Source organism: Phascolarctos cinereus, unplaced genomic scaffold (assembly GCF_003287225.1).
Source record: "Phascolarctos cinereus isolate Bilbo 61053 unplaced genomic scaffold, phaCin_HiC Scaffold_4;HRSCAF=312, whole genome shotgun sequence".
Lineage (NCBI taxonomy): Eukaryota > Metazoa > Chordata > Mammalia > Diprotodontia > Phascolarctidae > Phascolarctos > Phascolarctos cinereus.
Genome location: NW_027555847.1, coordinates 211,490,350 through 211,551,033, shown reverse-complemented (window position 1 = coordinate 211,551,033; position 60,684 = coordinate 211,490,350). Strand labels below are relative to the sequence as shown.

The window sequence follows — 60,684 nt, the reverse complement described above, 5'->3', positions numbered from 1 at the left end:
ACCACAAATGTGTACAGTTCTATGAGTACTTGGTCACAATCACTCTCTTCAGTTGCCTTGCTTAGCCATTTTGGGAAAGTATAGTTGTAGGAGTGGAATGTATGTTTGTATGTCTTGGCAAAACAAAATTTGTCAATAAAATATGATTAAATTTATTATTTTTTAAATGGAAGAAAAAGAAAATCTAGATTAAGTTAATTACTACAGATTCTAACTTTCTAAGGCCAGGAGGCTCCATAGAAGAGAAAAGAAAGGATGATAAATCAAAATTTCTATCACTTTGATTACAAAATAATACGACAGAATAAATACTTTGCCATCATCTGGAATTTTCTGTGTAGTGAGCAGTCACATTAGTAAAATGAAAACTGTGGTTAGAAAAACCCTGTAATCTGTAATTTGACAAAAAATCTATTGCAAATGATACAGTACAAGAAACTAATTTGGTTCCGTCTTGCTCCAGAGCTAGAACAAATAAATGGAAGAGGCTGAATTTTACTCAGTACAAAGGAGAACTTTCTAATAATTAGAGCTATCCAACAATGGAATGTGCTGCCTCATGAAGGAGTGAGATTCTTACTGCTGCAAGCATTCAAATAGAGGCTGAAGGAATACCTCTCAAGAATGTTATATATGGGGGCAGCTAGGTGGCACAGTGGATAGAGCACCGGCCCTGAAGTCAGGAGGACCTGAGTTCAAATCTGGCCTCAGACACATAATGCTTACTAGCTGTGTGACCCTGGGCAAGTCACCTAACCCCAACTGCCTAGCTAAAAAAAGGAAAGAAAAGAAAAGAAAAGAAAAGAAAAGAAAAGAAAAGAAAAGAAAAGAAAAGAAAAAAGAATGTTATATATGAGACACAGGAGAGTAAATGAACTAGATAACTAAGGTCTCTCCTCAAGTCTAAGATCCTAGGAACTTTTCAAGTTACCAAAGAGGATTAATGACAATTATCAAATACAGCTCCATTCTACATATCTTTGGTGGAAAGTGGACTTAATTTCCTAGTTATGTTTAATTTAAGCCAATATTAAAATTGGAATCATTGATTTTAGAGATTTGAGATAAATGATCTAGTCTGACCCCTTTCACCTTGCAGATAAGAAAATTATAGCCCAGAAAGTGCCACTGACATACCCAGATCATACAGCAAGTGAGTACGCAGAGCTGACACTAGAATCCAAGCCTTTTGTCTCAAGACCAAAGATGTTTCCACTGTAGCAATCAGACAGCATTTCAGTGTGTACAAACTAAACACTGGGTGAGGCAAGCTCAGAAACTGGCTGGGAAACAAATCCAATTTTTGCTTTTACATCTGCTGTGGATAACCACAAATTGGATAAGAGTTGATTGTATTTCACATAACCCCAGGACAGACTTGGTGACATTATTTCTAAGAAGAAATAAGTCTTAATGGAACAAGACTGCTAGGTCTTCCTATAGCATAATCTTTAATAAGAAGTAGAGAGAAAAAATGAATTTTTAATGAGCAAAATAAAAATTAGTGGATCTAGTATAATTTTTATATTACACAGTCAATAACTTACCATACTCCTGAAGAGCTATTGTTTTTCAAGATGAGCAAATGCTCTACAAAACAATTAAGATCAAATTTAGCAAAACTAGAAAGCTCATGTGTATACTCTTAAGGTCATAAATGTTAACTTGATTGTATCACTCTTCTTCGCTTAGTTTTATCTCCCTCCTCTGCTGCTTGTGAAACAGAAATGCAGCTACGTTTCAGACCAAGTTGAACAAGATTTAATTTGATCTTCAGACATCAAGAAGGATGTTAAAAACAAAACTTTTGTCTTTGCAAAAAGACCAAGGCAGCAAAATTCAAGATTAAAAAGCAAAATTTCAGAGTTGTTTGGAGGTTTTGTTTTTGTTTTTAAAAATTTGTAATATTTCTTTACAAAAAAAAAAACCATCCCAAGAAACAAAGTTGCAATCTGGATGTGATTAGACAAAACCAGGAAGAAGATAAAATAACAGAAGGAAGTGGCTTTTGATATAAGAATTTTCTACTCTATACAAGGGATCGGGCACTTAAAAAAAAAAAGGTGTGGGCAAGTTGCCATACTTTAAAAAAAAACCACACACAATAACTGGTTAAAATTTTAAAATGCCTAACGGGGGAAAAAGGGTTGGGATTTTAAAATTTCCTGTTTTGAAAATGTTTTATTTTCCTTTTTTCAATTTGTTAACATGAAAGCTTATTAGGCTTTCTATAACTTTATTACCCATTTGCTGAACAAGTTGCAAAGGTGTGAATTCTCCCATTGGAATTTCTGGATCAGCTTCAGCTTTCAGCAACAAATAACAAATATCCAGACGTCCTAAATAAAGAAAAAGATGGCAAAAAATATTCTAGATAGACTCACATTTCATTTGCATGGGCATAAAAACGTCTATAATCAAATACCATATTTTAAGTTAGCGAAAGACATGGACAAACCAATGGAAGGACCTCATTAATGTGATCACAGACTCTGAAGTATCTTAGAAGATAATTTTCCTTAAGTTTTAGGTTTTGCCTGTGTTTTGAAAGAGTTAAGAATTTGCATGTTGTCATATACCACAAGTAAAACACTTTTGGTTTTGGTAGCTTGCTTATTTTATAGCAAACATGTTATGGTAAAGAGAGACAGTATAAGCTAAAATATATTAAGTCAATTTTAAGCCCTGATATGTTTCCAAATATTTATTTTATAAAATTTGCAACTAAATTACTTTTACTTATTACCTCCAGGATCGAATATAAAATCTTATTTGGCTTTTAAGTCTCTTTACAACTTGGCCTCTTTCTACCTTTCCAACCTTCTTCCACTTTACTCTCCTCAAAGTTCTCTACAATCCAGTGACATCTGGTCTCCTGGGTGTTCCTTGCACATAGCACTCCATCTCCAAGCTCTGTGTAGTGCTCTCCCTCCTCAACTTGGTCACTCCTGACCTCCTTCAAGTCCCAGCTACAATCCCACCTTCTGCAAAAGCCTTTACTGATCGCCCTAAAGCTGGTGCCTTCCCTCTGAGGGAGCTTACAATTCACTCTATCTATCTATGGTTTCTATGTACAAAAATAGTTGTTCAATAGTTGATTGCAAATCATCTCCTCCAATAGAATGTGAGGCTCCTCGAGGGCAGGGGCTGTTTCTGCATTTCTTTGTATCCCCATCTTAGTACTGCGGGGCTTGGCTTAATTAAGTGGTTAATAAATATGTATTGTTGTTGTTCTAACTTAATGAAATCCTATTTCAATACTGGTTCCCAAAAACTAAAGGGCCTAAATGGGAATAAAATACTATTTTATAGGCCCTAAGTTATCTTATAATAATCACTCTAATGTTGGCATACTGTTTCCATAAGTAAATGATTTATTCTCTAATCGTAAGTAAATCTTTTTATTTCACTTAATTTATAGTTAAGCATCAAATTCTTGAAGAAATCGCTGAACACTATCTGACCTACAGTATCTCATATCAATGAACTGATATTCATTTTGTCTCCAACAATCAGAAAGATCAAAAGACTTAAGTTTTAGGATAGTATTTTTTCCAAAGCAATAATGTCAAAAATACAACTGTCTATGACAAGTCTCTAAACTAGATGAGAGTAGAATAAATAAAATGTGAACAGCTTTACCATAAACGATAGCAAGATGTAAAGCTGTTGCTCCATTACACTGGTGATTGGGGGCATTGACATCAATTTCAGCAAAACGCAAAAGAAGAGACATGATATCTGCCTTTCTGGTGTTGACTGCAGCATGAAGTGGAGTATTTCCATTTTCTGCTGCTTGGTTTACATTGGGAATAGGAGGCTCCTAGAAGAGAAATTGAGGGGAAATTATAGGCTGTGAAGAAATGACAAAAAAATTTTTTAAAGGACATTGGTCATTTTTTTCACAGCGAAAGTATGAGTATAGTTGTGTCTTGCTTTCTGATTAAGCAATAAGATATTTCAAGACAACAAATATTCGATATTTATGGAAATAATATGTCAATGTGAGGCAATATTATAGAGTGGATAAGAGTACTAGATTTGTAGTCAGTGGACCTGGGTTCAGATTCCGACTCTTACTTATGACCTGTGTAATCTTGGGCAAATTATTTATCCTCCCTGAGCCTCTGTTCCTCATCTAAACACATCTACAATTTGAGTTGGACTGGATGGCCACCAAGGTTGCTTCTGGCTCTAGATGTATCATCTAAGACAGGGGTGGGGAACCTGCAGCCTTGAGGCCACCTGTGGCACTCTAGGTCCTCAAGCATCGCAGGCTGGCTGCACTGATCTAAGATCTTATCTCTCTTTTTGCAACTCCTTTCCACAGAGGCAGATCACAACCCACTGGTAGTCAGAGGAAATTGCCTGAGGTTCAGGTTGACTGAAGTTAAGTGAGGTGCCATCGTCAGACACCTAGTGTTGTGACTCCAGCAGGATTTGAAACCAGGTCTTCTGTAAAAGTAGGACATCACTCAAAGGACTCAACAACAGCTTCCTTAAAAGTATAGCACTCAAACCACTATGCCTGCAGTTTCTCACTAAATAGTAACTGGTAACAATAACAACAACAGCTGGTGTTTATATGGCACCTTTAAGGTTGACAGAGTGCTTTACATCCATTATCTCATTTGTTTCTCAAAGCTTATCCCAAGAGGCAAGTGCAACAAGAATTATTAGTCTCATTTAATAGAGAAAACAGGCTTAGAATAGTCGTGACCTGCCCCAGGCCATGGACCAAATTAATGTTAAAGGTGGTATTTAAACAAAGGTCCTACCTTGCTGCCATTTTAGTATATTTTCCTATTTAAAATACAATGAAAATTGTCATAATTGTTCATCAAAATTGTATGTTGCCATTAAAATCTCTTGTGGATTATTAGTAAAGTAATTGCCTCACTCACTATCAGAAGTTTAAATTATTATCTTCATTTTCTACTTAAGATAATTTTATGATCTTAATTAACTACTTTAAACATCTCTCTCAACTGACCATGTTCAAAAAGTACTCCAGAATCTTTGGTTGATTATATATGATGGATAAAAATATCATATTTCGGTTGTTCTCATCTACAACATTAAGGTCAATCTGGTGGCTTTTTATTAGATAATGTAAGACATCGACGTATCCCAACTGAATGCATTGAAAAGCTCTAAAAAAAAGACAACAGTGTAATCATTTTAAATGAACAAATACAGACAACTGGATACTTAGGCAAGAAGGTACTACAGTAAAAGAACAAAAATAACCACAGCCTAGCATTCTAAAATATCATTAAAAGTACCAAATGAATCACTAAAATGTGGGAAAAAGTAGAAATATGAAAACCCTAGGCCTGGGATTTTTGTGGAAAACTATATAAGCTATATAATTCAGTTTCAGTTATCTTTTACATACTAAAACTTTCTAGTATATAGAAGATTAGTATTCTCTAGTAAGATAGACACAACAATCATAGAATAAAATTTTCCCTTTTCTGGACTAGATTTATGATCTAGTGTTTAAAATAGACTTATGTTCAACATGTCATTGTGATGAACTATATGAAAAATTATTTAAGGGAAAATAATTTAGGGATAAAGACTATTTAGATTATTGTACATAACCCATTTTATTTTTAATGTTGAAGAGGTGGGAGGTGAGGAATTTGGTTTGAGGTATGCTATGATCTCAATCCTTCCTCCATTAAAATTGAGTTCTATCTTAGAATATTCATGTTCTACACCCCCAAAAGAGCGGCATAAAATAAGACAAAATAAGCAACAAAATAAGAAAGACTCCATATTAATATTAAAATATTAAAACAGCATTTTTTTTGTGGTAGCAAAGACCTAGAAACAAAGTAGATGCCTGTCAATTGAGGAATAGCTAAACAAACTGTGGTATGCAGATGTAATCTAATACAGTTCTCTCTTCCACATCTCAACGTTCCCCATCTTGGTTTTGATGCATTGTGAGACAACATACAAAATTAAATGTGAATTTTTGGGGAGTTTTGCAGAAGCCACAGATGACATGTGAAGGCCAGCAGGCAACACAGAACCTATGACCAAATATTCAACACAAATTTTATGATAAGGTACTGTAAACACCCCAAAAAAGAAAAAGAAAAATTCAGACTTCTCTGGTATTAAAAGAAGGCCAAAAGATTTTACTTGGATTTTCCAGATCGGGGCGGGGGAGGAGGAAGAAATCTGCACCTTTAAACTTCCACGATGTGGAAGGGATAACTATTATTGTGCCATAAAAAACAATGAGCATGATGAATACAGAAGCATATAAAGTCTTACATGAACTAATGCAAAGTGAAGTAAGTAGATGCAGAAAAACAATAAATACCATGACTACAGCAATGTAAATTAAAAGAACCACACAAAAAAATCAAAATTGAATGTTGCAAAATTATAAAGAGTAAGCTTGATCCTCAAAGAAGAAAGAGTTGACACCACCACCTCCTCCTTTGTAGAAGACAAGGTTCACAGGTATATAGTACTGCATACAAAGTTGGATTTTTTTTCTCTTTGTTGATTCATTTCATTGCTTTTTTTTTCTCTTTTAAAAATTCTTTGTTATAAGGGATCTCTCTGGAAAGGGGAGGGGCAAGAATACAGGGGAAATTGTGAGTGATGTAAAAATAAAAGATCAATTTCCCTCAAAAAAAAAAAAGAGGGAACATTCATGCCTTCAGTCCCAAATTAATCTAAAAGAAAACAAAGCTCCAAAGTCCTCCTTTACCTTTTCTTCCTCCTCAATCCTTAACTCTATGACAGCCCCACCATTTATCTTCTCAGCTTCTACTTAACTACTAAAGAGAGGAATCAGTACTGTACAATCTTGCCATTGTGCCTACTACCCTTGTCGTTTGTTTTTGAAGAGGACTAATGACATCACTCTCTTCCAGAGTTATCGAAGTCTAGTGGCAAGACGACTGGTGATGGCCAGGAGGCAGTGGATGTCTGGTGTCCACAATGTCTGACCAAGCTCTGAGTGCTCTCCACAGTGCCTGCTTCGGCTGCCTTCATGGCAATCGGAACAAATTGTTATTCTGGGAAGTCTTCACATGGTTGGGGTAGAATTCCCCCTACTCACCACCAGGTTTGAGGACTGTTGTTTACCCTCAACCTGGTTTAGCCCATTTGCCAAGACAGTTTTACTGGGGCGTGGCTGCTGCACATGCTACAGCTTCTTGGAGCCACAGGGTGAGAGTTGAGTGACAAGTGGACACCAAAGGTGGATGAGCAGCACTAAAAAGGGCTCAGGAAGCCCTCATATCAGAGGTGCTAGTCTGAAGTGGATAGAGTGTAAGGCTTGAAATCAGGAGGTCTCATCTTCCTGAGTTCAAATCTGGCCTCAGACACTTACTAGTTGTGTGACCCTGGGCAAGTCACTTAAACCAGTTTGCCCCAGTTCCTCAGCTATAAGATGAGCCAGACAAGGAAACGGCAGACTACTCCAGTATCTTTGCCAAGAAAACCCCAAATGGGGTCATAAAGAGTTGGATACAACTGAGAGGACTGAACAGCTCTATTATCTAAGGAAGAGGCAAGCCCTCTTCCTGGTCTAATTTTTTTTTTTACCTTTGATAGCATTCTCTATTGTCTATTCCCAGAACTCATAAGCTTCCATTTTTCCCATCTTCAATCTCTCCCTAGCTCTTGGCTCCTCCATCTTTCCACTTATAAAGATGCTCAAGTCTCCTCCATGTTTAAGGGGAAAAAACCCAAAACACCAAATCATTCCCTTGATATTATCAACCTCTCAAACTTTCATATTCTCTCCTCCCTTTTACTACCAAATTCCCAGAAAGAGTTGTCTATACTCACCACCCATTCATTTCTCAAGCCCTTCACAATCTGGCTTTTGACCCCACAACTTTACTGGAACTGCTCTCTCCAAGTTTACCAAAGACTTAACTACTAATTTTTCTTTTTTAGTCTTCATTCTCCTCAACCTCTTTGCAAATTCTGACACTGACTACTATACCTTTCTCCTGGATACCCTCCTAGGTTTCCTTGAGTCTGCTCTCTCATTTTCATCTTATCGGTGACCATTTCTTCTTAAATCACTTTTGCTGGATTATCATCCAATTTTTTACCCTCTTCTCCTTTCCCAGTCTGGGTGTCCCTTGAGGCTCTATCCTAGAAGACTTATTTTGTCTTCCTTGGTAATCTCATCAGCTTCTCTACATTCACTTATCATCTTTGTTGATTCCCAAATCCATCATGTTACCAGCATTTTCTCCAAAACTACTCTTATTTATTGCCAGTTGCCTATTATTATACCTCTGCCTTGATGTTCTGTCAGCATTTCAAAGTTAACATTTCCAAAAATGAAAATAATCTTTCCCTCTACCCCAAACTTTCTTATTTCTATTGAGGTAGTATTACCATCTTCTCATTCAGCCTGGATTCTTGATTCCCTATTCAATCAGTTGCCAAGTCCTGTTGATTCAATCTCCATAACAACTGTTGCATCCTTTCTCCTTCTCTTTATTCTCCACATGACCACTGCTCTAGTTCATACCCTTATTGCCCCTCATCTGAACTGCCATAATATTGTCCTCAGAGGTCCCTGCTTCCAGTCTTTGCCCCTCCAACATAACCTCTCTATAAAGCCGCCAAAATAACATACTGAGTGCGGGCCTGCTTGGCCATGTCACTCTTCTGTTTAAAAACCTTCAGTGGTCTCACGGTCTCTAGAATGACACCTACCTCAGCTTGACATTTAAGGCCCTCCACAATCTGGTTGTAGCCTATTTCACAATACATCCCTTCAAATACTAGTACAAACTGTATTAGCAAGGCTCAGAACTCAACATTTTTCACTCCCTGTGTGTATACATTCATACAAGATATTCCTGAGGCCGAGAAGATATTCCCTCCTCAATCCTACCTCTTAAATCCTTAGCTTCCTTCAAGGCTCAGTTTGGGTAGATACTTCCTTTATGAATCCTTTCCTGGATGCCCCTAGTTGTTAGTATTCCCTCCCTCCCTCCTCAATTTAACTGTGCACATACTGCTATTCTCATGGTAAAATGTAAATTACATGAGTGCACTAGACTTAGGTCTTCCCCAAATCTCACTGTGACACCTACTACGTAATGCTGGCAAGTCACTGAACTGGATTGTTTCCTCCTCTGTAAAGTGAAGAGATGGAGCATAGGGCCTCTAAGGTGCCTTCCAGCTCCAAATCTATGGTTCCATGGCAGGGATTACATAAGTGTTTTGCACTGTATCCCTAATGACTAACAGAATGCCTTGCACATAAGAAGTACTTCAATATTTGTTAATTTTAAATTTTATTTACATGCTATGGTGATTTCCTAATACAAAGTCAAAACATAATTGGTGACGAGTTGATTTAAGCCAACAATTTAAAGTCCCAAATATTTGGCTCTGGCCTACATTTCCAGAATACTTCAGGGGGCGGAGCCAAGATGGCAGAGTGAAAGCAGTGACTTGCTTGAGCTCTCCCCCAAACCCTTCAAATACCAGTAAAAAAAAAAAAGCTCTAAACAGAGTGCTTCATATTACTTTCTTCACAAACTCTGTATTTAAATAAAACTGACCTACTTGCTGTTCCCCAAACTCAGCATTTCATCTTTCCCCTCCAAACCTGGGTAGAAGCTGTCTCTCATGTCTGGTTTTTAGTGTGTTAAGCTTCTTTTAAGGTTTAGCTCAGGTACCATCATCTCCCACAAGAAGCCTTTCCTGATCTCCCTAATAACTATCAGTGTTTTTTCTCTTCTCAAATTATCTTATTTTTAACCTATTGGTTCATAAGTTGCATGCACCAGTATAAACTCCTTGAGAACAGGGCCTTTTTCGTTTTGCCTTTGTCTTGCGTATATTAGGGACTTAATATAGCTTTATTAAATTTAATTATACTGAAAACCAGGTTTCTACTTGATAAGACAACTTATATCAAGAAGAAATCAAAATGAAAAAAATCACAAATATCTATATATCACTTTTTCAAAGGTCACATTAATTTTTAGGGCTTACAAGTATTAAAGCAAGTATTTCTACGAACTAATCAGGATTTTTAAAAAATTCATATCAAAGATCTTCATCACCACAAATAGATCACCATGTTTCTGTCCACTTATAAATGGTATGACTAAAATCTGAACTAAGCCTAACATTTGAGTTTAGCTAGAGGTCACCACCACCAGGATTAGCCAATGGTCACTACCACCCAGGTGCGTTTACCAAAAAAAAGTTCTAATTCAGGAAATAAGCATTTCTACGAACTTATATTTATGATAGGGGAAAACTGACGGGACAGAAGCTAAATGAAAGGATAAATGTTTGCCCAAATAACAAATAAAACTTTTTGAAACATAAATTTTGCTCAACTGAGACAGTTTCATGTGCTTTTTTAATTGTGATATTGTCAATGAGCCAAGGTCAGTTACTTAACCACTTGCCTTTTAGTAAACAGTTATTCTCATTCCATTAATGGAACAGTATATTTTAAAGCGTTTTTTTCTTATCTTTTTGCTCTCTTGCTTTTAGAAACATAGCTGCTTTTTTTCCCCCCTCACAAATAACCTACTCAATTTGTAACGTTTTGGTTTCCCATTGAGTTTGTCAAATTGAAATTAAAAATTAAAAATTGGTCAAATATAAATAAAAACTTAAAATAATTTATCCTTAGCTAGCTGCTTCTTCTGGACTACACAATAATGCCGGCAACATGTCAGCCTTAGAAGTGACAGTCTGATTGATAATTTCACAACAGAATGCCAACAGTTTAAATGAAATATGATTTGAAAAATTTGTTAATTGAATTTATCTCCAGACACTAAATCTTGGTAAAGTACAATTTAAAAGCCCAAGGACATAAATACTTTGTGGACTTAACAAGTTCAAATTCTTTTTCAGGGATTTTTCAAGTCCTTTTACTACTTCTACTATTTTTCATTCTCTACAAAGTTTTTCTATCCAGCAACTATTTGATATCCAATTTAGCAGTAAAGTGCTATTTGATGTCAAACCAAATTGAAATCTCTAATTTAGCATTTAAAATCACTAAGCTCTAATTTAGCTTTTAATGGCAGGCATACAGAAAAGCAAAAAAAAAGTCTTTAAACTAATTTCATGTTTTTGGTAATTTTTCTCTCTAAAATAGATTATGCTACATCTGGGCTCAGGGAAGACTACAACAGGAGATATGGCATGAAGACAAGGAAAGAAATTATCCCCTTCGGTTTAAGTATCTCAGATATTTGAGTGCTCACTATGTACGAGGCCCTGCTTCAGGAATAAAGAGAAACATAACCAAGATGCTACCTTCAGGAGCTTCTTTTCCAGTTGGAGATAAGACAGGCATATGAGAAGACAAAATAAAAAGTATCAGGTAGTAATCAATGCAAATAACTGGTAAGGAGAGACAGCAAGGGCCATCAAAGTTCAAAGTCCAAATCATTTCCAGCAGGCCTGGTGAGATTCATGGAGAATGGGACATGGTCTAGGTAAGATTTGGATAGATGGGGAGAAGAGTAGGAAGAAGCATTTCAAACCTATGAAGTACTTTTATTGAAAATATTATTTTGCAATCTATTATTGCAAATATACAGGGTATCCCTGTATCTTACACTATTTAAGCATAAAACTACACTAAGACTTTTGGGATACTCTACACTTCAAGGCTCATTTTAAGTTTCTCCTTTCTATTGTGAATTGTGATTTCCTACCACAGTAGCAACTGTGTTTACTGCACATATAATAGCACTCTGTTATACAGTCTACCTCGCACTGCTTTCCAATATATTCAAATATCTAAGTATTGTCTCTCCAACTAAATTACAGGGACAGGAACTACTATATCATTTTTTGCATGCTTAACACAAAATATCTTAGGGCCTAACAAGGTTGAATTGAATGTGATATTAATACTAAGTATAGCTGCATATTCTTTGACAAAGTGAAAGTTAGGCACATACTTCAAAGAGAACAAAGGAAGAAGGATCTATATCTACAAAAATATTTATAGCAGAACTTTTTGTTATAGCAAAGAACTGGAAAATAAGGGAGTACCAGTCAACCGAAGAATAGCTGAACAAATTATTGCGTATGAATGTAATAGAATACAATCTATTGCACCATAAGAAATGATGAAAGAGAGAGTTCCAGAGAAAACTGTGAAGACTCGTATGAAATGATGAAGAGTGAAATAAGAATTATTTCTATATAGCTAATTTATCTAATGTAGTTGGAGATATAATAGACACATGAGAAGAATTTATACAATGATTACTACATTGTAATGGAAAACAACTGTAAAAGGTTTAGTAACTGACCAACACAATGACCAGCCATGATTCCAGAAGAGTGATGAGGGTGGTACGTGGATTTGTTTTGTTTGACTACACTCATTTTTCACAAGGGAAAGCAGGAAGCTTGTGATAGTGATGTCCCTCCCCCCCAAAAAAAACAGTGTCAATGAAAAAAACTTTATATGCAAAAAAGGGAACAGAAGGAAGTTCAAAGAAACACAAACAAGTAGGACAGCTTTGGAACTAATGAATTTATTATATGTTTTTAAAAAACTAAGAAGTATATAATAAACATTCACAGTTTCATCTACAATCATCTTTTTCTGCCCTTATTTGTATATGGAAATGCTCATGTTTGTCAATGTCGGTCAAGTTCATAAAAACAAAAAAAAGGAACAATTTTGAAAAAAAATTTGAAAATTGGATGGTATTCTAAAATTGTGTACCATAACAGTAAACTTAAAAATCCCATAACTTTCAAACTCATATTCCATCTCTAAGTCATTCTAAAGTTTTAAGAAAATGTAATAAAACAGTCTCAAGTTTCTGAGAATGCATATTCTCTGAACTAACTCCTGAGGATTTCAGACTTGGTTGAGAAACACTGACATCTGCTTATTGGTGCAAGTTGTATGAATTTGTTGGTAAAGTATAAATACCAAATCCTAATTTTGTGAGAAGGAATTTCACTAAGATAAAGAAGAAAAGGGGAAAGCAAATCACAGGACAAAAACTCATGACATCCACAAGAACGCTTTAGGAGGACATATGCACTGAAGTTAAACTTTAAAATAGTAGGAAATTTCTGATACTTTAATCATCCACAGAACTTCCTGATCTTGCAAGCTTCTCTGCATTGTAGGGTACATGATATTCTTATGACTCATCCTAGATGTGATTAACTGCCATGTTCTGATACACGGATGTGTCATCATTCACCCTAATACTCAACTTCATACTTGAATATTTATTTTCTTTAAAAGACTAAAGAGAAATTGATAGCCTTTGAAATGTAAAATAACTGCTCATTTAAGAAAACAAAAATGAGGAGTGGGTTAATATAAAATAAGATTTCAGAATATTAAAAGATTTGTAAAATTAATTTTGAAGAGAAAGGGAAATGAAATAAGTACAATAAGTCCAGGAAGCTCTTCATGTTAGTGATAGGAATTCGTTGATTAAAAGAATACTGTGAAATGAACTTCCAGGAAAAGTATGAAAAAGAGACAAAAACATAAACTTTATATAAAGCAAATATTAAAAAATTTAAAACATTAAAAAGTAAAACATGCAAAAGTCATGTACATAGGGAATTATTTTCTGTTTTAAAAAGAATAGTAGAGAAGGCATATGGAATAGTAGAAAGAGAGCTGGCCTCAGGATCCAAGAAGACCTGGAACCTCGGATACACATTGTCTATGCGACCTCGGGCAAATCACTTAACCTCTATGGCGTCCCAGAAAATGCTCAGACTTAGTAGGTGTTGATCTGCATTGAAAAGGGGATTCTCCTCATGGGGAGTTCCCTATGCCAATGAAATCACAGTTTTGGTAAAAAAAAAAAAGAGAGAAAGAGAATGAAAGCTTTGTTTCACAATGGGAAGTAAAATGTAAAAGAAAAGGCCAGGGAATTTTATATAAAGAAAAGCTCAATTTTAGGTTATATACTCCAAACTACTAATTTTCTGGAAAAAAAAATTCTCACATGTCTTTTTAGCACAGCTATGTTTTCACAATTTGCAAATCACAAACCCTATTCAAACTAAATATACCTAAAAATCCTATCCTCAGATAAGAGGAAAAAAAAGAAAAGAAAAAAGCTCTGAAAACTGCTGAAAAGACAAGGCTTTCAGGTCAAGGGAGATTCGAGTCAAGCATAAAGTAGAAGTGATGATTTTCATTCAGCATTCAAGGAAAGACAATTTCCTTATTTATACTTACTGTTCCTCACCCAGGAAAGAAATATTTTGACTTATCTACCAAGGGAGAAATCTAGCAAAAGAAAGAAACTTGCTAAAAAAAAAAATTACAGTCCACATTGCTCAATTGAGTTTTCCTTTTTAAAAAAAGGACAAATTTTGTTTTTCTTTTTTAAAGAGTAGTAGACGAAAAAGAAAAAAAAGAGCAGTAAATGTACATTATGCACTACACACTTTTAAAAGAATTTTAAGATCTCATCTCCATTACTTTGAAGTGAGAAATGTTTGTAAAAAGAACCTCTTAATGTAACTGAGAAAAAAATATTTTAAAGATTTATACCTAAAGGTTTACTTTTTCTTTGTAGGTCAAACAATTATAGGAAGAACTTTCAAAATAAGATATATTTGTAGATTAAGAAGATCTTCAGTCAACCATGCTTTGTTTAATCAAATGATGAATGAGTCTCATCCCAATTTCCACAGTAGCAGAGAATGAAAATTAGAGGAAGAAACTAGTTGATTCAACATGAATTGTTTTTAAGTTCTAAGCAGTACTCATAAGTTACTAAGAAGTGAATCAATTTCAATCTAAATACTTTATTTTCCAAATTTACAACACTGTAAAAATTCTAAAACTATTTAAAAACAAAAAGCCATGAAGAACCATAATGTGTAGAAGATGATAAACAATAAAAATCTTAACAAAACAATATTTAAATAAAGCCACATTTCAATCATTGTACCACTCAAAAGATAAGGATTTTGTAAAAGTTATATAGCACATATTGTGAGCCAACTTACCCTTCCTGTGTTTCCAAGAAGTCCTCATAAAAGGACATAGGTCTAATGGGGAAAAAAAGGATTCCTAGAAATCCAGTGAACAATGAAGGAATTAGTGTGGGATAGCACCATTTTTGGTAGGGAAAAGATGTGTGTAGAAAAACCATTTTAAAGAGGCAAACCAACTATATACATATATATATATATATATATATATATATATTATATATATATATATATATATATATATTATATATATATATATATATACACACACACATATATGTATATGTACATATACATATATATGAGTAAGAGCGAAAAAAACTTTAAAAAATACATTTCAGAAAATATCTATATACTAATGCATTTACATTTACATTTAAATTGTTTTATATTTTAATGATTCTCCATACAAAAAACATACATAACATTTTTCCAACACACTTTATTTTTCCTTTTTAGAAAACACCTCAACAGAACTATCCACTGGTTTTGATTTAACAGTTACAATGTTACTGTCCTATTGTAAGGTTTTATACATTACACTCAACAAAGTAACAATCCATATAAAGTAAATGAAGAGTTTTTGTGGTGGTTGTGAATTTGGATCTAAGAATATCAGAAAAAAACAAGGCCATCACTTAGGCAGATAATCTGAAAACTGAATGCCTGGCTCCCTCTTGTGGCACAGGTGAGCATTATCATAAGTCCTTTACAGCATTCAGTATTGTGAAATGCATTATTACAAAAAAGACTACTTTACATATGAACAATACATTTTAAAGTTACTACAGAAATAAACGGACATTTCATTAAAAATGTGTTAGATAACAAACTGCTAAAAATCTCTATAAAGTTGTAAACATCTTTTTGTGTAGACAAAAAACAACCTTAATTCAATGTGGCTGCTTATGAGTGCTCTAAATGAACACATAAAGTCTATACAAGTTCACCAACTATGGCTTGTTCCAGTTGTTTGAGCTAAATAACCAACTTGAATTTGGTGGGAGTAATAACAAAAAAAACACTTCAGAATTTACATTGGTTAACAACTAATGATAAAACTTCATATTCTGATGTGATTAAATATAATATAAGTTTGGCTTTGACCTAACAGAGATAGTTACCTAAAACAAATGGCATGGGAAGAAAATCAGATTATATGCCTAATAAACCCCTCTTTCCCCACATCACTAGAAAAAACAACAAAAAAAACCTTGACATTAAGCAAGAATATTTAACAAAAGAAATCTCATTTTCATGCTAAAAGCTGTATTAAAAAGATATAAAAACATGAAAAAGCCAAGGATGTTTCCTCTTTTACCAACGAAGAAAAGGTCTACTTTAGAAGGTTTTTTAAAATACGCATTCCTCATAAATTTGATGGAGAGTCCTTCCATATGAAGGATATTCACCCAGTACTACACTAGGCATTCTGATCCCTATGCTTTCCTCTCCCTTGACTCCTAAAGGACTCACACATCAAAAAGAATAGAATTCGTATTATCTTCACTTGACCAAGGTCATAGGTGACAGAAAAAACTGCTTTTTCAGTCAACCCATGAAAAATAAAACTGAGCTCTACCCTTTCTGAGACAATTTATTTTTTAAAAAAAGGTTTGGTACAATACCTATGACTTGAAGCAAACTGTGACAAAATGAGCTCTGTGCCTGATGGAGATTATCCTTCCAGAATTCTTTGAGCCGTAAAATGAGATTGAACCTTTTCTGATTAAAAAAAAAATTCTTCACTATAATGATACTGGAAAAAAGAGTGGATTTCAAAAAACTTCCAAGCGTGGTTGCAACACTGTACACTGAAAAAGCATCAGATTCTAAAGTATTCAGTCACTAGACCATAATTTTGGAAAAGTGGCAAAAAAAATATAAAGAGAGATTCCATTATAAGCTCTGTTGCTAGTCTAGACCCCAGAAAGACAACAGTTTAATTAACACACTTCTAAACGAATTCCATAAAAGTTGAACATATTTCATTCCAGCTGTAACTTCTGCTGCCTTTTTTAATTTTTACATAAATAATGATCTGAAACCAGTGGATATGTGATAGGTACTTATCAGTCACTCAGAATACAAAATTTACTCTCTCTCTATATATATATATCCTTTTGTTGAACCATCCCCAGAAGATGACTGACACTTTTTAGTTCTTAATATTTGCCAAAGTTAGCAAAAGCAAGCATTCTGAAGGACAACTAAAAGTGTAGCAAATGTTAAGTACTATGGTCTAGTAGGAACAAATTCTCTGAAGGTTTTACAATGAATAAAACTGTCAAAGTAACCTGAGATTTTAAATGAAATAAGGAAGACACTATAAAATTCCAGTAAGATCCTGAAAACACATGGGTATTGTATAATTATATTTTTAAATTTATTTTTAAAAGGAACAGTGCATCATTTTTGTAAACTCCCACACGATAAAGGGCATACTCTTAAAAGTCAGAACAAGGACAGTTTTCTTACCTTTCTTTAAACAGTTCACTTTTTTGTTTTCTAGTAGCAGAAACAGAGCTCTTGTTAGGTAATCCAGGAGGAAGCTGGCTACTGACCACTGCCTTATAAAACTAAATTTCAAAAAGCATTAAACAGTTAACCAGAGTGTTTTACTTTGTTAATACTGTAATGATCTACAGCTGCTCTAGAAAAATATCCCTAAGTTATTAGGCAACCAAACAATTTAAAAATAAAATTTACCATATATTCTATACAGAAGTACAGTCAATCTGAAAAAGCTATAAAACTATCTTGTGCTTGTGCTCTATCTAGTAGAAGAAATTCCAATGATCAGGAATTTTTCAGTCTTAGTAGGTAATGAATGTACTGTCAATAATTCCCATGTCTGACTTTTATCAAAGTTATAAAGTTCCATACCAACTAATTCAAATATTTTTGTTTAAAAAGTACCCTCCCCAAATATAACAAGCCTCAGAGCCAGTAAAGGTATATACCTGCATTTTTAAAATCATCTCATAAAAATTTATGAAAGCTTATTCCATTGAGATTATTTTCCCAAGCATTTTTCCTTGGGAGCCATGACCACTGAAAATAACTTTTTTTCCAGTGAAATTACAGTAGTGCAAACATACTGTTCTTAATGAATAGGATATGTAGGATAAAGTGCAATGTAAGTAAACATATATTTTAACCTAATTAGACTTTCTTAGTCCTTGATAAACATGAAATGTTGAAAAGAAACAAAAGAAAAGAACATTCCACTAGGAGTAGTTAACTCTTTAAACTTTAAATAAGCTTCAGAATTCAGGAACACTTTGAATTCTCTGTCACTGCCAAACTGGGGAGTGGGGGATGCTTAGGCACTACAGCTTCTATTCTGAGTCCCTCACAGTTCTACAAACTACAGACTACAGAATTACTGCTATTTCAGACCATAAGTCCAGGCACTTTTCCACAAAGGCCTTTATTTTCTTCTGCTCAAGAGGTCAGAAAAAGAGAAGATTTTTTTGTTTGTTTGGGGGTTTTTTTTTGGTTTGTAAATCTGAAGAAATGTACCGAGAAAATTCTAGAGAATATTTCACATTATGCATGTGAAAATATTATACTGTAAAAGTCCTTTCTGAATTTAGAGTGGTAAGAAATTTGGGTTAAAGCCTAAAACATATTTTGCTTCCCTATTTACAAACTAAGCAGATATAAAAGCAATAATGACCTAATTTTTAAAAGTTAACACTTTCTCAATTGCCTTTTATTGTGTACAGGTTTGTAACTTACGAATTATCCCCCCAATCATCTGCTTTGATGTGACAGAAAAGTGATTATGATTTCCAAACATAAATTTAAAAAACCCTAATAAGAATCTTATTTTTATATATTGTTTTAATTTAAGAATTGCTATTTAATCTTCAAAAAGTCTCCATTGAGACAACCAGTAAAGTCACTGTTAAAATGCATGAATTTTAACTACAATTCCTCCAAAAGTAGTTTCTTTTAACATCTATACTGTCAAAACTATAAAATTTGATGAGGGTCTTATATAAATTAAAAATGGAGGCAATTTGGCTATGAGAATCTCACCTTAGGACTTCTGCATTTACAGCCTCAAAATCAAATGTTCATACCAAATAACTTTACTTTGAAAAAATAAAGAGGAGTCATATAATTTCACAGACATCACCTGTACCTTTATGGACTGTCAGTCTTTGGTTTGGGAACCAACTTCTTTCCCAAACTGCCTTTGTTGGTATTTGAATGTAGTATGACTATGACTACAGCAGAATTGTCCTCAGTGCTACCAGATATAGGATTTAATACAGAAGTTTTCACATAATACAATAACCTGTTGACAGGGATGGGCATGGACCTAGTAACCCAGTATATTATCAAAAGAAAAATTAGCAGCTAATGCAATAAAAAGTGAAGATGACTTTTTTTGCCCTCCCCCATTACGAACTTTTATTTAAAAGGACATACTTTATTCTTACACAGCCACAAGTCAAATTTCATTTCAGCATTTAATGCTACCTAGGAAATTCTACTGCTTTTTGGCAAATGAGATTAATACATTTCTACAATTTACAAGGCCAATAAAATGTTTAAGAACAGGCATGGAAAGCTATGAACCAAAAGAGGAAAGATTAGAAGGAAAAAAATTAGAAGGAAATGAAAGAAGGGTTTGGCAAAAAAAAAAATTCCCATTTTAAACCATACCAGACTACTATGTTTTCCCTTATTTCACAATATATCAATATCACAATATATCAATATATCACTGGATAGAGTCTCACTGACTTTCACTTAATTGCTGAGGCAAGCCTGTTAACTAAAAAAGACCTTCTGAAAATTTAAATTTTTCCATGCAGAACACATTTCAATCCCAGAAAACTGGACCCTTTATAACAGAAATACTTGATAGACCAACCTATGGCTGAGCTATTACCACTCAAACCCACTTTCAAGTTAGCTTTCCAATTAACATAAGGTTTGTGAGGATCAGAGAAGTGACCATTCTAACAAGAAATCCAATGCTGCAATTTTTATCTTAGGGCCTCCATTTAAATTTTTAAGTTGGTTAGGAAACAGATTTAGAGTAGTGAGAAAGGAAATCAAATTTTACTGCAGGTTAAAACATTTCTACAAAATAAAAAAAGCAACTTAATGTTAACCCCGCAGAGCTAGTAATAGATGAGTTTAATTTTACATGGGTCACAAGCAAAAAGATGCTGAAAGTTGAATTTTGACAGTAGCCCTTTAAAATGAAAATTGAAGAGTACCTTATATCCAATAGTTCTAGTGAGAAATCAATGCTGACAAAAACGTTAATATTCTAAAAGGCTTACCCAACTCTGAATGCATCATTAGCACAATTTTAAATACTTCCAAAAAAAGTTTCCTAATATAAAAATGATTCCTTGTTTTAACAACCAGTTTCAAGAAAACAATTCCAGTTCTACTTCTGTTAAATTTGCCTAATTACACAAACCTAAGCAGAAACTTAATAACTGTGCTGACTGCATCTAAATTCAATTAGAAACATTCATTTTAAAGAACAGATTTTATATTAATCTCACGACTGTTTCTTATTGTTTTGTTTTTACCTTAACTACTGCATGCCACAGGCTTGCTAATGCAAATGCTCGTAGAGCTAGCAACCACAGTGCTATCTGAAGATTGTTTGTTGTACATTTTAAACTTGAAAGCATTTTCTTATATTCTATTGTTTGCTCCGAAGACATGAGGTTTAGATAGTCAAGGAAAACATATTTTGTTTCATCATTCAGAAGCACTTCAGGGTATTCACACAGTGTTGCAGAAAGGACGGCGTGCAGGTGAGAGAGTTGTAACTCAGTGCCTAGTTCCTCAAAAAACGCACTTTGTAGTTCATCCTCAAAGAGCCCCATTTCTAACTGCAGCAAGTTTACTTTTTGTTTGTATGATAGTTCTGACAGCCAGAAATTTGCAAACCGTACAAAATTATCCCCTATGTGACACCACTCTCTGAGGTCATTAATAGAACAGATAGCTCTTTCCAGCCAGTCACTGACTACTGCTTCATTAATACCACAGAAAATCTTAGCAAAATGTTCTTTGACAGGAAAAACCACATTAACTGACTCTTTCTGAGCAGCTGCTTTAGTTGAATTTCTTCTTGTTGATTTTCTCAAATAAGGAGGCATTTTGTTACCAATGTGTGGCAACAGATCAGCCCTACTCAAATAATTCTTCATCTCAGAAGAGAACAGCTCCTTATGTAAACTTCTGTTGAAATCAGCTCTGGGTTTATTTGACCAGGAACATGTGTCTGATAGGTAAGGGATCTCCTTCTGCTGTCTTTCATTAACTTTACAAAATAGTTTGTTGGAATCAATGTCTTCTTCCCCTTTCATGTTAATGAGGCAACTGCCCAGAGTAGTTCTTCTGTCTCTCATAAGCTTCCATCTTATGAAGCAGTAAACCCAGAAATAGTACTTTGTTACAGTTAGTCGAATATATTCAGTGGATCTCAATATGTACCTGAAAAAAAATTATCAAATTAGTATCTCTTTTGAATTATAATCTTAAAATACTGAAAATAAAAACTAGAACAGTTTTTAAATCTTGCTACTTAGGAATCAATATATTCTTTAAGAAATGTGAAAGATACTAATGGGTGACTCCTATACATGAAAAGCACAATAGTGGTCTAAATTCAAGTAAAAACCTATCCTAAACAGATAAAAAGATATAGATTTCATAATCTTTTTTTCCTTTTTTTTTGGGTTAGGCAATGGGGTTAAGTGACTTGCCCAGGGTCACACAGCTAGAAAGTGTTACGTGTCTGAGGCCGCATTTGAACTCAGGTCCTCCTGACTCCAGGGCCGGTGCTCTATCCACTGCGCCACCCAGCTGCCCCATAGATTTCATAATCTTAAAACGCATTGTTATTTTTAAAAATTAATTATTTAGATCTTAAAAGCTTTCAAATACTCAAGCTAAATACTGACTAAAGTCAGAAAGTCAGCATTAGCAAAGTAATTATTCTGAGTATCTTTTACTACCATGTCTGTAGGAAATTAACTAAAAAGGAAGGCTTTGGAACAAGTCTTTCAAATGAATCTTTGAAATATGTTTTCATGAAGGCTCTGGATAAGTTTTACTAAATATCTTTGTATTAACTTACATAGTACATGATATCATTCATAGCTTATGTATAAGCTGCCAAGGAAGTGCTTCTTTTAGGGAAAGGAGAGAGAGAAAAGGTATCAGCCCTTCTGAATATCAGAACCTGGAGGAACAAATTAAACCTGAAAATTAAGTTTGACAGGAGAAGGCAGTAAAATGTTTCTTAAAAAGCCTCCAGATTTTCCTTGCTATCTGTTTGTAGGTACAGTTGCAATAGAACATCCACTTTTCTATTTGAATCTAAGGATTCTGATGCATGAGGTCACCTAGGAACTTCGTGGAGACAAAAGTTGATTAGCCCACACAATATGAAAATTAAGTTAGTTCCTCATTGCCTTGGAATTCTGCTGTAAAGAAAAAGTCAGTATGCCACTGAATAACTGCGTGTTTCTAAAAGCCTGACTACCAATAACTTTAAATTTGCTCCCAATCATAACACCTGTTTTCTGTAGCGACAGCTACTGAAATAACTAGTCATACATTTAATACAAATGAGAGCAAGGAAATATACTTGAATTGCCACTTAACATCACTCAGTATCTTCTGTAAAAAGTAAGCAGATATTAGATAAAACAGCATTTTTTACAGTCAGAAATCACAGAATTTCAGAGCTGGAAGCAATTTCAGTAGCGATCTGAATCCAGCCCATACCCTATAAATCCTCTTCACATCATCCTTGATTAATGATCATCCAGCCTTTGCTTGAAGCATTATCCGACAAAGCAGCCTATTCCACTTTTGGAAAGATTTAACTGGAAGGAAGTTTCCTTCTATCAGGGCAGCCAGGTGACTCAGTAGATAGAGTGCCAGGCTTGGAGTGGGGAAGACTCATCTTCCTTGAGTTCAAATCTGGCCTCAGACACTTAGTAGCTGTATGATACAAATCACTTAATCCTATCTACCTCAGTTTTCTCATCTGTAAAATTAAGTGAAGAAGAAATTGGCAAACCACTCCAATATGTTTGCCAAGAAAATCCCAAACTGGGGTCACGAAGAATGAGACATGACTGAAAACAACTGAACAACAACAAATTCTTTATATCAAATCTCTGAAAATTGCAACCACTTCTCCACGTTCTGATCCCTGAGGCTAAGTAGAATAAATTTAAACATTTTTCCTGCTGACAGTCAATACCATACAGTTATCATCCACCACCACCCAGCAACCCTATTTAGTCTTCTGTTCTTTAGGCTCAACATACTCCTCTCTTTCAAATGAAATCGCATGGAACTCAAGGTCTTTTACCATCCTGATTGCCCTCTTCTGGACATTCTCCAGCTTATTAATGTTTTTAAAATGAGGTGCCCAAAACTAAACATCATCCTCAAAGATATGGTGGGACCATGGCAGAGTAGCCACTGGAAATTCTTAAAATCATGAAGGGCTAAATGAATTATTCAGTACTGAAGTTTTGCTAATTTTAAACAAATAACACAATACAATAAATTACTAATGTTAAAATTCATGAATAGCATATTATTTTTATAACATTTAGGGGGTCCAGATCTATGATTTCATTCATTTAAGGAAATCCCCATGAGGAAACTCCTATCACCAACAAAGAGAGATCAACAGCTCCTCTGTAACTGGAGAGCTACCTTATATCTCTTCAGCATTACAGAGCCAGTATGTATCAGAAGAAGGGCTTCTTTATTATGTTACAATAAATAATAAATTATTAATAACAATGGCAGCTCAAGTTTAAAAAGCATTTTAAGATTTACAAACCTCTTTCCTCATAGTAATGCTCTGATGGAAGGTTATGTCATTCCCATTTTAAAGATAAGAAAATTAGAACTGAGGGCAATTAAGTACCCAGAGTCATAATGCTAATAAATATCCAAGCTGGATTCTCAGGCCAGAGTATTTGACTCTAAATCCAGAGTGTTTTCCCAAAATGTTCTACTACTTTTCAATTCCACTCACAAAGAAATGAGTAAACCTGTTTCTCTACAATCCCTTCAAAACTGTTTCACTATTTCAAATTATTTTAATCAATTTGTAGGATGCAAGGTTAATTTGATTTGCACCTCTGATTATTTTTATTTGATTATTAATAAGGTTGAGCATTTTTAAAGTGATTAACCATGTGTATTTCACCTTTTGTAAACCGTGTATTCATACTCCTTGATTATTTTATCCACTAGGAACTCTAAGGTATCTTTTAAATTTTTAACAGTTCTTTATGTATATTTACTACCACGTTCTTCCTCTGTCAAATACATCATCAATTTATTTTTATTTTGGTTTATGTTGTTATGCAAATTTTTTTCATTTTAATGTAATCAAGCACATCTATTTTTCCCCTGATAATTTCTTCTCTTCATTTAAAAGAAAAATTATTCTCCCTTCTGTAACTAATATAAACACATTATTCCAATTTCTTCCATATTTTAAAGTTAATTTTTATTTTTAAGATTATCATCTAACAGGAATACTACAAACTGTAGCATGAAGTATGAGTGTCAGTCTAAATCCATTCCCTGACACTAACCAGTTTTTTCCAAGTAATGTGTTAGAAAGAAAACTTATAGAAAATAACAAATGGGGATAAGAGATGCTAATTTTTGTGTGTATCTTTTTTTCTGCCAGATAGTTCTAATTATGTTTCACTGATCTACTTCTCTAATTTTTCCCAGCACCAGAGGGCTTTGATAATAACTTCCTTCTTGGTTCTTAGGTCAAAAAACAGTGCAAAACAGATCTAGTAGAACAGAATAAAAACTATCAGACATGCAACCAAATAATATAAAAGTATATTTTGACTCTTCTCCCCATTTTTATTTTCTGTAGATTTTAAAAAACACATGAATTTGGAAAAAAAATTTTAAATACATGTACTTTGTAAGTGATACGTCAAGAAAAGGATTTATACTTATTATATTTCATCCTTAACACTGGGTATCCTTAACTCGAAGAAATAATAAAATTCATATGGAATGTCAAAAAGGTCAAAAATCTCAAGGTAAATAATGAAAAAAGAAAAGTAGCAAAACTGTAGCACATCAAAATTATTTGCAACAATTTTTAAACATTAAAGCTGATCAATGTGTTCCACAGGGCAGGTGAGACCCAGAAGCAATTAAAGATAGTAGCCTAACATTCTATAAAACCCAAAGACAACAACTGTTGGGGTAAAGACTCCATATTCAACATATTCACTTGGGAAAAGTAGAAAGCAGTTTGGCAAAAAAAGTTTTAAACCAACATCTCACACCACATGCCATAATAAATTCTAAACTGATACACGACTTAATTATAAGAGGTCACATTAAAAAAAATCAAATAGAAGGTATCTTGTGCAACTACGATAGGAAAATTTTTAACTGCAGAAGGGATAGAGGTTATCAAAGAAGACAAAATGGCTAGTTTTGATTATTAAAATTGAAAACCTTCTGCATAAACAAAAGCAATGCTGCTAGAATCAGAAGAGTGGCAGTTAATAGAGTGGGAACTTACAATTATCTCTGTAAACGGTCTAGAATCTAAGATATGTGTGTGTATCTATATATACATATATGATACAAATACGTAAAAAACAAGGACGGGCAGCTTTGTGGCGCAGGGGATAGAGCACCAGCCCTGGATTCAGGAGGACCTGAGTTCAAATCCAGCTTCAGACACATAATGCTTACTAGCTGTGTGACCCTGGGCAAGTCACTTAACTCCCACTGACAAAATAAAAAAATAAAAATAAACAAAAACAAGGGCCATTCTCCAATAGATAAATCATCAAAGAATATGAAGTTTTCAAAAGAGGAAATGCAAGCTATCTACAACAGTATGAAAGACTACTCCAAGTTACTAAAGAGAGAAACAACAAGTTAAAACCACTCTGAGGTTTCATTTCACAACCATCAGATTGGCAAAGATAAGAAAGGATAAAAATAGCATATACTGGGGAAGCTGTGTGAAGATAGGTAGGCTAATGTATTATTGTGGACCTATGAATTGGTTCAACAGTTCTGAAAAACAATTTGGAATTATATTAAAAAAAAATTAAGCTGTACATTCCCTTTAATTCAGGGATATTACTATCAGGCACATGCAACAAGGAAGTCAAACATGGAACAAAAGGCCCCATTTAATACAAAAGTATTGGTAGCTATATTTTTCACAGTAGCAAAGAAACAGGAGTGCATCCCCATCAATCCTGGAATTTTATTGTGCTGTAAGAAATGACATACGAAGAATTCAAAGAAGACCTGTATGAACTGAAGCAGAGTGAAATGAGCAGGCCCAGGAGAACAATTTACATAATAACCACAACAACGTGAAGGAAATCAATAATGAAAGAATGAATCAGTGCACTGACAATTACGGCTTCAGAGGATTTGGTGGTGAAGCACTATGAACACAATGAGGCTAATGCTTTCAGACTTGGCCCACGTGTTGACTTGTTTTTCTCGACTGTGCTTATTTGTTAAAAGGGAAGGAGTCACTGGAAAGCGACAGTGACACATTAAAAAAGCAAAAACAACCCAAAAAATCTTAAAGGGAGAAAAAAGATAAAATTAAGTACAGTTTTATTTTTATGATGTTTTCTTGATCTTTATGACTAATAAAAGAATGTCTATAATTTTATGAGTTAATCTGATATCCTAGAAACTTGCTGAATTTATTTACTGTCTCAAATATTTGGTTGAGGCAACTGAATTTCCTAAATAAGCTATCATGTAATAAAAAAATAGCATGCTGACCTCTTCATTTCCAATGATACCCTTCTAATGTTTTTTCCTTCTTTTACTGAAATTGCTAGCATTTCCAATACCATGTAAAATAGAAGTGGTGAAAATCAGCACTGTATTTGTACCTATTTCTTATGGGACTGCTTCAAATTGTTTTCCATTGCATACTATGTCGGCTCAGCTTAAAGTAGATAGTTTTATTATGTTAAGGAAAATACTTCTATTCTATTCTCTTTAGTGGTTCATGCTAAATCTCCTAAAGATTCTTTAACTTAAGATCCCTTAACATACTTATTCATAAACTCATATATGTGCTCAAGTCCATTTACTTAGAAGATAGTTTAATAAACTACAGAGTTAGGTCATTTTCTAAAAATACTTTTGCAGATCATCATAAAAATATAACTGGCTCTAAGGCTACAACTATTCTTGTCAACCCTTCTCTGGTTTAAGTGCTATAGATTCCTTTTTCGTTAACTATAAACAACTTTCAGATATTTCCCAAATACTTAATATTAAATGTTTACAAAATTTTTACCCATTCTTACTCATACAGGTGTTCCCTAATTTATAAACAGCCTCGAAATTCCTGTATCCCTGCTCTTCTCTTCACCACTACTTACAGAGCCCCTGTTACAGCTACTATGGGACCCAATGCAGTGGGGAACAGAGAATGGGGAAAGAAAGCTGAGAAGTTGTGGATCCCAAAGGGGAAATGTAGAACATGGGAGAATCTGATCCCAAGGACATGCTTCCAGGCAATAATGGCCTGTTTATCTAGTAGTGCCTTGCCTAAAATCATCTGAAATTCTATGAAATCCTAATATTTAAGAAATCTGCGTTAATGAGAATCTTCTGTAAATAAACAAATATTTAAGATGGTTTAAGACTGGACTATTAATCACATATACTGACAACTCAATCATATCAGCTTTCCTATTGAAATATGGGGCAGTGAGAAGGTAGGATGTCTGATCGAAGGGGTAAAAGATATGTACTCAGACCACTAAGCATTTTGACAGTCTTAAAGCTAGCCTTCCTGTGTTTCAAGGCTAGAGGGAATTAGTGTACTGGATGAAATGGTGGAAAGGTCCAAAAAGATTGAGAGGGCACCAAAAACCCAACTTTGTCTCTTAAAATTCTGCAAGAGAGTACCCTTATGCCCAGAAAAAGGAAAGGAAAGCTAACTATACTTTATCCTAGGGTTCTTATTTCATGACCCTAGGTCCTAAAACTGAGGTTAACATTGAGGTAGGTATATAATGAATCAAAGAGGTTTTTGTAACCAATCTAGAAAATATAACCACCATTTACTGCATACTTCAGCAGAAAATGCATTCTGATTTAAAAAAAGAAAACAACTCACAAACTTTCAAAAAGAGATCCATTTCTAAATTAGACTAGAAATCTAATACCAAAAGTAAATTGGTCTGGCATTTTGAACCCACCCATACTCTGCTGGAGGGGAAAGGAGTAAGAGTTCCATCTAAACACCATCCCAAATAATGTCTAGAAAAACATCAACAGAAAAAGATGTGTCAGATATGAATTTGTTCACAAAATTGCAGAACAACAAAATGAAGTACTTTTAAGCTCAAGAGTGTTAAGTTCATTATGAAAAAAAATCACCCTTCACATGTAGGAAGCATCAGTGCACAGTTTTGATCCAGAGAAGAGACATTCTAAAGACAAAGAACTCTGAACAACTTAAGAACCGATAAACACAATGACCAACCACGATTCCAGAAGATCAATGCTTCCAGAAGAAGCATGACACCTACCCTCCTGACAAAGATATGATAGTTTTGCAGTACAAAATGAGACATATTTTTTAAGATATAGCCAAAGCCAGAATTTGTTTTGTATATTTTCAATAGGGATTTGTTTCAAGTGTTCCTCCCAAAATGGGAAGAATGGGTAGGAGAAAAAAAAATTTTATCAGTTGAAAAAAATAAAATAAAACATTTTTAAAAAATTTCAGTTTCAGAACAAAAGGTCCAGAATATCAAAGGAACTAATGAAAGGAAATGCAGGGGAAGGTGGCCTAGCAATTCCAGATCTTAAATTGTATTATAAAGCAGCAATCATCAAAACTCCTTCGTACTAGCTAAGAAATAAGTTGGTGGATCAGTGGAACAGGTTAAACATGCAAGACACAGTAATCAATGACTACAGCAATTTATTATCTGATAAACTCAAAGACCTCAGCTTCTGGGACAAGAACCCACTCTTTGAAAAAAACTGCTGGGAATCATCGAAACAGCTTGGTACTGGCTAAGAAATAGGGAGGTGGATCAGTGGAATAGGTTAAATATGCAAGACACAGTAGTCAATGACTATAGTAATCTATTATTTGATTATCCCAGCTTCTAGGATAAGAACCCACTCTTTGAAAAAAACTGCTGGGAAAACTGGAAAAGAGTATGGCAGAAACTAGGCATAGACCCAAATCTCACACCATATACCAAAATAAAGTCAAAATGGGTTCAGGACTTAGATATAAAGGCTGATACCATAAGTAAACTGGGAGAACAAGGAACAGTTTACCTATCAGATCTATGGAGAACAGAAGAATTCATGACCAAACAGGAGATAGAGAACATTATGAAAAGCAAAATGGATAATTTTGATTACATTAAATTGAAAAGTTTTTGCACAAACAAAGCCAATGCAACTCTAAGATTAAAAGGAAGATAGAAAATTGGGAAAGAATTTTTACAACCAGTCTCTCTGATAAAGGCCTCATTTCTAAAATACATAGAGAATTAAGACAAATTTATAAGAACACAAGCCATTCCCCAACTGATAAATGGTCAAAGGATATGAACAGACAGTTCTCAGATGAAGAAATTAAAGTCATCTATAGTCATATGAAAAAATGCTCTAAATCATTACTGATTAGAGAAATGCAAATCAAAACAACTCTGAGGTACCACATCACACCTATCAGATTGGCCAACATGACAAAACAGGAAAATGATAAAGGTTGGACAAGATGTGGGAAAATTGGAACACTAATGCGTTGTTGGTGGAGTTGTGAAATGATCCAACCATTTTGGAGAACAATTTGGAACTTATGCTCAAAGGTCTACAAAAATGTGCATACCCTTTGACCCAGCAATAGCACTTCTAGGGCTATATCCCAAAGAGATCATACAAATGGGGAAAAGGACCCACATGTACAAAAATATTCACAGCAGCTCTTTTTGTGGTGGCAAAGAATTGGAAATTGAGAAGGATGCCCATCAATTTGGGAATGGTTGAGCAAGTTGTGGCATATGAATGTAATGGAATACTATTGTGCTATAAGAAATGACGAACAAGCTGACTTCAGAAAAACCTGGAAAGACTTGTATGGTCTGATGCTGAGTGAAGTGAGCAGAACCAAGAGAACATTGCACACAATAACAGCCATGTTGTGCGATGACTAATATTGATAAACTTAACCCTTCTCAGCAATACAAGGATCTAAGACATCTCTAGAGGCCTTGTGATGGAAAATGCTATCCACGTCCAAAGAAAGAACTATGGAAGTTAAATCGCTATAATTTTTTTTTCTCTTCTGTTGAGTTTTGTTTCATCTTTCTGATGGTTCCTCCTATTGGTTTTAATTTTTACTTATGACTTCACTAACGTGAAAATATGTTTAATAGGAATGTAAATGTATAGCCTATATGAGATTGTGCGCCGTCTTGGGGAGAGTGGTGGGGAGGAAGGGGGAGAAAAATTTTAAACCTCAAAAGTATATGGAAGTGATTGTTGATAAATCAAAATAAATTAATAAAATTAAAACAAAGAAAAAAATTATCTTCAGTTTCCCTATCACCTCCTTAGTAAGTTACTTTACCTGACACAAGTGATATAACCTAAATCGGGCCTTGTTGTGGTTCAGTCATGTCTGACTCTTTTGTGACCCCATTTGGAGTTTTCCTAGCAAAGATACTAGAGAGGTTTGCCATTTCCTTTTCCAGCTCATTTGACAGATGAGGAAACTGAGGCAAACAGGGTGAAGTGACTTGTCCAGGGTCACACAGCTATTAAGTGTCTGAGGCTGGATTTGAATTCAGGAAGATGAGTCTTCCTAACCTGAGGTCAGCCATTCTATCCACTGTGCCACCTAGTTCCTCAACTCTGGCCTTGCCTACCATTAAACAACTACATACACACTATATTCCACAGCCAACCTGGACAACACTCTCCCAAACTCACACATTTTCACACTTCAATGCTTTTACTAAGATTATCTTCTATGCCTGGAATGCAAAGAAAGGTAAGGACAGAAGATGTATCATACTCCTCCTCATACTTTAAGGCCCAACCCAAAAACCACCTCCTCCAGGAAACCTTTCCTAATTCTCCTCTTCAGCCACTGAACTCAACTTGGTAAAAACCTCCCTCAGACCGCATGTAGCATTTCATTTCTCTAAACCACTTAGGTAATATTGTACTTATCTCTATGGATATCTTATCTCTCTACTAAATTATAACCTCCTAAAGACTAAGACCATGACTTCTCAACTTTGTATCTCCCCAGTATCTAGGACTATGCCCTGGTGCCTAATAAAGATCTGTTGGTTGTCCCCCCACAAACATGCTTAGTGTCCCTGTTAGAGCCAGATGACATAGCTGGATGGAAAATTTCATATCAATTGTCCAATTCTTCTTATGTTCTGCTTCTAACACCTTACTTTCATTAAGTCATTCAGACAATCAATAAGCATTTATTAAGTGCCTACTATATAGCAGTCACTATGCTAAACACTAGGCTGCAAAAGACATTTTCTGCTCTCAAAGAGCTCACAGTCCAAGAGAGGAGACAACTATGTATGTACGAGATATATACTGGATAAATTAGAGATATTCCACAAAAGGAAAGCACTGATATAAAAGAGGATTGGGAAAGGCTCCTTGTAGAAGGTAGGATTTTAATTTGGAATTGAAAGCAGCCAGGGAAGCCAGGAAGTGGCGACAAAGAAGGAAAGAATTCTAGGAATGGTCAACAGCCACTGAAAATGCCTGGAGTCAGGAGATGGAGAGCCTTGTTTGAGGCCCAGGAGAATTGGAGGTCTGATGGCAGGATCTTCTAAGAGCTAAAAAAAGCTCTGACCACCCTCTCATCAAAAGCCAGCCAACTGGGTTATTTCTTATTCTAAAAAAAAATGGTGGCCTTTGGCCCCTGAATTGTAGATAAGCCTTGCACGAGCTCATTGCAGATCCTGGCTTCACGAAACTTCTAGGTTTTAGTTCTACTATCAAAGACTCTCCAAATTTGCAAAAAGAATATAATGCAAACTTGCTATTCGGGTGCCCATGGGACCAATTTATATCACTACTATAGCTGACGAAGAATTGTACAAAGTTTAAGAGATGAGAGAAAAGTATTTAATCAGTTCTAAAATTAATGAAGACAACTTTAAGTCTGAGTCAAAGAAATGTTTAGTCTCTTGTGTAGGTTTTCCCCCCATTTATACCAATTAAATCATGCTCATCACACAGAAGTTATTTATGAGCTTCCCAATAGCTGTAAGATTTTAAATTTGATTGAAGAAAGCATCCTTAAATAATTAAAATGAATTGTTAAAGCATTGGGGGGACAGGGAACACAAGGGAGAAAAGTGTATCTACATACACACTAAACAGATTTACCAGTACAGAGCTAACAAAAGTAAAGAGAAAAACACCTAAAAGCACAGTAGCAAAGAATCCAAAGAGGAAAGGCTACTTCTCCCTGGTAACAGTTCCTTTCCGACCATGGAAAGAAATTAATCTATCATTGCCACATAAAAATAGGCCCTTCTAAATATATATACTCCTAATTCCTTCCCCTAAACCAAATAATAAATAACAAATCATAAAGGTTATACTTATTCTTAAATAAGCTCTGGATTTTCTTACAACCTAGCTAATTTTTCTCTTTCCTATTACCTACAAATTCTTAGAGTTTATCTCTACTCTGTGAACTTCCTAACTGCTAGCTCAATCTTAGACCCACTTTTTCAATGGGTTTCTGCAATTTATGTTCCCAACAAGATCAACTAAAAGTTCCTCATTGCTATATTCAATATGGTAGTCTGCATAAAGTCTGCATAATTATGCTTGCTCAATTAACAAAATACTACTATTCCTAGTCATTAACTCTTTATTCTATGAGCACTGACTGGCTATTCCTTAACCCTTTCTCCAACCTAGGCTTCAGGGACACTATTCTCACCAAGTCTATTTCATTTAGACACACCTGACTAAGCAGCCCAACCCTATGGATGTAATCATCCTGAATACACAGACAACATACACCACTTGTTTATACTTCATCCTTCAGGTAGTCCTATTACTTAAATATGTACTAAACACCTGCTACACGCAAAGTACTGTGCTGGGAATTATGAGAGTGTGTTAAGATGACCAAGACAAATATTGAAGCGGTTTACAATCTAATAGTGAAGGCAAGACGTGCCTAATCAATACATAAAGAACATGATGAACTGCCATAAAAGTGGTACAAAGAGCAACAGGAATTCAGAGGAGAAAAAGATCATTTTCAGCCAGGGTGGTCAGGAAAGGTTTTAAGAAGGATGATATTTGAACTGGCCCTTAAAGGATAGTTAGGATTTCAACAGATAAAGATGTAGAAAGGAGATGTAGGTAGATTGGATGACCAGGGCAAAGGAATGGTGAGGAAGGTATGAAGAAAATAAGGGGAGAAGGGATTGGATGGTGGATATAATCTATCAACCACAACAGCTTGACCTCAAAGTAAATTTTCATTTCTAAACTCCAAGATCTTAGACCCAAACAGTAAAAAAAAAAAATCTTAACATAGCTAATAGAATGCTTACTTACCACCAACTAAAATTCAACAGGAAAATCAGTTTTTCCTTACCATTGCATATAACTGAAAAGCTACAGGACCTTAGCAACATCTTTATTCTTCTTGATGAGAAGACTAGCAGTTTTTCACTGATCAACTTTTAAAACTGGTTTAGATTCACATAGTTCTCAAGTCAATACTTTAATAAATCTAATATGGGCCACTGCCTCTAATACTGCAGATGACAATCCATCTGGGCCTTCTCATTCTGTATGCATCCTGTTTGTATACTTGCAATGCTTCATCCCTACACTGGTACCAGGAGCCTTCCTCTAGCTCTCTCAACATTATGGGGGTCCCAACATAGCACATGGGGTTGTTACCTCTCATTCTTGATACCTCCCTCACACTGGCCCACTTCTTCTAATCACTGACTTTACTATTGTTGGCAATATGCTACAACCTACTCATGCCCACACATCTCCATTATACTCTGAGTAACAACTGTGATTATGGTTTTCTAGATTTATAACCATATAGCATCCCTGGAAGGATATAGGTGTGAAGAAATTTGGTTTTCTTTCATTGAAAATCTTGAATTCAATTAAAAGCACCACACAAGGGAAAGTGTCAAATGAAGATTCAAAGTTTTCATACAGAATTGTCTTTTAGTGCTCTGCCATGGGTATAGAAATGTTCTCATCCCTCTCTCTCTGGCATTTAAATTCAAAATTTTTTTAAAAAAATTTAAAGAAAAAGCCACCATAGAATTCCCAAATTCAATGTAATTCACTCTCTTCTTCCCAATCAATGCTGGACTCAGCTCAATATCTATCTGCTGTCTGTCCAAAATATATGTACTAATGGACTAGCTCCTAGGGGCTATCTAAACCATCAGACAATTGGAGAGATAATAGGTACCCTTCATCTTTGTGGTGTTTCCTATATGGATAGTTAATTATTTTTCGAAAGATCATCAACCTCATTTAAAAGGCTTCACGATGTCCTGGGATTAGATGCCATCAACAAAAAGTCATCCACAAAAAGAAGCATCTAGAAAACCTAATCATCTATCAAGAATCTCTCTTTTAGAAATGCAAATTAAAATGACTCTGAGGTACCATATCACACCTATCAGATTGGCTAACATGACAAAACAGGAAAATGATAAATGCTGGAAAAGATGTGGGAAAATTGGAACACTAATGCGCTGTTGGTGGAGTTGTGAACTGATCCAAACATTTTGGAGAGCAATTTGGAACTATGCCCAAAGGGCTATAAAAATGTGCATACCCTTTGACCCAGCAATACCACTTCTAGGGCTGTATCCCAAAGAGATTACAAAAATGGGAAAGGGACCTGCATGTACAAAAATATTTATAGAAGCTCTTTTTGTGGTGGCAAAGAATTGGAAATTGAGGAGATGCCCATCGATTGGGGAATGGCTGAACAAGTTGTGGTACATGTATATAATGGAATACTACTGTGCTATAAGAAATGATGAGCAGGCAGACTTCAGAAAAACCTGGAAGGACTCGTATGGTCTCAGGCTGAGTGAAGCGAGCAGAACCAGGAGAACGCTGTACAGAGTAACAGCCACGTCATGCAATGACTAACTTTGATATACTTAGCCCTTCTCAGTAATGCAAGGATTTAAGACGTCTCCAAAAGTCTCATGATGGAAAATGCTATCCACATCCAGAGAAAGAACTACAGAGTTTGAATGCAGATCAAAGCATACTATTTGCTTTTTTTTTCTTCTGTTTTGTTTCATTTCTTCTTTCTTATGGCTCCTCCTACTGGTTCTAATTCTTCTTTACAACATGACTAATGTGAAAATATGTTTAATAGGCATGTATATGTACAGCCGATATCAGATTGCATGCCATCTTGGTGGGGGGGTGAGGAAGACGGAGAAAATTTAAAACTCAAAAGCTTATGGAAATGAATGCTGGAAACTAAAAATAAATTAATTTTTTAAAAATCCCTCTTTTATTCAGACTCTGCTGAACATCCTCCACAACAGTGGCAGATGCATCTCCCTATTTTAAACCTCACTTGACATCAATAATCAGAGGGTAGAAAAAAGCCCTTTCTTGTGTCATTCAAGGAATCTTATTTGATTTTTTAAAATACGCTTGGGAGGCACCTTAAGCTTTAAAGGAGGCATTTTATTTTACTGAATCAGACTATTTTTGGTAGTAAACAAATCAATATAGTGATATCTCGAACCTTCCACAAGTTTCAGAAAACTGTGACTGTAAAGATGCTACCTACTGCTGGGTATCATTTCCCAAAACCCACCTGTTCCCTCCATATACCATTAGGGATATCTTTGACGTATGTGCAGATTATTCTCAATGACACAGAAAAGGGAAGACAGGCATCTATGTTGATAACCATTTCCTCCATCTCCTTTTTTTGGGGGGGCGGCCTAGGCAATGGGGTTAAGTGACTTGCCCAGGGTCACACAGCTAGTAAGTGTTATGTGTCTGAGGCCAGATTTGAACTCAGGTCCTCCTGAATCCAGGGCCGGCGCTCTATCCACTAGCTGCCTCCCATCCCCTTTTTAAAATAAAAAACACAAGTGTTTTCCCCAAGCATTTTATAGCCTCCAATTTCACAAATATTTTGAAAATTACTCCTTCTCATAACCCTAAAAATTGTTGCTACCAGGACAGACCATCTCTGAATCTTCACTAGGATCCAGCAGTTCTACTTGTCTGTTCATTTTAGTGTATAGTCCCTCATACAGCAACTCAAGAACTACATTAGAATTAACAAGTAGGGAGTCTAAAGCATGAGAAAAGAGGTATAGATATCTTGCTAGAAGATTTCCATTTCTCATCTATTCTCTTAGAAGCTTCATCCCATTGTACATGTATAACCTATATCAGGTGGCTTGCTGTCTTGGGGAGGACAGAGGGAAAGGAGGGAGGATACAATTTAAAACTCAGAATCTTACAAAAATGAATGTCGAAAACTATCTTTACATGTAATTGGAAAAAATAAAACACTATTAAGTGCAAAAAAAAAGTTTTATCCTAAATGTTTTCAGGATACAGAAAACCGAGTTTCTCACCAGCCTTCCATAAACTTGCTTTTGCCTTTACTGCTTCTCTACGTTCATCATTCTCCTCAAGATTTTACAAAGCCGTTTATATTCAAGTGTTGTCTTTGATTACAAGGAAATTAGATATGTGTTGACATGGTTCTTTGCCCTTTCTTTTGGGACAGTTGATTTACACCAGTTAAACTTTCACAGGAAATGGCTATAATCAAAACTGATACTTGTTCCTTTATCCAGTTCCCATTTTTCAGCATCAGTAAGCTTATTTAGGCAGGTCAGGTAAGGTGTTAGGATTTTTTTTTATTGCATTTCTTATTTTCTCATCCTTATCCCCCTTATTGATTCTGACCTTTCATTTAGCAAATCAGTGGCCTCACTATATACAATGGCAGCATTAATAATAACAATCAATTCAGAAATTACTCTCACATTAACTAGCTACTGTGCTGGTGAAAAATAGCAAATTTGATTTTTTTTGTGTTTGTGATATTGTGCTCAAATTATGTCACCTCCAGTACCTCCCAACTTTATTCTTGAAAAAAAGCATTCATGATTCTTAGGTATAAAACTTCCATGCAGTCTACATGTCTTTGGCCCTCATCTCTTAATTTTGAGTCGTATATTTCAACATATTTTTCAACATCCTCCTCTATGCTAAACTTTTCATTAAAAATCACTGAGAATTAAGGTTGATTTTATTTAGATTCTTATCAGGTTCCTTCTAAACCTTTTCTACCTTTTTATTGTCTGCAAGAGGTATTGGTGCATAAGCTATCATTATTTTCATGGTAGTACTTCTGTAAATGCCTATGAGGTCTGCAATGCAAAATGACCAAATATCCCATGAAATGATTCTTCTCATTGCCTTTAGATACATGGTAAAACCAACTCCATCAATTCTTTCATTTCTCTCTCCAAGGAGAACCTTTGAGGCATCCTTCCATTTAGCTCTAATTTATAAGATATAAGTATACACATTCTGATACATATTCTGATATAATTTATGGTGAGAATATCATTACTGATATAATTCAATGTCAATCTAGTATGTCAACCTTTCATTGGTAATAAGTCAAAGATGTTGCATTCAGGGTAAGTTAAATTAACGTGTAAAGAGACTATTCATAAAATGAGATTCCCAACAGGCCCTATCCACTTTTCTTCAATTCTGCACTATAGTTCGGTAGAAGGGGACAACACATGCCATTCTGTCTTTTTGATTTCATGGCTTGTCATGGCCAAAAATTTCACTACCTTCTGACTAGCCTTAATGATCAGCTTCACTAGTTAGCTAAATTGATCCATGGAAAGCAGAAAACAGGCCATCCTGAAAACCTTTATAAAATGACAGAACTTTCCAGAGTTTACATCTGCTGGTATAGCCTTTAAGAAACCAGGATGATGTTGTGGCATATGAACGCAGTGCAATACTGCTGTGCTATAAGAAATGATGAGCAGGCAGATTTCAGAAAAACCTGGAAAGACTTACATAAAGTGATACAAATTGAAGTGAGCAGAGCCAGGAAAACATTGTACACAGTAACAGAGCAACATTGTATGATGATCAACTATGACAGACTTAGCTCTTTTTGGCAATACAATGATCCTTGCAGCAGCTAGGTGGTGCAGTGGATAGAGCACTGGCCCTGGAGTCAGGAAAACCTGAGTTCAAATCCAGCCTCAGACACATAACGCTTACTAGCTGTGTGACCCTGGGCAAGTCACTTAATCCCATTGCCTAGCCAAAAAAACAAAAAAACCCCAGCAACACAATGATCCAAGACAATACCAACAGACTCATGATGGAAAATGCTATCTACATATAGAGAAAGAACCGATGGAGTCTGAATGCAGATCAAAACATACTATTTTCACTTTGTTTTTTTTTCTTTTGGTCTGTATCTTCTTTTACAACATGACTAATGTGGAAATATGTTTTACATGATTGCACATACAGAACCATATCAAACTGTTTAGCATTTTTGGAAGGGGGGAGAGAAGTAAAGGGAGAAAAATGTGGAACTCAAAATTCTTTTAAAATGAATGTTAAAAATTATCTTTACATGTAATTGGAAAAAATAAAATACTATTTAAAAAAAAAAGAAACCAAGGGAACCATACCACAATCAAGTATCACAGCAGAACTTAAGACAATAATGAGGGATTAATTTGAATACTAGGATGGCCCCTACTCTCCTTTCCAAGTTTGCTATGTTTCTGAATTCCATCTCTAAACTAGGATATCTGAAGTACCTACCTCACAGGGTTGTTGTAAGGATCAAATAAGTGTCACAGGACTATTTGGTAGCATGTAAAGAAAGTGCTATATTTGAAGTTAGAACATTTAAGTCCAAAACCCAGCTCTGCCACTTAAGACCTATCTGATTTTGGAAAACCATTTACCCTCCCTATGCCTCAGTTTCTTCATCAATAAAATGAGAGGATTAGACTAAATGACCTTTAAGGTTCATTTTCTGATATAAATCTATGATCCCCTGTCCTGTGCCCTAAATAACAAAGAACGTTCCTAAGAACCTCTCTGTGTCCCACAAGATTCTCAACTTCTCCATCCTAATGTCAAATTATGTCACTAAAATTCTAAGCAAAGAATCACAATAATCATCAATTACCTCTGCCTTTTGTTCCACTGATCTGATCAGTTTCCAATCATTCCATTTCTTTCCAACTTCTATATTTATTCCCTTGACCACTGCATGTCATTGCTCAACAGACTCCATAAATTCCTAGAATGGCACAGTTAGAGAATACCTTACAAACCATCTGATAGTCCATTCATCTAATTCTATAGATTAGAAAACTCAGAAGATGAAATGGAGGGTCCATGATCAACAGTTAGTAGCAGTGTCACTGGAAGGATACAAAATATTTAAAAAGTATATACTAAGTAATACAAACTAATTTCAAAAGGAAAAGAGGGCTAGTAACCTAGGGTAAAGAAGAATTAGGAAAAGTCTTATGTAGAGGTTGGCACCTGAATTATGCTTTGAAGAAAACCAAAGATTCTATGAGGCAGGAATATATTCCAGACATGAGGGACTACTTGTACAAAGGCAAGCGGGAAGGTGATGGAATGTCTAGTATGGGAAAGACATAGCAGGCCAATTTGACTGGAACAGAGACTCGCACTAAGGAGAACAATGAAATAAGACTAGAAATATAGGCAGGCACAAGTTTGTACCTGTCAGGGCTTTTAAATGTAAATTGGTATTTTATCAGAGGCAATAGACATTGAAGATTTCTGAGTAGGGGAATGAAATAAATGTTCAGATCTATGTATTAGGAATATTAACAAAGGCACTAGCAGGACAATATCAGATTTCCTAATTAATAAAATGAGGAAATTAAGATTATCTAAAAGGAGCTTTCCAGTTCTAATATGACTACTCAGGAATTGAGGGAAGAAAGGAGGTGCTGTTTCTCTTGCCCTGATTACCTTATTCTTTGCCTTTTGCATTTTCCTTATGTAGGCTACAGCTCACATCTCTTTAGGAGGTCCAAGCATTAAACACCGGGAAGTTAAATGATTTGGGGATCACAACAATAATACTCAGATGGATCTCATCAATTCAAGAATTCCCTCCAAAGATAAAGATGACAATCCATCCACACTTGCCCATTCTGTGTGACTCTTGTCCATGCTGACCCACAGGTTTGCCGCAGGGCATGTAACCAATATACTAAAAGCCTTCCTCCTAACCAGGGCACCTATAGGGCACTCTGGCTGTCCACCCATCGTCATCCCTTGCTTTTGCCCATCTTCTCTTCCTATTATACAGTTGCTTGTTGACATCTCTTCCTCTTGCTGTTCTTCAGATTTCCTTATAGGTTATATGCTGCAGCTTGCTCATAGCCACCACTGTCCTCTGCATGATACTCTTCTTTAGTTTTTCAAAGGCAGAAGTGTTTAATGTTAGCACTGAAAAGAAGGGCCTTTGCTATCATGGGAAGCTTGGAGTCAGTAAAAGAGCTTTATAATTTTATCTATTTAATAACAAGAACAACTAAGGTGCACATTGTGCCTAGACAAATGGAATTACTGGTGTTTTAGCAAATTTTTACCCCTTTTAATTACTCCGTTTTAATTCCTTTGGCAGTAGGGAGGGCTGAAAATGTGATGCAAGATGAGAGGCAAAAATAATCCAAAAAACATATTCAGCCATGAAATAAAACTATTGTCCCAGTATAATGATCCAGAGGTGTGGGAAAGAACTGATTCTCTTTTTCATACAAATAAAGACTTCTCAATGATTAATCTTCGTTAATTTGATAAGTAATCTTCAATAAATAATGACCCCTACAAATTGAGAGTTTTGTCTAAATTAGTATTGTATCTAAATGCAGCATTTTATACAGTCACAGACCTCTTCAGTAACATCTGAATATTTCTTTCTCGGGACCCCTTTAGCTTCTGAGTGTTGCTTAGATGAGTAACTATACCTATTCCTTGATACCAAGTCTAAGATCCCTTTCCTTTGTTTTGAAGCCCTAGATTATGTTTTACTTCTTTCATTATTTTCTGTAGATAATTCAACCTTTCCATTGCTCCCAGGGTCACCTTCTCAAGTCTTGTTACTCTACTCCTCCCACCTGGAACTTCCAAAAGCAATTTAAAATGTACCTGCAATAATCTTCCTCACCTAGCCTACTAAGGTCAAGAAAGCTTCCAAGATTGGTAAGAGAAGAAATGGCTTCTTTTCACCCTATCCTTAACTTGTGATATAAATCAGACCTTTTCCAGTCATGTATAAATATTTTTGTTCTACTGCCCACTCTATTTCCTATATACACACATTCTCATCAGTTGATTTCTTATACTGCAAGCTTTTAGAATATAGAAACTTCTATATTCTATTTCAAAAAGGTCAACTGCAATGATGAAATAGGCAATTTTCATCTGTGAATCTGTCATCAAAATGTAACACAATTTCTTGCTTCTTTGTATTTTGGAGCTAGTTAAGCTGACTTGCCTGTTAAACCAAAAAAAAAAAAACCAAGTAAGCAAAGAATTACATATATTCCTGTACTAGGAAACGAAAAGTAATGCTTATGGTACAAAGCACAGTAATTTTCAGAATTAATGTAGTTTTCTTTCCTGGTTTCTTGTCTTGAAAGATCACAAGTCATGAAAGTTTATAAGTTCAGAAAAAGGTCTCCCTAGCTAACTAGCTAATTGCTAAATATATGGCCTATTTAATGCCATGGTAGTACAAAAAGAAAAGAGCACTCATTATTTTTTGCCCTACAGTTGATGTGGAGATGTGTACTGTTACTGAGCAGTACTGCTGCTCTCTAACAGCTCTCTGTTAAGAGAACTACTCCACAAGGTAGCTAGGTGGCGTAGTGGATAGAGCACCGGCCCTGGATTCAGGAGGACCCGAGTTCAAATCTGACCCCGGACACATGATACTAGCTAGCTGTGTGACCCTGGGCAAGTCACTTAACCCCCTTGCCTAGCCAAAAAAAAAAGAAAGAAAAAAGAGAACTACTCCATTACACCTCTGTAGCAATTTAATTTCATTGGGTTATGAATGCCAATTTACTTATATTCACATCAGTAAGGTACTTTCACTATTAATTCGCCACAATCAAACAAAATCAAGTTGGAGCTGATCATTTTAATTTAGGTTAACATCTAATACAAAGAGCCTAAGAAGAACTTGAGAAATATTAATGTAGTTAAGAAATGAAGGTTCAAAAAGGAGCGAAATTTCCTCCCCTTTCTCCATGGCTATGGTGCATGAAAAATGTTTTGAAACAAAGCAGGAATCTAAATGAAGCCATTAACCATCATTGTTAAAACAAAACAAAACAAAGAAACAAACCAGACACAAAACCTGAAAAGAATGTATTTATTACTCCTGCTTCTAAAAAGCAGTGTGCCTAAGTGGGCAAGTTACTTCTCTGGGCCTCTGTTTCTTCTGTCAAACAGGGGTTTGACCTAGATTTCTAATGTACCTGGTAAGTCTAATGGCCTCAGTTTATGATTTTAATCCAATAAGTAAATTATTGGGCCACTCAGCAAAAACAACAATGCCACATGCTCACTCAATTTGGATCCTGATTTATCTCAATTTTTCTGGGCACTCCTTCAGAAAAGTTTTATTTGAATTCCTCAAAAGCTAATGACCCTGAAAGATACTTTGTAGCTAGAAGGGTTAAGGGGGAAGTGGGCACGGGACGGAAACCACAGTCAAGTACAACTAAATCAAAGAAAAAAAAAAACAAAACATAAGGAATGCCCACTTAAATTTGCCACTACCTAGTATCATAGCCTAACCGTAGCCTAGACTGTAACTCAAAATTTCGGCATTCAGCCTAAACAACTAAAATATCACAACAACTACCTGATTTAGAAGATACAGCACTTGAAATCCTTATGATATAAACCAGGAAGGGGATTCACTCATTCTCAACCTTATAGCAACTTTCTTTCTGACCAGAATAAGACATTAATTTTATGAAACAGAGAATCAGTTCTTTCTTTCACCTCTGGGACAGTGGTTTTACTTTGTGGCTGAATATGTCTTTTGAATTATTTTTGCTTCTCACCCTACATCTCATTTTCTCTTCTTCCTACCACCAAAGGAATCAAAAGTGAGTAACTGAAAGGGATAAAACTTAGCCAAACACCAATAACTCCATTTGTCTAGACAACTTTTCCCCCCATGAAGCCTCCCAAGTACCCCGTTCTCACTACTCTTCAATCTAGAATTTAATTATGAACTAGTGTTGTTCTTATACAGTTTCATGGGAGTAATCGAAGCATTAAGACAAGCTATCCCCCTACTCCCAACAATACCTTAACAGGGTACTCAGATGGGACCTGGTGCTGAGGCTGTCATCATTTGAGAAAAGAAAGAGGGTGAGTGAATAATAGACGTTTTACTAATTGGGGGTGCCCGGGGCTCCAACACCCTAGGGGCAACGCGCTGGGCTGTTATGGTTATCCCCGCTAATCGTCCTTTTATAAGCGATGCCTCCCAGCACTCCGCACACCTTTTGGGGCGGGGGGTGGGAAGACCCCTCTTCTCTCCGGCGAAAGGCGGCGGCGGCGAAAAGGGTGTCACGAAGCCTGGACTAGGCAGCGCTCCCCCCCCGGGCCCCCAGTTCCTGCCAGAGCCCGGGGCGGGGGAGGGCAGTACCTGCAGCCGGACATTGAGCATCATGGAGGCCACGATGTAGAGGTAGGGAAAGTTGATGCGAAGCCGCCAGGCCAGGTCGAAGAAGATGAGCAGGGTCCGGGTCAGCCCCTTGCAGAAGACTCCATAGGAGCGGGCGGCGGCTGATCGGGAGAGCCGGAGAGCAAGGGCGGACAGGGCCGCCGCCATATACCCCACAGCCGCCTGCCCCGCGACCGCTCGCCCGCTGCCCTGGGGCCAAGGGAGGGAGCGCGGCGAGCCTGCGGCCCTGGACAGGGAGAGCGCCGGGCTGCGGGGTGGGGCGCGAGGACTCGGCCGCTGGGGCCCGCGCCGCGGCTCGTCCTCTCGGGGGCTCCGGCCGCGGCAGCTGCTCCCTCCTTCTGCGGTGCTGCAGCTCCGCCCCGGGTTGCTCCGCCCCGGGGTCCGCCACCCGGCCGCCGCCCCCCAGCCGGGACGCCCCAATCTACGGCCCGGGAGGGGCGGGTGAGGGGGAGGGGGAAGGAGGTGGGCGGGGGAAGGAGGAGATGGGGCGGGGGGAGGAGGAGGAGGAGGAGAAGGAGGAAGAGGAGGAGGCGGCGAACACCTCTGCGTCACGCCCGGCGCAACGTCTGGGACGCGCCGCGGCTCCGGTCCAAGTCCAGGCGCCTGATTACGTCATAATGCTCGACGGCGATATTCCGTGCCTGCGCAGTCTCCTTTCTTTCTGCCCTGGCTTCACACCCCTAGCCTACCTTCTGCCAGGTGCATGGAGCAAGGAGCATAGAGCATGACGCATGCGCAGATACGTGTCTCCTGGCTTGGGCGAGGAGAGCATACAAGCAATTTAAAACACAAAAGTATTGTCTTGATATACCCTCTAGTGGCTGACTTAAAAAAGATGGAGAGAGAAGTACCCTAAAACTGGTGGTTTTTTGGTTACTTTCGGTAGATGGAACGATATAGTTATAAATGTGAAGAACTTTAACTTAAAAATTTTATTTCATTTGTCAGCTAATAGTAAACAAATTACTCCTAATAGTAAACAACTTTGACAGCAGAGCAGCCTCCAGTCACTGCTAACATCCAAACAAAGCTCAGGAATCTCTACCAGTAAATTGGGTTCCTAGGTTTTTCAGGGAAAACTTCTCGAGGAATTATGCTACTTTGGGGGCATCCAATATTCTGTAGTTCTACCTGTCTTGTTACAAAGAGAGTAACTGTGTATTTAGTTTCTGCATTTTCTGGTTTTGAACCTATTTGTGGCTCATTTTCTTAATATGAAAATCAATCAGCAAACACTGGACATCTACTATGCACCAGCTACTGGGGATACAAAGACAAAAATTAAACAATCTCTGCAATAAAGGAGATTACATTCTACCAAGGGAGAAAATGTGCATATAAATAAGAAAAAATAAATTAGAGAAGTAAAAAGCTATCTTTAAAAAGTCGTGTCTAAGAAAAAGATTCAGAATTCCAGACCACAACTTAAAATAAAAGGATTATAAAAAGATTCCTGGACAGAGTTGGAGTAACAAAAGGCTGTCAAAAACTTATTGCTGGATGTCTTTCAAATCTAATCAAAAGGATATTAAACTATAATGGATAGGAGAGAGAGAAGACTGCCTATGCATATCCCCCAAGCTAGATACCATAAAGAATAGCTACAATGAAAAAAAGAGTAGCAGTTAAGACACACAGAAGCTTACTATAGATAATATCAAGAAAAAACCCAGTAGTAAAACCCATGGCGTTGAGAGTCCATACACAAATGCCCATAGTTTAGGCAGCAAACCAAAGGAGCTAGAGTTCTTTAAAAGTGGGTAGACAAATTAAACTTCATAAATATCACTGTGAATCATGACAGTCCATAAATAAATAGATTATGGCTCTGGATGGTTATACCTAATCAAGAGGAATAAAAAGGTAGGTAAAATGGGAGGGGGTAGCATTCTATATTAAGAAGATGTACAAATTTGAAGAAATCCAGGAACCAGAGGGAGAAAGCATGATGGAGATTATTTGGGTGAAAGTCAATGGAAAGAGAACAAAAGTGATTTTTGTCATTGGAATATAATACAGACCACCTGAGCAAAAAGATGAACTAAATGAAGAGTGTGGGAATCCAATCCCATGTATGGCGCAGTGGCATTAAATCACAGTAATAGAGGTTTTAAATTTAAATTATCTAGATGTTTACTGGAGTCTCCCTCTCTCTCCCTCCTCTTCTCAAAAACATAGCAGCTATAAAATTCCTTAAGTTACCTTAGTGATAATTTCAGCCTTTAAAAGATGGAAAAATTTTATTCATTAACAGGGAAGACCTGGACACTCTGGTGGAACCCGGAGGTGAACACTCCTTTCTAGAGTCTGTGATAAAAGAAAGGAAATCTAGACACAGTCTCACATGCAGCCTATATTTTAGGAAAATAGATTTCTAAGGGTTCAGAGAAAAAAAGGATTCCATGTACTCAAATGTCTCTGAGGAAATCAGCCCAGGAGGGAATTCTGAAGGTACAAAAGGAAAACAATCCCAATAAGGAGGACAAAAAGGATTTGTCTAAAGCAGTGGTTCTTAACCTTTTTGTGTGTATCAAGGAGCCCTCTGGAAAATCTGGTGAAGCCTACGAACCACAGGAATAATGCTTTTAAAATAAATAAAATATATAGGATTACAAAGGAAACCAATTATAATGAAATATGGTTGCCAAAATGTTGAAAACATCAAGTTTACAGAACCCCAGGTTAAGAACCCCTGGTCTAAGAAAACTAAAATGACAAATGCTGGAGGGGATGTGAAAAAACTGGGACACCTAATATAATAGTAGTGGAGTTGTGAACTGATCCAACCATTCTGGAGAATAGTCCCAAAGGATAGAAAACTGCAAATCTTTTGACCCAAGAATACCAATACTAGGTCTGTATTCCAAAGAGATCAAAGAAACAGGAAAAGAAACTATTTGTGCAAATATATTTATAGCAGTTCTTTTTGTAGTAGCAAAGAATTGGAAATTGATGGGATGCTGATCAACTAGAGAATGACTGGTGCTATGTAATTGTAATGGGAAGTGTTATATGAGCTAATGCAAAGTGAAGTGAGCAAAAACAGAAGAACACTGTACATAGTAACAGCAATATTGTAATAATGATCAACTGTGGAAAACTCAACTACCCTGATCAAGACAATGATCCAAGACAATTCCAAAAGACCCATGATGAAAAATGCTATCCACCTCCAAAGAGAGGTCTATGAACTCTGAGTATTGATTAAAGCATACTTTTTTCACTTTATTTTTCTTGTTTGTTGTGTGTGTTTTCTTTTGCAATGTGGACAATATGAAAATATGTTTTGCATTACTTGCAAATTACTTTGCATTGCACATATATGATCAATATTATATTGCTTGCCTTCTCAAGGGATTGAGGACGGATACAAGAGAGGGAAAGGATTTGGAACTCAAATTTTTAAAAAATAAATACTTAAAAAATTTTAATTGTAATTGGGAAATATTTAACAGAACAGATTATATTCAAAGTGGAAAAAAAAAAAAGAACCCCTGATCTGCAGAGATTGATGTGCCTGCACAAGGAACTCAGCAACCAAATCAGATTTCAAAAAGAAATGTACAGAAAACGGAAGCAAGATCAGATAACAGAAGATGAATATAAAAGTGTGGTATGGCCCTGTCAAAAGTGTCAAGAATGCTAAAGCTCCAGAAGAGGTGAGGTTGAAGAAGGGAACTATGGACAACAAAAAAAAAAGGTTGGTTTTTAATAGCTATATTGAAAGAAAAAGGAGGATCAAAGAAAGGATAAAACCTTCATTTTGAGATGGTAACAACAGAGACTAGAAAAAGATGCTCAACCCTTATTTTTCAGTCTGCTTTTTTTCTGTAAAGGGAAATAACTGAAAATGACAAAACAAAAATGACACAGACTTGATACCCAAGGTGAGTTAACAACACGTAACAGGGCTTTGAAGTGTGCCCAGTTTGGCTGACAGAAGAGTAGTCAACTCTGGTTGGATGCTTAGTTGAAATAATGATGATGATAGCTAACATTTTATAGTGCCCACTATTTGCCCAGGCACTTTACTAAGGCTTTACAAATATTATCTCAAGTGATCCTCACAACAGCCCTGGAAAGTAGGGGTTATTATTACCCCTATTTTGCAAATGAGGAAACTGAGGCAAACAGAGGTTAAGTGACTTGCCCAACACATAGCTAGAAAGTGTCTGAGGTCAGATATGAACTTAAGCCTTCTTGACTCCATATCCACACCCACACCTAGCTATTCTATTAACAAGGGGAAATAGGCTGCCTCTTTAAAAACTGCTAGACTGGGAGTCTCAACCTCTCTCACTGTCTCTCTCTATACATTTGTTATGTTTTTGAAGTAAATATTCCTGTGTAAAACTAATCCTACTGTTAGTGGCTAAATGGAACTGGGGTGCACATGATCCCTGCCCTACACTTGAGAAGACCATTGGTGAGGGCTGGAGCCATTGACAGAGAGCCTAGATCACCTCAAACCCCCTAGGAGTACTGGAGAACCCTAGAGGAGCAATGAGATGTAACAAACTTGCCTTCAGGCAATTGAAGCCAGGGTAGTCAGTGTTACAAATATAATCAGAAAGTACCTAGTTGCCCTTGATGAAATTTAAGTCACCTGGCCTAAGTGAAAAAAAAATGCTCTGGTTTCAACAGTACTGATAAATGTAATTATGGAGCCACTATCTAGTGTGGTGGTAGAATTAGTGTATACCAAGAATGTGGATAAAGTTCACCTAGCTTTCAGCACTTGGGCTCTGGGTACCCTCTCTCAGCTGTTTCTTCCCTCAGGAGACTAGCAGTAATCCTGGAGGGTTACAAAGACTAATACTGGCACTCATGAACTCCTACCAGTATGTTTCCAACTGATTAACAATTAGCCAGAAAGAATAATTAGCTTTGAGGACAGCTGGTACAACATATTCCCCACAAAAGAAGTAGAGTCTAGGACATATACTCCCAAAAGCTTAGAGAATACACATGTCAAAGGGAGTAGCTCACAGCTCCTGACTGCTAAATACTCCAGTTCTCGCCTTTGTGGTATCTTCATGAAATTTCCCTTAAGTATGCTGTTGCAAGACCTTACTTGTAAGGTCTTGAAGATTCCTTTCCTCAAGGTACCTAATTTGTCCTCCTCTGCTCCCAATGCAGATACTGCTGTCAGCCACTACTCTTCTAGGGACACTGCTAGAATTCCCATCAGCTAGAAAACTTACTATTTTATTCAAGTGCCATGATGTACTCTTCAACTAATCGTAATATACTCCCTTGTTACATCATTTTATTTCACTCAATGGCTGAAAAGTATTTTGGTCCTTTCAAACTGATTAAGGACTTTTCTGGAGGTGATCTGTAGATACTTTAGATGGACACTTTTTTTTTCTGTATTCAAAAGTTCTGAAAGGTTTTCTTTTGTTTGTTACATTTTCTTTCTTGTAGTTCCTCTTATTGGTTTTAATTCTTCTTTAAAATATGACTAATGTGAAAATATGTTTAGTAGGAATGTATGTGTAGAGCCTATATCAGATTGTACATCATCTTGGGTAATGAGATCTTAATAAGGAAAGTTATGAAAAGAGAATTTACCACTTGGTAAAAGAGGTACAAAACCTTAATGAAGAAAATGGCTCCTTAAAATTAGAATTTTCCAGATGGAAGCTAATGATTCCATGAGACATCAAGAAATAATTGTGAAATATCTAAGAGGAAGAACAAATGGCCTGGAAAATAAATTGAGGAGAGATAATTTAAGAATCATTGGCTGAAGGGCAGCTAGGTGGAGCAGTGGATAGAGCATTGGTCCTGAAGTCAGGAGGACCTGAGTTCAAATCCAGCCTCAGACCAAACACTTGACACTTAGTAGCTGTGTGATCCTGGGCAACTCACTTAACCCCAATTGCCTTTAAAAAACATAACAAACAAAACAAGAATCATTGGTTGGGAGTATTCTGGGAAGATTGCAGAGTAGGTTAGAAAATTCCAGGCTCAGGGGCAGAGCCAAGATGGCAGAATGAAGGCAGGGACTTACTTGGGCTCTCCCCCAAACCCCTCCAAATACCTTTAAAAAATTACTCTAAACATATTTGAGAGCAGCAGAACCCACAAAAAAACAGAATGAAACAAATTTCTAGCCCAAGACAACCTGGAACGTTGACAGGAAAGGTCTGTTACACCAGGCTAAAGAAAAAGCCCAGTCCAGTGCAGGCCAAGCCAGCACAGACTGGGCCCCAGCAAACCCTGAGCAGGCTTTGGGGCAACTGAATCACTGGTAGCTGTGGCAGTTTCAAGACTTCTCAGTCCACAAACACCAAAGACTACTTAGAAGGTCAGTAGGAAAGGTGTGTTGGACTTGGGTGAGAGGAGCGCAGTCCCAGCAGCAGCTGCTTCTGGAGCTCTCAGCTCACACAAGGTAAGGGGATCAAACAACTTGTCAGAAGGAGACTTCAGGGGCCTCTTTGCTAGCACTAAGGCAGGACTGTGTTGCTTTGCCTATACTTGGATCTGGGTCTCAGTCCTGGGTGGCAGTCCTGGGAGGAGCACTAGCATAACAGAGCTTGTGGTAAGAATGCAGGGGGAACCCTCCTCACAGTTCCAGGGAAGAAAAGAGTGCTTGTGGTCACTCACAAACCAGAGCACAGGCCAGGAGAGCAGTGGACATCTCTTCTTAGATCATACCACCTTGGAAGAATTGAAAACTTACAGTTCCCTAGAAGTATCTCTGTAAACAGCTGCACAAAATCCCTGAAGCATGGGACAGTTTGCCCTCCACACTGGAAGCAGACCCCTACCTTAACAAAGAGTTAAAAAGTCAAGTAACAGGCTGAGATCATGAGCAAACTGCACAAAAAAAGTCAGACCATAGAATCTTTCTTTGGTGACAAAGAAGATCAAAACATACAACCAGAAGAAGACAACAAAGTCAAAGCTCCTACATCCGAAGCCCCCAATAAAAATGTGAATTGGTCTCGAGCCATTGAAGAGCTCAGAAAGGATTCTGAAAAGCAAGTAAGAGAAGTAGAGGAAAAATTGGGAAGAAAAATGAGAGTGATTTGCAAAAAAAAAATCGTGAAAAATGAGTCAACAGCTTTTCACCTTATCTTGGTATATATGGTGTGAACTGTTGGTCTATTCCTAGTTTCTGTCACACTATTTTCCAGTTTTCCCAGCAGTTTTGTCAAATAGTGAATTCTTATCCTAGAAGCTAGAATCTTTGGGTTATATAATCATTTATTACTGTATCTTGTGTACCTAATCTTTTCTACTGATCCACCACTCTATTTCTTAGCCAGTACCAAATATTTTTGATGATTACCACTTTATAATATAGTTTTAGATCTGGTATAGCTAGTACACCTTCCTTTGCATTTTTTTCCATTAATTCCCCTGATATTCTGGACCTTTTATTCTTCCAGATGAATCTTGTTATTATTTTTTCTAGCTCTAGAAAATAATTTTTGGTAGTTTGATTGGTATGGTACTGAACAAGTAAATTAATTTAGGTAGAAATCTTAGTTTTATTATATTAGCTCACCCTAAATACGACTATAAGGTCTCTATCCCAAAGAGATCATAAAAAAGGGAAAAGGACCCACATGTACAAACTATTTATAGCAGCTCTTTTTGTGGTGGATGGAGAGAAAAAGACAATTTAAATTCATTGATGTGAATGTGAATAAAATTAACTCATCTATAAAATCAGGATTACAGAATGGATTAGAAAGCAGGATTCAACAAAATGTTTTTTCACAAGAAATACACTTGAAGCATAAAGGTTTATATTAAGTTAAAATAAAGGATTGGAGTACATTTATTATGCCTTAGGTGAACTTAAAAAAATAGGGATAGCGATCATAACCTCAGTCGAGACAACAGTTAAAATAAACATAATTAAAAGAGAAGAACAGAGAAACTACATTGTGCTTAAAGGAACAGTAGACAGTGAATTCATAGCAATACTTAATAGATAGATAAATACAAAGATATATATATACTGAATGATATAGCATTTAAGTACTTTTTTAAAAAAGATAATTAGCAGGGAGAAATAGACAGTAAACTATAATAGCAAGGGATCTCAGTAAACCTCTTTCAAACTTAAAAAAAACCAACAAAAGGATAAACAAGAAATAAGTAAAGGACCCAAAGAGAATCCTAGAAAACTTAGACATATGAGACCTTGGGTGATCACTAAATGGTAATTAAAAGGAGTATGGATATTTCCTTAGCACTACATGGTACTCTTACAAAACTTAACCCTGTATTGGGGCATTAAAAATTAGCAAATGCAAAGAAGCAGAAATAGTAGATACATCTTTCATTGACCACAATGCAATAAAAATTCTTTTCAGAAGGACCCTTTTAAGAAAGGATTAAAAATTAATTGGAGACTAATACACTAACCCTAAAGAATTAGTGCATAAAAGAACAAATCAGAACAATAAGAGAAAATTTCATCAAAGAAAATGATAACAATGAAACAATATAACAAAACTTGAGGTGAAATAAAAATTTGAAAGGAAACAATGAAGGAAACAATCATTTATTTATTACTTATTAATTGCCAGGCACTGTGCTAAGCAATTCTAGGGGGGAAAAACTCTAAACACTTTAATGAACAGAAAAGAGATAAATCAATTACATGGGCAAAGATCAAAAAAAAAACCCTAGAAATTAAAAAAAAATTTTAAACCCCAAATGCCAAAATAGAAATTTCAAAAATCTAAGAAAAAAATGAACAAAATGTAAAGCAAAAAACCTATATGACATGGTGAGTCCTATACTTTAAGAAACTCACTTTGGCAATTTAATGGAGCATGGATTGGAGTGGGGAGATGAAATATGCAGACCCCCAGGGTCTGCAATAACCCAGGTGTGAGATGATAAGAACCTGCATGAAGGTGGTAGCAATATCAAACGACAGAAGAAAATATAGTCCAGAGTATTGCAAAGGTGAAATGGATTTAGGCCTTAGCAACAGATTGGATGTGCGGTGGCAAGATAATGAGGAGTTGAAGATGATGCCAAGATTGTGAGCCTGAAGGACTGAGAGGATGGTGATGCTCTCTACTGTAAAAGGGAAAAGGGGGAGCAGAATTTAGGAAGAAAAATAATGAGTTTAGTTTTGGACATGTTGAGTTTAAGATGTCTACTCGACATCCAGTTTAGGATGTCTGAAACATAGTTGGAGATGTGAGACTAGAGGTCAGCAGAGGTTGGGGCAGGATAGGTAGATCTGAGCATCATTAGCATAGAGTTGGTAATTAATCCATGGGAGCTGATAAGACCACCATGTGAAAAAGTATAGAGGGAAAAGAGAAGAGAACAGAACCCTGATGGACACCTACAATTAGAGGGTGTGATCTATATGAAGATCCAGCAAGTAAGACAGAGGAGTGGTCTGATAGGTAGGAGGAGAAACAGGAGAGAGTAGTGCCCTGAAAAACCTACAGAAAAGAGAGTATCAAGGAGAAGAGGGTAATCAACAATATCATTAATTTTTTATTAATTTTTCTTAATTTCTATTTTATTAATCTCTCCTCTGATTTTCAGAATTTCCTATTTGGTATTTAACTGGGGATTTTTAATTTGTTCTTTTTCTAGCCTTTATAGTTGTGTTCCCAATTCACTGATCTCTTTCTCTGTTTTATTCATGTAAGCATTTAGAGATATAAAACTTCCCCTAAAACTGCTTTTGCTGCATCCCATAAGTTTTGATATGTTGTCTCATTATTGTCATTCTCTTGGATGAAGTTACTGATTGTTTCTATGATTTGTTGTTTGACCCACTCATTCTTTCGGATTAGATTATTTAGTTTCCAATTAATTTTTAGTCTATCTTTCCATGGCCCTTTATTATATGTAATTTTTATTGCATCATGATCTGAAAATGATGCATTTAATATTTCTGCCTTTCTGCACTGGATTGTGAAGTTTTTAATGCCCTAATACATGGTCCATTTTTGTGTAAGTGCCATGTACCGCTGAGAAAAATATTCCTTTCTATCCTCATTCAATTTTCTCCAGAGGTCTACTGTATCTAACTTTTCTAAATTCTATTCACCTACTTAACTTCTTTCTTGTTTATTTTGTTATTAGATTTACTAGTTCTGAGAGTGGGAGGTTGAGATCCCCCACTAGTATAGTTTTGCTGTCTATTTCTTCCTGTAACTCCCTTAACTTCTCTTCTAAGAATCTAGATGCTTTGCCACTTGGTGCATATATTTAGTGATGATATTACTTCATTGTCTATGGTACATTTTACTAGGGTGTAGTTTCCTTCCTTATGTCTTTTAATTAGATCTATTTTTGCTTTTGCTTTGTCTGAGATCAGGATTGCTATCCCTGGTGTTTTGTTTTTTTTACTTCAGCTGAAGCATAATATATTCTACTCCAGACTTTTACCTTTACTTTTTGTGTACCCCTCTGTTTCAAATGTGTTTCTTGTAAACAACATATCGTGGGATTGTTTTTTAATCCACTCTGCTATCTGCTTCCATTTTATGGGAAAGTTCATCCCATTCACATTCACAGTTATGATTACTATCTATGCCTTTCTCTCCATCCTATTTCCCCCCTCCTCTCTGTTTTTGTTTTTCTCTCTCCTTTCTCCCTTTCCCTCCTCATTAGAGTTTTGCTTTTGACCACTGCTTCCCTCAATAAACCCTCCCTACTATCAGTCCCTTCCCTTTTCTTTCCCTTTTATCCACCCTCTCCCTTTTCTTTTCCTTTTCCCCTCCTACTTCCTGTAGGGTAAGTTAGATTTCTATACCTAACTAAGTATGCTATTCCCTCTTTGAGCCAAATCTGATGACAGTAAGGTTCAAACAATGCTCATCTTCGTCCCTTCTTTCCCTGTACTGTAATAGGTCTTTGCATGTCTTCATGTGATGTAATTTACCCTTTTCTGCCTGTTCCTTTCCTCTTCTCCCAGTACAATTCCTTTTCATCACTTAATTAGGTTTTTTATCATCACATCAAAGTCAACTCATACCCATACCCCCTATTTTCTAAATGTCATAATAAAGATCTAACTCTCAAGAGTTACAAGTACCATCTTCCCATTATTGAATAACATGGGTTTTTTTCCTTTCCTGTTACCTTTTTATGCCTCTCTTGAGTCTTGTATTTGAAGATCAAATTTTCTGTTGAGCTCTGCTCTTTTCATCAGGAAGTTTTGGAATTCCCCTATTTCATGGAATGTCCATCTTCTCCCCTGAAAGATTATGCTCAATTTCACTGGGTAGTTGATCCTTGGGTCCTGTGTAATCCTAACTGTGGTTCCACGATATTTAAATTGTTTCTTTCTAGATGTTTGCAGTATTTTCTCCTTGACCTGATAATTCTGGAATTTGGCTACAATCTTCCTTGGCATTTTCAATTTAGGATCTCTTTCAGGAGGTGATCAGTGCATTCTTTCGATGACTATTTTATCCTCTGGTTCTAGGATCTCAGGGCAGTTTTCCTTGATGATTTCTTGAAAGATTCTGTCCAGGCTCTTTTTTTTGATTATGGCTTTCAGATAGACCAATAATTCTTAAATTATCTCTCCTGGACCTATTTTCAAGGTCACTTGTTTTTCCAATGAGGTATTTTACATTTTCTTCTATTTTTTCATTGTTTTGATTTTGTATGATGGATTCTTGATGTCACATAGAGTCATTAGCTTCCATTTGCCCAATTCTAATTTGAATGAATTGTTTTCTTCAATTAGCTTTTGTACCTCCTTTTCCATTTGGTCCATTTTATTTTTAAGGAGTTCTTCTCTTCAGTGAATTTTTGTGCCTCCTTTTCCATTTGCCTAATTCTACTTTTTAAGGAGTTGTTTTCTTTAATGTACTTTTTTTTCTATTTGGCCAATTGTATTTTCTAAGGAATTGTTTTCTACTGTCAATTTTTTTCCTTCCTTTTCCGAACTATTGACTCTCTCTTGCATACCTATCATTTCTCTTCCCAATCTTTCTTGTACCTCTCTTATTTGACTTTTAAAATCCTTCTTGAGCTCTTCCAAGAACGCTTTTTGGCTTAAAACTGGTTCATATTCATTCCTCTTTGAGATTTCAGATGTGGGTATATTGACAATGTTGTCCTCTTCTGCATTTGTGTTTTGATCATTCCTGTCACCATAGAAACAATCTATGGACATGGACCATTTCTGCTTTTTGCTCATGATGTTTGCTTATTCCTGGCTTTTAAAGTTGAGCTCTCCTGCTAGAGTACAGGGGGCACTGTCCCAAGCTTCTTGTGCTGGGGACCAGGGACCTGGTCACTGGTTTTTTTTGTGCCGGGGCCTCAGGTGCTAGCAGCTGGAGGCTGTAGAGATCTGGCAGCTTACTTGGTGCTGAGCTGGGGTCCTACTGGCAGCATCTGGAGTGTGCTGAGTCCAGGTGTGGTTCTTCTGTGTTTCCCCAGGGCTACATTGAAGCTCTCAAGGTGTGTGGGGAGGGGGTATTGGCCCCTGGAGCAAGTCTGCTTGCTCTGACTGCTCTGAAGCATGGGGAGGTTTGGCTGCCGGAGGACACCTGCCTGTTAGCGCACGTAGTGGTTTTCCAAGCTGGAGTCTGCCAGTTCCCTTGCCTGTGCCAAGGCATTTGGAGGGGCCTGGTATTGGTGCTTGCCTGCTCCACCATCCTGGGACATAGGATCTCCCACTGGTTTGCTGAGGTGGGGCTTGCCACTAGCTTGCTGGGGCACCTCCTGTCCTGTACTGCTCCTATTCCCCCAGAGCAAGAGGGACATTTCCTGTTATAATCTCCCAAACCTCCTGGGCTAAGAGACTGCTGCACCCCATCTTTCTGCTGGCTCCACTGTTCCAGGATTTTTCCTGGGGCAATATTTTCTGGGTTTTTCGAGGTCAATAAGGGAGAATGAGAGTGACTTACTACTTACTCCACCATCTTGGCTCCCGGAAGTCTGAACTCTGCTGAGCCTTTTTCAGAGCTGCTTTCCATCTTTGATGTTCCACCTAACTCTCACCTGTGAATCCAAGAAGCAGTAGCATGCTCAGCAGCCACACTCTGGTAAACTGTTTCAGCAGATGGGCTAAAGCAAGCTGAGGGTAACCAAGGGTTCTCAAACCCCTTAATGCATTAGGGAGGTATCTACTCCTAAGCATGTGAAGATTTCCCCTGATAGAATGGGCAGATGAGAACAATTTGTTCCAACGGCAATGAAGGCAGCTGAAGGCGGCACTGTGGAACACTTAGAGCTTAGTTGGACATCAAAGACACCAAGGTCATCTACTGCATCTTGAGCCATCACCAGTCCTCTTGACTCTGTCCTGCCACTGTACTGTGATGACTCTGGAAGACAAAGTGAGGCTCACAACTTCGTGCAATTCTGCCTCACTTAAATCCAATTTATGCACAAATCAAAAGACATCACCCAAAAACATCACCACTTTTAGCTATCTCAAAGTCTTGTAGTGGTAGGCAAGTGATGGAGCAGCAGGTACGGATACACTTGGAGCTGTAGTCACAAACCTGTACACAGGGGGCCCAGGCCATAGGGTCGTCTTCTCATGGAAAGCAGCAGTGGGATTCAGCAGACCCCTTGGTGTCTGAGAAGCCTTTTAAGGATCACGTTGCTCACCTCCTGCTTTGAGGAAGAGGCAAGAAAAAATTGTCTGCTTACCCAACCTTGGCCTGATTACCATGGCAGGCAGGGATCCCACCTTGCAGTTGAAACACCCAAAAATGTACAAAACCATCTGCAAAGACAATTCCAGTCACCATCAGTACATAGAATATGTGCATACATACACCAACACAAAATCTAGTAGACCTGAAAGACAAACAGCTCTTGTTGCAAGAGAATTCAGAAGGTATCACATTCAAATAGCAGCCCTGAAACAAGGCTAACAAATGAAGATCAGTTTACTGAAGTTGGAGCTGGATACATATTTTTTGGAGTGGCCGCAGTGAAGGGGAGTTCCATGAAGCTGGTGAAGGTCTTGCAATCAAAATTAATCTAGGGGCAGCTAGGTGGCACAGTGGATGGAGCACCGGCCCTGGATTCAAGAGGACCTGAGTTCAAATCCAGCCTCAGACACATAACACTTACCAACTGTGTGACCCTGTCACTTAACCCCATTGCCTAGCCAAAACAAACAAACAAACAAACAATCTAGTCAACAAACTTGCATGCCTACCAAAAGAAGTGAACAACAGGCTCATGACAATGCAATTGCCATTCGTAGCAAAACACCATGGCACCATCATCAGTGCCCATGCGCCCACCATGACGAACCCAGATGAGGTCAAAGAAAATTTTATGAAGACCTAGAAGACCCTTATCATCAATGTACCAAAATGTGCTTATAATTCTAGTGACATTAATGCTAGGGCAGGCTCAGACTACCAGACTTGGCTTGGAGTCCTAGGGAGGAATGGAGTTGGAAATAGCAACAGCAATGGTCACTTCCTACTGAAGACTTGTGCGTCTCATGACCTTCTCACCACCCATACTGTCTTCCATTTACCTAAATGAAATAAAATTTTGTGGATGCACCCTCACTGTAAACATTGGCATTTAATAGACTACGTGATTGTAAGAAGAAGAGACAGACAAGGATGTGAGAGTGACAAAGGCAATGTGTGGTACAGAGTGCTGGACTGATCACAGAGTTATCCTCTCCAAGCTAAATATTCACATTCAACAAAAGTAGTGGCCCCAAGGCAAAATAACTACCAGAAGAATTAATGTCAATAGATTGGAGCTTTTCTCTGAGCAGGGAACTTTGTTGCTAACTTGAAGGAAAAGTTGAGTTGATACACAGTTGGCAACAGTGAAGCAGAAAAGGAATGGGTAGCTTTCAGGGATTTGGTATATAGCACTGCATTTGCTCATCTGGGTCAGAATGCTCACAAACATCAAGACTGGTTTGATGAAAATGATGGGGAAATTCAGAAGCTGCTAAACGAAAAATGAAAGGGGCAGCTAGGTGGAGCAGTGGATAGAGAGCCAGCCCTGGATTCAGGAGGACCTGAGTTCAAATCTGGCCTCAGACACATAACACTCACTAGCTGTGTGACCCTAGGCAAATCACTTAACCCCATTGCCTAACCAAAAAATAAACAAATAAATGAATAAAATAAAATAAAATAAATCAACACTGTAAATGAAAAGTGAAAAATTCCACAGGGTTTATCAGCAGGATAGTTCATCCATTTCTGAGAAAGCAGCATTTAATTCCATCAAAAAAATACAGGGGCAACTAGATGGCACAGTGGATAGGGCTCCAGCCTTGGAGTCAGGAGGACTTGAGTTCAAATCTGGCCTCACACACATAACACTCACTGGCTGTGTGACCCTGGGCAAGTCACTTAACCCCATTTCCTTAAAAAAAAAAAAAGTAAAATACAAGCAAAGCTTAGAGAGATGCAGGATTCTTGGCTCAGTAAGAAAGCAGATGAAATTCAGTTTTATACTGATAGTAACAATACAAAACAGTTTTATGATGCCCTGAAGGCTATATATAGGCCAAAGATCTGTGGTGCATCTCAACTCCTCAATGCTGATGGAGCCACACTGATTAGTGATGAGGACACATCCTAGAGAGATGGCCTGAACACATCCATAGTGTTCTCAACAGACCATCATCAGTCAATGCTGAAGCCATTAATCATTTACCTCAGGTTGAAGTCAGTCCCTCCCTAGCTGAAGTTAACTGAAAAAGAGGTTTTGAATGCCATTAGGCTCCTTTTGTATGGCAAAGCACCTGGTACTGATTCTGTTCCAGCTGAGATTTACAAGGTAGGGGGTCCATTACTCATACAAAAGCTGATTGAAATTTTCTGGGTTATATGACAAGAGGAAGTTGTCCCCCAGGAGTTCAAGGACACCTCCATGTCCATCTCTATAAAAGTAAAGGAAATAGATTGTCCTGTGACAATCACGGGGGGGAAGAGGGTTCTCTTTTAGTCATTGCTGCCAAGAGTCTTGCCAGAATCCTCCTTAATAAACTGATCCTTCACCTGGAATATGGTCATCTACCTGAGAACCAGTGTGGCTTCAGAAATGGCCAAGGAACAATCAATATGGTGTTTGCTGCCCAACAACTCCAGGAGAAATGCCAGGAGTAGACCAGAGGTCTGTACACAACATTTGTAGATCTAACCAAGGCCTTTGATACTGTCAGTTGTGAGGGCTTATGGAAAATTATATCAAAATTTGGTTGCCTGGAGAAGTTCATCAGCGTTGTTCATCAATTTCACAAGGACATGCTTGACTGGATTCTGTCTAATGGACAATGCTCTCGTGCTTTCCTGGTCATCAATGAAGTGAAACAAGGCTGTGTGCTTGCTCCGACACTTTTAGCATGATATTTTAAGCCATGTTGTCAAACACCTTCAATGAGGATGAACACAGCATCAAGGTCAGCTACTGCACTGATAGTAAATTATTTAACTGGAAAAGGCTACAAGTCAAGACCAAAGCAGAGAGAGTGCTGGTGTATGATTTTCTGTTTACAGATGATTGTGCACTCAGTGCAGTCTCTGAAACTGAGATGCAACAAAGTATGAATCAGTTCTCTACTGCTTTTGCTAATTTTGGCCTAAAAATTAACTCCAAGAAAACACGGGTGATTGCTCCATCAGCCACCACCACAGCATCCACATGTGGAACCATCGGTTACAGCAAATAGGGAAGTTTTGAATGCTGTGGCTAAGTTCACTTACCTTCATAGTGTACTTTCCAGGGATGTACACATTGATAATGAGGTTGACCCACACATTGCCACAGCTAGCTCCATGTTTGGGAGGCTCCAAAGGAAATAAGAGGTATTAGACTGACTAGTAAACTGAAGGTCTACA

General features: G+C 36.8%; 1 protein-coding gene across 7 annotated transcripts; it reads right to left on the bottom strand.

Moving 5' to 3' along the window:
* Positions 1–2,161: 2,161 nt before the first annotated feature.
* On the bottom strand, positions 2,162–44,481 carry LOC110193507 (small integral membrane protein 10-like protein 3). Of its 7 annotated transcripts, none has more exons than XM_020965371.2 (6): positions 43,847–43,949; positions 20,553–21,468; positions 17,464–17,564; positions 4,994–5,153; positions 3,643–3,823; positions 2,162–2,339 (listed from the first exon to the last, which is right to left on the bottom strand). In XM_020965371.2, the coding sequence occupies exons 1-6, from the start codon at positions 43,858–43,860 to the stop codon at positions 2,182–2,184; spliced, it is 1,530 nt and encodes a 509-aa protein (XP_020821030.1). In that variant the 5' UTR covers positions 43,861–43,949; the 3' UTR covers positions 2,162–2,181. The 7 variants fall into 7 exon arrangements, with proteins under 7 accessions (XP_020821030.1, XP_020821029.1, XP_020821031.1 ...); XM_020965370.2 differs by lacking the exon at positions 43,847–43,949 and adding an exon at positions 22,115–22,332; XM_020965372.2 differs by lacking the exons at positions 4,994–5,153; positions 17,464–17,564; positions 43,847–43,949 and adding an exon at positions 22,115–22,333.
* Positions 44,482–60,684: the final 16,203 nt, after the last annotated feature.

What these genes read in the sequence shown, in the direction of transcription:
- LOC110193507 (XM_020965370.2), bottom strand. An exon ending in TGTGGCATGCAGTAGTTAAG is followed by an intron (nt 17,565 to 20,552) that starts GTAAAAACAAAA and finishes TTTGAAATTTAG; the next exon opens with TTTTATAAGGCAGTGGTCAG. An exon ending in TGGAGTACTTTTTGAACATG is followed by an intron (nt 3,824 to 4,993) that starts GTCAGTTGAGAG and finishes TTTCTCTTCTAG; the next exon opens with GAGCCTCCTATTCCCAATGT.